The sequence below is a fragment of the Pyrus communis genome, chromosome 17, assembly GCF_963583255.1.
Source record: "Pyrus communis chromosome 17, drPyrComm1.1, whole genome shotgun sequence".
Taxonomy (NCBI): domain Eukaryota; kingdom Viridiplantae; phylum Streptophyta; class Magnoliopsida; order Rosales; family Rosaceae; genus Pyrus; species Pyrus communis.
The window spans coordinates 2,374,158-2,446,246 of NC_084819.1; the positions used below are offsets into that span (position 1 = coordinate 2,374,158).

The 72,089-nt window shown below is 35.5% G+C and overlaps 5 protein-coding genes and 1 pseudogene across 5 annotated transcripts; 3 read left to right on the top strand and 3 right to left on the bottom strand.

Annotated features, from left to right (window-relative positions):
* The first annotated feature begins 16,300 nt into the window (after positions 1–16,300).
* Positions 16,301–21,545, top strand: LOC137722907 (transcription factor bHLH128). Its single transcript, XM_068462026.1, has 6 exons — positions 16,301–17,041; positions 19,234–19,559; positions 19,647–19,778; positions 19,861–19,926; positions 20,576–20,644; positions 21,198–21,545. The coding sequence occupies exons 1-6, from the start codon at positions 16,609–16,611 to the stop codon at positions 21,252–21,254; spliced, it is 1,083 nt and encodes a 360-aa protein (XP_068318127.1). The 5' UTR covers positions 16,301–16,608; the 3' UTR covers positions 21,255–21,545.
* A 216-nt stretch (positions 21,546–21,761) lies between these two features.
* Positions 21,762–23,872, bottom strand: LOC137722579 (small ribosomal subunit protein uS7-like). Its single transcript, XM_068461616.1, has 5 exons — positions 23,743–23,872; positions 23,118–23,220; positions 22,499–22,770; positions 22,174–22,377; positions 21,762–22,073 (listed from the first exon to the last, which is right to left on the bottom strand). Exons 2-5 carry the CDS (start codon positions 23,214–23,216, stop codon positions 22,019–22,021), a joined length of 630 nt encoding a protein of 209 aa, XP_068317717.1. The 5' UTR covers positions 23,217–23,220; positions 23,743–23,872; the 3' UTR covers positions 21,762–22,018.
* Positions 23,873–24,376: 504 nt separating this feature from the next.
* Positions 24,377–28,050, top strand: LOC137723380 (ras-related protein RABA5e). The gene is made up of 2 exons (XM_068462571.1): positions 24,377–24,860; positions 27,387–28,050. Exons 1-2 carry the CDS (start codon positions 24,521–24,523, stop codon positions 27,707–27,709), a joined length of 663 nt encoding a protein of 220 aa, XP_068318672.1. The 5' UTR covers positions 24,377–24,520; the 3' UTR covers positions 27,710–28,050.
* A 1,384-nt stretch (positions 28,051–29,434) lies between these two features.
* LOC137721816 (pirin-like protein) lies at positions 29,435–33,495 on the bottom strand. Its single transcript, XM_068460826.1, has 6 exons — positions 33,245–33,495; positions 33,032–33,081; positions 32,873–32,940; positions 32,695–32,757; positions 32,373–32,476; positions 29,435–30,308 (listed from the first exon to the last, which is right to left on the bottom strand). Exons 1-6 carry the CDS (start codon positions 33,460–33,462, stop codon positions 29,834–29,836), a joined length of 978 nt encoding a protein of 325 aa, XP_068316927.1. The 5' UTR covers positions 33,463–33,495; the 3' UTR covers positions 29,435–29,833.
* Positions 33,496–44,778: 11,283 nt separating this feature from the next.
* Positions 44,779–46,923, top strand: LOC137723219 (UDP-glycosyltransferase 92A1-like; annotated as a pseudogene).
* A 2,320-nt stretch (positions 46,924–49,243) lies between these two features.
* LOC137721817 (pirin-like protein) lies at positions 49,244–58,767 on the bottom strand. The gene is made up of 6 exons (XM_068460827.1): positions 58,490–58,767; positions 58,277–58,326; positions 58,122–58,186; positions 52,455–52,520; positions 52,133–52,236; positions 49,244–50,142 (listed from the first exon to the last, which is right to left on the bottom strand). The coding sequence occupies exons 1-6, from the start codon at positions 58,705–58,707 to the stop codon at positions 49,668–49,670; spliced, it is 978 nt and encodes a 325-aa protein (XP_068316928.1). The 5' UTR covers positions 58,708–58,767; the 3' UTR covers positions 49,244–49,667.
* Positions 58,768–72,089: the final 13,322 nt, after the last annotated feature.

Genomic DNA, 72,089 nt, shown 5'->3' on the forward strand with positions numbered 1-72,089 from the left:
GATTCGGTCTCCTAACCTTGGAATTTTTCGCAATTCTGGCCTCATCTGAGGACATTTAATTAGGGCATGAAAAGAACATATTTAAGCGTTAAATAACTATAAAATATGATATTATTATTGTTTATGCTGACGTGTAGATATGTAGTTAGAGGACTGGAATCAATTTTCTGTTTTGCACTAGGTTTTAATAAATTTCAATCTTATTCAAGATTAAAACCTAGTTACCTCTAAATAATATTGTATTATTGTAAGGTATTATTATACGCTAAATGCTTGTTCAACAAGATGTACATTCGCAAACCTGAGTTTAGCTAAATTAACTAAAGCCAACATGCGTGTAACATCCCACATCGTCTAGGGAAGTGATCCTTATATGTATATTCTCATCCCTACCTAGCACGAGGCCTTTTGGGAGCTCACTGGCTTCGGGTTCTATAGGAACTCCGAAGTTAAGCGAGTAGCGCGCGAGAGCATTCCCAGGATGGGTGACCCATCGGGAAGTTCTCGTGTGAGTTTCTAGAAACAAAACCGTGAGGGCGTAGTCGGGACCCAAAGCGAACAATATCGTGCTACGGTGATGGAGCGGGTCCGGGAAGTGGTCCCCCCCCCAGGCTAGGATGTGACAATGCATGCACGACATCGACCTTAGTATGAAGGCGTTTGAACAATGCAAATAAGGTAGCAGTTTGATTAACTTTTATATTAATGTAGGGTTTTCTAGTAGAATAAAGATTATGATTGTTTTCTTGTTTGCTATAGGATTAGATCTTTTTATAAAATTGAAACTCCGTTTGAATTAAGACATGGGAATAAAATCAACGTTTGGAATTAGTTTTTTGTTTTTTTTTTCTTGTTCTTTAATTTGTTAACATGGTATCAGAATGAGTTTGGTCCCTCTAAGTTCAATCTGCTCTTAACATTTTTATTGTTACCTCGTTGCGATGGAGATCTCAAGTTGTTATTTATCAAATAAAAACTTGAAAAGAAAAGTAATAAAAATGGTTTTTAACTTTTCATTTTGTGTATCATTTAATATACATTTTCGTTTCCTCCCGTTATCCTTCCTCCCTTCTTCATCATCTCTTCTTTCTCCCATATATGTCACATTTATCTACAACAAAAACTAAAACTAAAATAAAACAAAGGACAATGGTGGCCTACTTCTGAGTCCTAAATGCCAAATTTCCCCCTATTCCACCCCCCCCCACCCAAAAAACCCAACCCAAGCCAAGCCAAATGCCAAATGAGGGCCAAATTCCCCCCAAGAAATAGACCAGAAACGCATGGACTCTCCCTTTCCTAGCCCATTCTCGCCCCGGTCACTCGCGCCACTCGCCCCACGTGAGCATTAGCCTTCAGCGCCCGACAAGGTGGGACCCATTGTTAGGGCCACTGTCGGAAGCAATTATGAGCCCAACGGCTCTTTGTTCATCGGACGATGGGCATTATTGGACCATTGGTTGATCCAACAGTCCAGATTCAATTTTTTTTTAAATGTTATTTTAAAATACATTGAATCCAACGACTAAGATCGAATATAATCAAATCTAATGGTAAAAAAAAAAAAAAAAAAAGATCTAACAGCCCAAATTTAATTCTAACGGCCCAAATTTAAGTCTAACGGCTAAAATAATTATAAAAAAATTGAAAGCTTGCTTTGTGGAAAGATTTATTAATTTTTCAATATTTATCGGAATTTAAATCTTTTTAGATTAAAATGTTCACAAAATTAATTTACGATAGTCTACATAATTATTTTAAAAAAAAAGTTAATTTAAGAAAAAAAATTAGCCTAAGTTCATGAAGGAAGATTTGTGAAAAACAAGTTCATTTGAGCAACATCAACAACATGCAATTAACAATTAAAAGGCGGAATCATGTTTATATGCACTCAAAAACAAAACTTAACCCATGAACTTCAAAGCCTAGTAGATAGGTGAACCAAGACTCAACTCAAAACAAAGTGAGTTGAGAAATCAATACCTTTGTAGATTCCTCTTTGCATAAGCAAAGGCTAATCACCCAAAGAGAGGGCCTTCATTCCTTGCATCTTAGATCCATGGATTTGGATGGATGAAAAGGTTTCTCCAAGTTCCCAAAATTGAAAACCTCTAAGTCTCCACACCAAGGCATATTGTAGAAGAAATGAGTGACCTTGGAGGAGTTTGATTGCTAGATGATCCCTCCAAGGTGGCCGAAATTTTAGAGAGAAAAGAGAGCTTGTGTTCTCATCCTTTCCCCAAAAACAACCCTTAATGAATTTTGGTTATAAAGTCATACTTATTCCTTAATTCATTTGAGTGGCAAACTTGTAAATAAGTCCAAAACCACTCCTTCTTTAACATGGGATTTATTGGGCTATTTGGGCCTTTGTGAATCATTATTCATTAAGTTGTCACACAACTTAAGTCAATGGACTTGACGTTCGAAGCCCATTGGGCCTTAAGGTCTAAAACTATCCCGAGGTCTTTTAACGAACTTATTCGTTTGATTAATAATCATATTAATTAATCCTTGCCATAAATAATTAAACCATTTAATTATTCTTACTCATCTCCGTTGAATCTTCAATCTCTACCTTACACGGTGTACGATCCATTAGGTTCCTTTTAGTGAGGCAGTGGGCGATTCAAACTCTTTGAAATCGATTGTGAATTGAAACTTACTTTCAATTCTCCCGTTAGTGATAATACACTTTTAGGGCTTCCACAAACCATGGTTGACGCCTAGCAGCATGTCATGGTTACCCAAGCTAATCAGAAGAGGTGGAGAACCTATTCACTTTTAGGATTATAAATGCAATACGGTCTTTCTCTAATACAATACTCTTGACCACATTGTTTGGTTTGATAGTTTATTCATGTCTACTATCCAATGTGAGTCTTGTGCTTATATGATTACCTTGAATGTGATTTGGAACACATTCCTAAATCTCATTCATACTTTGGCCAAAGATTCTTAATCATATCATAGAGTATTCTCCCTCAAACAGTTTGAAGGTTAGAGATCCCTTGTTGCGCATTCATTTGCCTCCATGGCTAAGTGGCTTAACCCCAACGATGCCGTGGACACCCTCCTGATGGAGTGACTTTGACATAATCAAAGATTAAGGACCTAACCACAAGACAACTGTGATGTCTCAGGTCAAAAGACTAATTTGCATTATCCCAACCATGAGTTCTCATGTGACATGAATATGAGAACTCTTCGTTGATCGTGTTCAGTGAACTCATTCTCTATTGAGCACCTACGTACTTGTCTTGATGTCACACACACCAATGACTCGAGACTAGTCACTCTCCCTGAGAGAAGACATAGCACGTACTGATCTTAACGGACTGTCAATGCCCAATTGACAATCCTATGATCAGGAACGTTTAGGATGTGTCAACGAAAGAATGGTCTCATGAATCTAACTTCTTTAGATCGCATTCTTCCAATCACATATTCCTTGGACTTATCGTTTAAGCATATAACATTTATATGAGACAGCTCAAACAATAATATTTGCCCTTTACATTTAAACTACATTAGTTTAACTTTGTGAAATGTCCGTAAAGTATCATCATATGATTGGTTTTAGGGCACATTTCCAACAATCTCCCACTTGCACTAGAGCCAATCAGCTTGGTTATCAGTGATGATACCTCTTCTGTAATTCATTTCATAAATGGCTGAGTAGTAGGCCTAAACAAGATGGATATCTATATGTTATCCATAGAAGCAACCTTGAGAATAATGACGTCACCATTATTCATGATTCCTAATCATGTGGTTCAGTCTCTCATTTGAGTTCGGACCTTGATGAGACCTTGATTCCCTGGCTTGAGCTATCGCCCCATTAGTGTCATACACTTTCTGGTTGGAACCGAATAGAGAGTTCATAAATGAACTTTCCCATCCAAACAACATTGTTGTAAACTTCTATATGGCAATATATTTTGCATTCATAATGGAACACACTAAAGTCATTACTTTAATGTTTCCATCCGAATATCTTTTTAGTCATAATAAAGAGATATCTGTTTATCTCTTCATTCATAATGAAGAAATATCCAATGATGGATTAGATTCATAATCTAATACATTTACGCTTCCATTACGTTACTCTAATTCTTTCTCAATTATTGAGTAATATATCCTTTAGTATTTCTCAAATACTTAAGGACTCACTTGACAGTTGCCATGGTTCTGATCCTGGGCTTGCACTGATATTGTCTTGTACCTTTCTAGGTACATCTTATATATATCAATGTTTTTCATACAATATGAAATACATAAATCACCTTTTTGCTTATGCATAAAGGATTCTATTTACGCATTATTTCTTTGGGAGTCAAAGGGTACATTCCCTTTGAGAAGAACAACTTCCTAGTCTCACTAGAATTGTCATTCTAATTGAAGTTTATCATCAAATGAGAAACTTCCTAGCATCTCTTGTCTATTTTAGGGATTGATATAATCCAATTATATCTTGAAATATATCATTTATAGATTTCCATTCCATTATATAGACTATATCTCCCATATACATTCTATCGTTATAGAATAACTTTAACGAAGAAGTACTCTTTTCATTTCCAAAAATTAATATATCATATATATATATATATATATATATATATTTAAATTTAGGAATACGATTAACTCCCACTAATCTTTTGTAAACCTAGTAAACAAAAGATTCATTTACATCTTTATGAGAAATCAAACAATTGATCTTTTCTCATAAGACGCTTATAGCTCCCACTAGCTTGCTAAGATCCATGATGGATGGATCTCTACAACTAACCTGTCTTGTGATTTATAGTTTTAGACATATATTATCAAGACTATCTTAATAATGGTTTCGGAAACCCATATTATGTCCAAACATTAAATCACCATTTAGTTGTAGCTAGCAATCTTCGAATTAATTGAAACCAAGACTACGTCAAAGATGGTTTCTTCAAAGTCAACCATTCTCTTTGAGTGTAGTCACCTTAAGCTACCAATTAGTTGTGAAGGTCTAAGAATGAGTCATTTACAAGTAGTTATTGAAAACCTATGATCATTACAATATAGATCGATCGAGGGCATGTTCACCTTCTGTTTCCGGCCTCCATTTATTTGTAAACCTATTAAATCAAAAGGAGAAAAAAAGAAAAAAAAAACTACTCTATATATCCAAAGAAATTCCATTCATTTTGTTTTATGTTATAATGTTACTTTTCTTTATTATGTCCATTTCTTTTACAAAGTCGAAAGAGCCTCTTTAAACATGAATTTTTGAATCCGTCACTACAAAGTACCGCATCAAAATGTAGCCTTAACTATTGTTTAAAATAAGTTCAAACTTAGAACGAGTGCCGGTGAAAATAACCTGAAATTCTTTGTTTGATCTTTAGTATAAGTTAAAAAAAAATGTTACACAAACGTAGGACATATATGTCTCCACTCAAAGACCAGCATTTTCCATCCATGACACTTTTTAATAATAAATAACTAAGTTACGTATTGTTCACAAATCTAAGTGGTCATTAAAAGTTTTAAGCTAAGATTTTAATATTTGTTTACGTTTATTTTAGTACGATTATAGTATTTAGCCCCCAAATTTTGATATACTTCCTGCAATAATTGTGATCACGTATGCTTGACTTGACCTCGGTGGAGAATTTTCTCATGACACTGTAGAGATTTGTTCATGAATTCATACTGACAAAAAAGGAAATATGATTCTCTTCTCTCTAAATTTTTATTTTTTTCTCGTTATCTCGTATTTGAATAATCAAGATTAAGTTACGTCAACATTTTGTATTGACTTTTTTGGGAGGGAGGGAGGGAGGGAGAGAGAGAGTGTTAGGGGAGGGAGAGAGAGAGAGACAGAGAGAGAGAGAGAGAGAGAGAGAGAGAGAGAGAGAGAGAAACGTGAGAGGATGTGACTGAAGGAAGGAGATTTAAAGGATAAAGATCCTTGCCCGACAAAGAGAAGCGATTAACCATAAATAATCTAGTACTGTTTAAGTGGTGGCTATACTTAAAGTCAAATATAATTAAGTTAATGTTAGGTGATTAGGTCAACCAAATATTGAGAAATCAAATAAATTAGATGATTAAATCAATTAAGATGTCTAATTACTTCATCTTTGTCTCGTGATGAGTTTCCGGCCACGATAGAAAGCTGCGGGTTCAAATACGGATTAGACTTTTTCCAACAAATGCAATCTGATTTATGAAAAAAACCATATCATTCGAATGCGACGTTTTTTTTATTAGCTTTGAAATTTTACCAAAAAAAATAAATCTAGAAATCTTGTCTCCAATATTTATCCTTAAATGAAATTGTCCATGTGACTAGGATGACAAAAAAAACTTAATGTTTGATACTTCGAAAATCACATACTTCAGGTAGTAAATTAAGAATTACTCTAATTTAATTTATCAAGTGGAACCACTTGTAATTTTTCCGTGACAAGAACCATCAAATGATATAATCAACAAATAAATGAACACCTAAACCCTTTAGTATTCAGTAGATGGATCAATGAAAAAGCTCTTTGATTTTCAAATATATACACATACAAACACACATGATCTTCAAAGGGGGTTCCGTTTCACTGTTCATGGACCTGGATAGACCGATGCATTGATCATATAGATATGAGTGTTTAGAGTTCAGTGTTTTGTTTTGTTTTTAGCTTCACAATTGAAGGGTGTTATAAAGTTCATACATCACAAAACAGTTAATATGAGAGTATTATCTATCCATGTATCCTGCTCCATGATAAGGTGGAACGAGATCCTGTTACACTAACAGTATTAAGCAACAATCAGTATTTCTTGTCTCAATTATCACCTTGGTTGCAATTGCTTCTTAGAAAAGTTCACTTTTATAGTTCAATTCTTTCCACTTTCCAATTGTTTGTTAGGTTGCCATCATTGCGTTAAAGGAGGCTATAGGGACGGCTTCTTGAGTCTGCAACTGATGCAAACTTAAAAGTGGCATTGCGGGTGGCTTCTCGAGTTTATCCAACAACAGGAAAAAAAAAAAAAAAAAAAACAACACTTTTTATATTCTTCATTTCCTTTCTCTTTTCTAGAATCGCTGATTTATTTTGTTCAAACTCTCTCTTTGCAAGTTGTGGATTTTTTTGGTGGTCAGAACCTTCGTCTTCAATTTATTACGTCCTGAGTTCAAACCCTCCCCCTTCTCTCATTAATTAATAGCCTTAATTAATACTTAAGAAAAGAATGGTGAACATTGCTCGATATTCTTGTAGTGTTAAAGGGATATGTATGCATACATATATTGAATATTATGGATCATTCCAATGCCACTTGTGCTATCCTTCATATTTTTTGCAAGTACTTTTTCTTAGTTATTAGTTAAAGATAGAGGAGGAAACGAAATCGTGTGAAATAAAAAATAGAAAAACTAAAACTTTTTAAAAATTGCTTTTGGTTTCTTTGTGTTTTAATTATGGTTTATATATATATATATATGATCGGCTGTGTATCGTTATATAAGAATTCGTTCTACCTCAAATATTGCAATTTTAAACCCCTTTTTTTTTTTAATTAAAAATGAGACCAGGTAGTGGTTTTGGCATGGTAGTCCACCCTTCTAGGGGTTTGAAGACTCACAAAAACATTATTGCAAATGTAATTATATAAATTTCGAGCATATCAAAGATTGATGAGAGACGACTAAATTATTAGGACCTGTGTCAAGTCTTCCATTCAGGACAAGGAAGCTGCCGAGGCTAGGTCAATTTGCTTCCTAAAATCTAAGCCAAGATGTAAATTTAATTGTCATTCAGTACTATGGTCTGGTGGTATTTCTCTTCGTTTAAAAGTGAGAGGTCTTAAGTTCGAATCTCGTAGATGGTAAATTCAATACCAAATTAGACTGCTCATTATGTGACTTAAACTCATGGATGGTAAATTTAATACCAAATTAGACTGCTCATTATGTGACTTAAACTTAAAATTAAAAAAATTAAAAAGAAGGTAAATTTAATTTAATGAAAGGCTGTCGTTTAGCAGAGATAGGGGTTTGTAAAGACATGACGCCAGAAAGGGAAAACTAGGGCAAGAAACACATGATCCTTCTTTCTTAAGTCTGCATGATGGAGGGGGTACGTAGTCATACTGCAAGCGTGACTATATAAAATTCGAGCAGATCAGAGATAGGTTTTATGAGAGACAACTAAATTATTAGGATCTTTATCAAGTCTTCCATTAAGGAGAAGGATGCTGTCGGGGCCAAGGTTAATTTGCTTCCTAAAGTCTAAGCCAAAAGGTAAATTTAATTTAATTGAAGGCTGTCGTTTAGGCGGAGCTAAGGATATGTAAAGACTTGGCGCGAGATGGGAAAACTAGGGCAAGAAACACATGATCCTTCTTTCTTCAGTCTTCAGTCTTCTGCACAACTTTTTAAATTCTTTTGCAAAATAGTCCACTATGCTTATGCATCTCTCGCAGCTAAGTATGACTAATTATCACAATTAATTGCTCATCATGAGAATCCACCTCTGGGACAAACACGATTTTAAATTATCAGATGCATGAAACTCTTTTAAGTGTTAGGTAAAGTGTTTGTCATATTTGTTTATTGTAAATTATGTTCTTGTTTGATAATCATTTGAATTTCGGTTTCTAATATTTTATTTTTCTGTTAAATTTAGAGAGAATAGATTCTTTAATGTAAGGGATCTCCATTTTGTTTTAAAATGGGGATTAGTTGTGGGGTCGCACCACATCGAACTTCAACAAGCCCAATCATTTATTTTTCGAGTTGCACCTCATATATCATCATTGCAAAATATTAGTCAAATTGAAAATATTTGAGGCTTTTAATTGAGTTTGAAGAAATTGACTAACACTATGTTCTAAAAAAAATTGAAATTTCATCGTCACAGTTAAACGTGCAAATGTTTTCGGATTGAATTGAATTTTTGCCTAAATAATCTACAAAAATTGATGGTTCAAATCGTTGAAGTTCCATTTGAAATGGGTCCCATAACTAATCCACATTTTTGGAAGAAACAAAATGAGAATCCCTTCCCTTAAAGTGTGACATCCCGTCCCAGGATTATTAGAACGCACGTGTGAAATTACATATTTGCCCCTAGTTCGTTTTTGTCACGTTTTTGGTTGTTTTGTGTGGTGTGGCATGTGTTGGACCACACACACACACACTGTCACACTCTCCCTCTCCCTTTGTCGTTTTCCCTGTCTCTTTCTCTCTCCCCCGAGCTCCCTTCTCTTCTCATCCACCATTAACGTACGGACACACACCAAGAACCCTCAAACCATAGCAGATCGAGGAAACTAATTACACCATCAGACTCGTGAGGCTGAGAGGAACACGATCGTACCATTTTCAGGTAAGAACTTCACCATTTTCACGTCGTTTCGAGGTAATCCGTTTTGAGTACTGTTCATCCAAAGATTATTCATTGAGTTTTTGGGATTTCTAAGCTCGTAGGTGTCTTAGTGAGGTCCTAAGGAGCATCGGAGTAGCTCGTTGGACGAAATTGGACGTCAGAATCGTGGGTTTCGAAGTTGGCCGGTTTTTGAGGTTGAAGACAGGTATGATCGCGTAGTTTTTAGCCTTTAAAAGTAGTATATCGTGATTCTACATGTTCTAAGCTTCATTTTGGTTCAAGAATCGTAGAGAATGGTTGAGAAACGAGTGAGAAAACAAAGTTTGAAATTTTTTCCAGTTTTCCGGCGCCGGCGACGTCGCCGGAGAAGGTGACGGAATATTCCGTCAATTCTGACGGAATATTCCGTCAATTCTGACGGAATATTCCTGACGCCGTTGACAGAATCCGTTAGAACTAACGGAATATTCCTCACGGCGTCAGTTGACGCCGTCCGTGTGCGCCGCACGTGCCTGCGCGTGGCCGGCGCGTGCGGCGGAGGAAAATTTTTCTAAAATTATGGTTGTGATCCTGAGGTTGTGTAGAGCACGTTGGTATATTCATTTGTCCATTTTGAGCAATGTATGAGAAGTTATTACGAAAGTTAGGTTATGTGCTTTAAAGTTAACGTTTTTATAGTTATTTTGCATATAGGTGACACGTACCCCGAGGACGAGCGTTCGCACTCGAGGCAGGGGGGCTACGACCCTTCCACTTATCAGTGAGTGGGCTTTTGTTTTCCGTATATACCTATATACATTTATATTCCCAGAAATTGATCAAAAAGGGTTATTTATGTTATGCCATGCACCATATTATTATTGTTTATGCATCATCACATGCATTAGTAGTGGCATACATTTATATATGCGTATTTGGTGCCGTGGACGCACAGGTAAGTGCCAGGTAAGTGTTATTCACGTTTATATTCAGTAGTAGTCTGAGATGCTTAGAGAGCTCATAACCTGCACCCCCGGTGTTAGTGCTCCCTCCCAGAGTAGGGCACAGTCCTTCACGTGATGTTCACCTCCCGCACCACACGCTCAGCTTGGATCCAAGTTAGGTGCACAGTCCTGTCGTACAGACCACTTTAGGTGGTTCCGACTCGTAGGTGACCCGCGATTATTCGCACAGCCTTCACGTGATCGTAGCACTAGAGCGTATATATATTACACCCAGGCCTGTCATACAGACCACTTTAGGTGGTTCCGACTCGTGGGCAGGTTCAGTTATTGAGTTTGAGATTTGAGCTCTATATGCAGCCGTACAGGTCACGTTAGGTGACTCCGGCTGCCAGAGGTTATGTTATGGATATGATTTATACCTGAGCACTTGCATTTCATCATGAGGCTTTGACATGGCATAGCTTGAGCATGATTGATATACCCTTGAGCATGTTTGGCATATTGTTACATACGTATATATGTTTATTTTCTGGGAAGTATACAGGTTTTACGGCGAGGGGTTAGAATGTATTTTGCTAAATGGTTTTCAAAGAGCTTTGTTTTTGCCCACTCACGCTTTTGTTTTGCGCCCCTCCAGGTTCTAGTTGCTTAGCAGTTTCGGTGGTCTCCCAGAGGGCTTTTCCGGCGTTTCTGACAGACACTCACCATTGTAGGGTCACCTTCGGGTGTACTATTGTCGCAATCTTCTTTTGGACTGCTGTAGACATGCTCTGAATTGTGTTTCACTTTCGCTAGCACTTGTTTAGTACTTTGTATGCTAGTTTCTAAATTGTTCGTACTTTTATATTACTACTTTATTAGCTTCCGCACGTGCACATGGCTACGTCACCTTCGTGTGACGGCCAGCACGCTCCGATCTCGGTCAGGGTGTGTCATAAAGGGCCTGGAGCGAAAATATATGGAACAATGAAGGATAGAGAAGAGAGGAGTATGGGATAATGGGAGAGATGCAGAAAAAATATAGAATGAAATACACATAAAATGAAAACTAAAACTCTAAATCAAAAACTATTTTAAGTTGTTTCACTTTCAATATTTGTTTCCATTCATTCTTTTTTAGTTTTTTACCTTCCATCTCACCACTCTTTTTCATCAATTCTTTCTCCCATACACTTTTTTTTATGTTTCAAGCACAAAAAGTATAGGGGCTTTTAGATTTTATGACTTCAATAAGATTTTTCTTAGATTTTAACCTAGATGATTTTCTAAATCTAGTAAGTACATAATATTTATATCCATATATACAGAGAAATTCACACACAATAAGGAATAAATGATAATATATGACTTTTCTAATTATGAAAACTTAATAATAATTATCAGTGGTAAATAACATTTTTATTGTTTACGGGAATCAAAATATAACATACCTGCACAAAAAACTCAACAATTATTACAACTTAATTAATTTCCAAACATTACAATTATATCCAAAGGGTACAGTTTTATTCTAAAGGAGATGTTTTTCAAAAATTATAATAGAATCTTGTAAAACAGGTTATCAAACCCTACAATTATTTTTCAAATCATATGTATGTCCACACGGAGAATATTGAGTGTGGCTGTACACCAGGTGGCATACTGGCCTGGCCCCCTGAGTGACTGAGATTCGTATCCATCGTGAATAGAAAAGTTTTTGGAGATTTTCTTCAAGAATGACACTCTTTATATATTCTATGATACCTTATGTTTTTTATATAATATTTTTTAATGTAATATTAGAATTGACGTTAAACTAATTAGTGACAGAAAATCATTAAAGAATCTCATTTTAAAAGCGTTTTCTTAGCATTTCTTTAGTATGTAATGTATCGTTCTATGTTTTGAATAGACTAAAAATCTCTCGTGTGTATCATTTGCATTGACATCGTTATCATTCCAAAAACATTTGTAGCAGCTATTTTTTGGCCAATAAGGTCCTTCGGTATCTTCAAAAGATGGCACTGTCAAATCTCAAAGATTGCGAAAGAGAATTAAATCATATCATGAAGTTCTACTATGTACAGTAACAATGTCTTTTCTTTCACTAATCTTCAACTTACTGTTTAATTTGACTGCGAAATTTGCTCTAAGATGTTTGCGAAAGTTAAGCAGAAGACTGAGGTCGTAAGGCCACTCTTTTAAAAATCTCCGTCTAGATGCTAGATGGCTGATTACTGCTTTGATTAATGTCTAGATATTTAAAAATTAAGAAAATGGGTTTAAATCTACTAAGGTGTCTGCCTAAACTACCTAGGCACCTTCCTATTCCGTCCAGACCCGCCTAAGCACCCGTTTAGGTTGCAACTCACTTAGACAGAAAACAAATAACTTTTATTTTGCATTTTATTTTTTTTAATAAATTGTAAGGAACTTGTTGAATATTTAAATGAACACACATTATATGCTTGTTCCCTATGTTTTCATTAAGTTTCAATACTTCATAATATATATGTCATTCTACTTTGTAGTTAATTATGAAATTATATATATTTTAAGTATAAACAGAGATTTATTTACACGAAATATATTAGATTTACTTTAAATCGACCTAATCTGCTTAAACGCCCTCATAGGCGCTGGCCCTACCTAGCCGCCCAACCGCCTAGGTGCTAGGCCCTAACCCGCCGTCCCGACTAGCGCCTAACGTCTTTTAGAACCTTGCATAAGGCACGATTCAAGTTTTACCCCAAGTTCTGCATTTATGGAATTTATCATTGTCATAGAAGTTTATTATCTCTATGGTACATTGACTCACATCAACATTCTTCATATCACTTTTTTAATTTAAGGCTAACTACATTGCGTTTGGCTTGAGATGATTTTTGAAAGGATAATGTTAAGGAAACTAAATTTTCAAATCAAATTTGCAAACAAATGATTTGTTACCAATATTAAGTAAGTATGTTAATAAACACTTAAGTAATAATCCAATCATTATCATTCACAACATTTGGTTTACAAAATTTGATTTAAAAATTTAGTCTTCTTAATATTACTCTTTTCGAAATGGATCATGAAGTTTCAAAATGCAAATAGTCCTTGAATTGTTTGCATAGAATAAAACTTTAATTGATCGATTGTTCAACAACTGAAGAAAAACTCACTCATGCAAATTAATAAACTATTTTATTTTCGCTTTCCAATTTGAAGAATCTTTCCCTTACAGTTTTTTCTTTTGATAAAATCGCTAGAGTTACTTGGCTACACAAAATTGTGAAAGAATTCATACACAAACATAGTTTGTCGCTGATTTATGGAACTTCATGCTTAAGATAAAAACCGTTCATATTATAAATTACTATGGAATACCATCTCTATAAAAACTTAGTAACACATGAGATCGTTTAGTCATAGAACTGTTTAAAACAAATGATCGAAATTGGTATAAGTATTACGAACTGTCTATCTATTTGCTATACTTGATTTATTAAATGATAGAGAGCCAAGTTAACAATTCGATAATTAGTCTTTTTACTTTCTTTTGTAATAATGCAGTTTAGTATGCAAGTTCTTTGTGTTTGCGTCTCTCTATGCTATAACATACATGCAGGGCCATAAATTAGTCTTTAGAATTTCTAAAGTATATTAATGTGGATCTTTTCAGATTCATGTGCAATTAGCCGAAAGAAAGGGCTACTTTGTAAGCCTTTAAGAAGTGTTAAGTGCAAATAAATTCTGGTTTTCCTACTTGTGTGTGAAGCACAACTTCGGAGTGATTTCTAGGCACCTTCGGTGAGAAGTTGAAGGCCGGTGTGATGCAGAAATTTCCTAAGTTCTCTATTGGAGTGATTCGAATACATCCTTGGTGTGACACCAAAGGCCGCAGGGAGTTTGGATCTCTTTTATATTCGTATCTATTTCTACTTTCTTGCATCACTAAATAACAGTTTTAATTAACTTTTTTTGCATTTTATAACATAATCGATTTTAATTATAAACACATAATTATGTTTACAACGAACTATTTTAAAGAAAGACTCCTCCACAATTTTGTGGAACTAAGTATCTCTCTCGATTGCCAGCCTTTGACTTGTTTTAAAGGTGGCTACACATGACACACGCTTTTAAGTGAGACCATCACGTCTGTCCTACTTGTCTCATCATCGTCCTTGCCATATTCGTCCCTAACTAGAAATCATCACATCCATCCTAGTCTTGGCTAAGCACAAGTTTGTCAATCATCGATTCTCCATATCTCGTAAAGAACCCAAACATCAATCATACAAGCATCTCCAACTTTGTAGCAAACGAAATAAATAACTGTACTATAATAGCTGGCGTAATAAGTTGTATACTCAATTGCTTCAAGTTGCATATTGACTGTTCGGATTTCTTGGTTCTTGAGCTCTGAACAGTAAGATTCAGAGAGAATCTCAACTCCTCCATTGAAGCTTGATTTTTCCTATAAGATTGATCAGATAGAGTTTGATTATTCGCTTACTTACTCCATTAAAGATGCTCTAAAATAAAATTGAAGTTCGTGCCAAACTTTTCTTCAAAGTACAGCGTGCATACAGTTCAATGTGTTTCACCTTTCTTCGCAATACGATGTGAGAATTTTGACTTTCCAGCATAACCATTTCTTTCTAATTTTCTTTTTGGTTTCTGCAGTGCAGGATTCCTATCATGCCAAACTTTTCTCAACTCCAAAGTCCTTGGAAGATCAGGGCTTGGACTAATTTGGGCCAATCTTCTATTTTTCATTTAAATTTAGTCGCAAATGTTTTCGATTCTAATTTCAGGCCCAACTACGAAATCTTGGGCCAAATCAGATCAGCTCATATTTACACCAAGGCCTTAGCCTTCCAAAGTAGGCCCAAAAGTTGAATGTGATACTAGTAATATAAAATTTAAACTCTTACGGTAGGCCGGAAAAGTGCTGTGCCTGTGATATTCTTATTGTTCAGTAGTGTATTGAACTCATGAGGGTAATATTTATACAACAAATGACAACAAAGAGAAAAGAGGCAACCAATCATAAAATAAAGAAATAAGAAATAAGACGAGCCCCAAATTTATTATATAATTCTTAACAAACTTACATCACGATGACAATATTGTAATACGATTCAAACTCACGGTGCTTGGTTCTTATATACAGACATCACGCTCACGCAATGTGAAAGAGAGTAAATATTTAAACTAAATCCCACAACGTGTTTATAACAATTTGGTATCAAAATCTAGGGGTGGTTCGATATGGGATCCTAAACCGAAAATGGGATCCCGAATCTCAAACCGAAAATTTTCGGGACTGGAATTTCGGGATTCCCAAAATATTTTCGATATTTCTGGATGGATCGGAACTGGGTTTTGGGTTTTGGGCTTTTAGGATGTGGGCTAAAATTTGGGCTTTTGGCCTAAATTTTGTTGCCCAATTTCATATTGATTGAAATTTATGATTTTTACCTCATACCAATTGAAGTACCACTTCATTCATACCAAAGTCAAATTGACCTTCCAAAGTTTTAAACAACTTAATTTCATACTTCTATTTCTAATATAGCCTACTATCAAACTACTTAAATTCAACATATAACATGTCTGCAACCAAAATAAATATGTATAAACATATATATATATATATATATATATATTCGGTTCGGTTTGGGATCATGAACCTTTGAATATGTAATCGTGATTTCCATACCGAAAGGTTTGGGATCGATTCGATATGAATTCCAAAATTTTTGGGGTATTATCGGTTTGGAAATTTTTTGGTATAGGATAGAGATTTTTTTGGTTTGTTTTGAGATTTTCGAGAAAAATTTCCAACCCTATCGAAATCTCACTTATAAGTGAAAAAAAAATACTAATAAAATATAATACTAAGTAGTAGAATGATTCTATCACCTCATTAATTACAACAAGACAAATCATTTAGTACCTAAATCTCAAAATTTAAACATATTTAACGATAATTAACAAGTATAAGTTACTTCACCACTTAAAAACAAAGGGCCAAACAAAAAGTTGGGCGCACGTGTAGTTTACCACTCTGACACTGTTTTCAGATTCGAAGGGTGACGTTAATCGGTTACCGTCACCTGCAGTTGATCTAAGCACCTCTCTTAGACTTTTCCACAACTAGCCATCCTTCATCCCCTTCACTCCTTTCCTAAAAAGACCAACTTCCCTTCCCTCTTTCTCTCTCTCTCTCTCTCTCTTCTCTTTCTCTCTGTAAATTCTCAGAACACCAGAAGTGAGCTGCTGCTGCTGCCGCTGCCGCCGCCGCCGCCGTAGTATACATATAAATGTATCCCACAAACTCATCCTCCTCGCCTCAAAAGCCCATGGCCCCGAGACCAAGCACAACGGGCCTGACCCGCTACGGCTCCGCCCCAGGATCCCTCCTAAACTCAGCCGTGGACTCCATCATGGGAGCCGCCGCCGACCGCGAATTCTCATCCCTCCGACCGCAGCACCTACGAGGCCACTACTTCTCCGGAGACGGTGGCGGCGACTCTCCCTCCTTCACTAGCTCCGAGTCCAGCTTCAAAGTCAACTCATCCAACGGCAGCCACAGGGACACCAGCACCACCAAGCCACTGCTCCGATCGCACGGTCTAAATGAGATTGGATCTTCCAACTCTTCTTCTTGTTCTTCGACATCGTCGGCGGCTCTGGTTCGCCAGCGAAGCTCTCCAGCTGGCTTCTTAAGCCATCTCACCGCCCCTGAGAGCAATGGTACGCCCTTCCCACTTTTTCTTTCCTTTGTAAAATGACGGTACTATCCTTGGTGATTGAGGTTGGCGTGTTCGCGTGCGTAGGGTACTTTTGAGATTTCAACTGGTTCTGGGGCCTTTGAATTGACGTTGACTATTTGACTAATAGACAGAAATGCCCGTGGAGTTCGTTTAAATTACGAAAATAACATTGCTTAATCCTTGTCCAATATATTACTCGTTAATCAACCAATGGGAAGGGGGGGATTTTCGGTATTTTATTCACCCGCACCAAGACCAACTGTCCAATCACGTGTAAGCATGGGTTGCTTACGTGTCTTTTTTATTATTTTAGGATGATAATTCGTCAACTTGCTATTGTTTTTCTTGTTTTCTTTGGTTGTTTGTTATCATTGCATGTGTTTTTATTTGTTTGTTATGATTTTAATTTGTGTAAGTTGTGTTTGTGACACTTTAAAAAATCATCGTGCACTCTAAACTTTATATATTTAGAAACGTCATGCGTTTGCTTTGCCTCTTCTCCAATCAATCATGTTTACAGCTGGATCTCGTTAAAAGGACAATGTATATTTTACAATGGCGAATTACCTGTCGTAATGTAAGTTATTTAATTAATGTTTTTTTAGGTTAGCCATCTCCAAGGGAGTGCCAATTCCAAACTTAGCCCTTTTTTTCTCCAAAATCCATCAACAATGGAGGGCCAAAAAGATTCAGGGCCAATTCCTTAGGGGTTTGCTACATTTGGCCCCTTTGGTAGGAATGAGCGACCCCTGTTCATGGCCCCCTCATGAAGTCGAAAAGGGGTCTAGGACAACACATGGCAACAATCATGTGTTGTGGGTTGCATTTTTATGATGCACCTGCTTCTTTTTGTCAGCAATATGACGTGGTTGTTTAAATCCAAAGGCAAAAATCAAATTTTTTTATTTTTATTTTTTAATCTTAGAGACATAAATCAGATTTTTAAACCAAAAAATATTCGTAATATTTGTCTTTAAAAATAGATATTTCCGATATACATATTCTTTTAAAACAGTGTGTTCCAAAAATTATATATAAATATGTATAAATAGTATAATTACTTTAAACAACATATAGTAGGTGATGTGTAAGTGTTGTACCGTAATATTTTTCCGATATACTAAAAAGTAAAAGAAATATTGAGAGAAATAAAATATAGCCTCCGCACCATTGGAGATGCAAAGTTATAGCTCTGCACTATTTCTTAAAAAATTATATTTTTAGTGTGCTATTTAGAATTGGTGGCTAAATATAGCCAAAAGATTGGAGATGGCCTTAGATCTCATGTCACCCCTTGCAAGTTGTAACTCTTTGCCTATAGTTTTTAACTCTATTGACATTTTGTTTGGTGGGTTAGGCCAAAATTTAAAGTGTTAAGCAACCTAGGGTTAAAGTTTAGCTAAAAACCATCTATTAATTACAGCAATTGCCACTCAAACGTATACAAGGTTTTAGTGACTAATCTAGTACAACATGAGGAAAGTTACTAAAAAAAGATAAGCATGATCATACTGAAACGCTAATGTCTTAAATTGGCAACGGTGTAAATGAGATTACTACTCTAAGCTAGACTAACGGGAGGGGGGTTTGAACTCATGATGCGATGAGTTGAACTCCTATCTTATAATTGCATTTTCTAAGCGGAACATCTGTAGTTCTGATGAAGCCGAGGGAAAGGGGTAAACCCATAAAAGAAAAAAATATGATGCGGGTTCCATTTAGAATCCTTAGGTCTTTCAGTTTGCAAGTCCTAGTTACGATCACTTGCGTCACTGAGAGGCGTGATGACATTATGCAGAATTAGCATGGTTCTATACTCATTAATTTGCATGATTCTGGTACGATAGTTTCCACAATACACCTAGTCGCATTCATGGATTTTGTTACCGTGGATGGCACTATGTCGACTAATGGCACAAGGATTACTGTCTTTCGTGTGAATTCACGTGGCATTAGTCGACACGGTGCCAACGTCAGTGATAAATTATATGCCTCCTATATATCCTTTGAAGTCTCAATTATACAGTGTGACCATCGCAGTCTAGAATCGAACTTCCTATGGATATTAGTTCAACACGTGTCATAGTCGTATTCTTCGTGATCATGATTCATGATCAAGATGATGATTATCATCAAAGGTTTACAAATCATCTTTCATTATGACGTGAACAGGAGGATTCTCAGTTACAAGAGGAACTGGAAGCTATAGATCACAAGGGGGCAATAATGGTGGTCCCGGAGTAACAAGATTAAAGTCTCAGTTGAGCTTTAGTGGGCAAGATTCTCTTTCTCAAATCTCTGAAGTAAGTCAAAATGCTGGTGAAGGTGTTAGCTCTAAGAACGGCCACCATAGTGCCATGCATTCTTATCCTGCCACTAGCTTCGGGATGGAATCCTGGGATAATACCAATTCGATTGTCTTTTCAGCTCCGCCAAGTAAACGAGCTAAAAATATGGATGTTGACATATTTGACTGCCTCAATACTTTAGAATCTCAGGTACCTTAAATTCATAATCCATTTCACGTGCTTGGTTCTTAGAGTTGCAATTTTTCATATTAATAGTTGTTTTGTTGTCCATTTCAGTTTAGCCTTCCCCAGACGTCGTTAGAAATGGCAACAGTAGAGAAGCTACTACACATTCCTGAAGATTCTGTTCCTTGCAAAATCCGTGCCAAGCGTGGCTGTGCAACTCATCCGAGAAGCATTGCAGAGAGGGTTACCAACTCATCCATGAAGCTTATGTTCTGGTAGGTTGTTTATAATATGTCCTCCTGACTTGTAACTTTCATTTATGCAGGAGAGAAGAACTAGAATAAGCGGGAAGTTAAAAAAACTACAAGACCTTGTTCCTAACATGGATAAGGTAGTAATCGATGTCTCTTTTAAACCTGTATTACTGAATGTTACTGAAAATATATGGGGTCTTGACATTATTGATGCCGTAATGATATTATTGTGTATTTTCACTTTAATCCAAAGTGTTTTTAGTTAGCGAATCTTTTCCATAAAAGAACTTGTACAGATACATAATGGGGGGAAAACCTACATAAAACTGTATACAAAGTCTCTTTAAGATAGTATTTATAACATCCTATCCCTTGATTACTTAAAAAACTATTTACATTTAGACCTCCTATCCTTGAAAACTCGCCGTCAGGTGACCACTTAAGAAAAAAGTTAGGTACAAACTCAATCAAACATAATATTCAAACTGGATAAATAAAACATAATCCCAAATAGGCATGGAAATCCTTTTATTTAACGTGAATCTTAAATCATCCTATGACGTTTAAACCTAAGATAGCTCCCATCGGAATTGCTATGCATGCCAAACATTATGCTTTAACATTTGATTTGATGCATGAATAACTCTGTTTAATTTTTTCAGTTAGGAGACCCATGTATTCTCCAGCTTTCATGTTCATATGTACATTGCTGTATGAGCATTGACTACAAACTTTTACAATGCTCGATTATGAAACCTATAAACACTTCTCCCAATTTCATTTCAGCAAACGAGCTATGCGGACATGTTGGATTTAGCCGTGCAACATATCAAAGGCCTTCAACATCAAATCCAGGTTTGTGAATTGTTAATTCGTAACTTCAATACTTAATACTTATCGTATTTGCAAACTTTTTACATACACGACATGAATGTGTTTTGGTTTTTTCAAATGATAATAGGTCGATCTCAACAATAGGCTTGCTCCAGAACTGTCGCATGCACAGCTATTGTTCTTTTCTTTTTGTGTTACGATTGTGATTTACATACATTAAGTAACAATGTTTTGAGTCCGGAGTTTCAAAAGAATGTTTCTGATCATGCTTTCAGCTCTTAGTTCAGAAACCGTAAAACTATTGAAAATTTGAAAACCGCTTTCTATACTGTTATTTTGTTTCCTTTAAATTGTATCAAAAACTGTTTTATTAAGCTCTGCCGAATGAGGGTAATTAGTTGCTAGATTGCACCTTCCTATATAGATTTTGTCTAAAATTGAACAAAAAAGATGAATGACCATTTCTTGTTTAACTTTCACTGTTGAATGTCTACAACTATAACGATTTACTTCCCTTCATTTCTTCCTCAAATTTCGTCTTATAAGATTTGTTTTCCTTTTCCCCTATTCGCAGGATCTTCATAATGATCTTGAGCATTGCACTTGCGGCTGCAAACCAACCGCGAAATGATCCCAAATGATGATGAAGCACGCAAGCGACCAGAGAGGTCCAAACTCTGAGGGTGTCAAAAGAAGGTAGGAGCAACCGAAGCTAGACTAACTTTGTTGCATTACTTGCAGGTTAGACTTCATATTTATGAGTAGAGAACTTGATCGTTCAAACGTTGGGGACGGAAACTGTCCTTTCATGTTTTGGAGTGATTCAAAACTCCACGTGTTTTTTTGTCTATACGATGAATCTACAGTGTTTCCTAACTCATCAAGAAATTGTCTTTGTTTCTTTCGTTGAATGAGTATTGTGCATTTTGCAGTTCATTTATCAGTTTCTTGGTTTTCATGTTCTGTAAAATTTTGATGTGTGGGGTGCCGAAAACCGATTCCAATTGCGGATTTGTTGCCGCAACCACTCGGATAGGGTAGAGCTTGTTTGGAAGTAGTTTTAAAATGACTAAAAGTGCTTTTAAAGAAAATGTTTTTTAGTTCCAAAAGCACTTAAAGCACTTCTTGCAAAAAAACACTTCACTTGCCTTTTTACTGATGAGAGACTGGAAATTCAAGCACACAGAAAGATTTGATAACGTTAATGTCCCTGCTTGACAAGAGAAAAATGCTCTTCCCAAATTTGAACATAAAAGTCGGTCCTCTGGAAACATTCAAACCATATCTAATACTCGAAACCAAAAATGGCACAGACAAAAGAAAGAGTAATCCGGCATCTTCTAAACAAAACCCAGAAACCAATTTCCCCGTTGCATCACGGTTTCTTGCATCCCCTTAACGGTTGGCCTTTGCAACTCTTTCGATCTCATCCTTCTTCTTGATTGCATAACTGCGGAGAAAAACACCACCAATTGTCAGAATAGAAACGATAAAATCACGGGAAAGAAATCGAAACAGACTACATAACATAGAGGGAAAGAAACGAGTACCTGTTGGAGGAACCTTTGGCAGCGTTGATAAGTTCATCAGCCAAACATTCCGCAATAGTTTTGACGTTTCTGAAAGCCGACTCACGAGCACCAGTTGTGAGGAGATAGATAGCCTGATTCACACGTCTCAAAGGTGAGATATCCACAGCTTGACGCCTAACAACTCCAGCAGATCCAATACGGGTTGCATCTTCACGTGGACCACTGATCAGAAACAACAAGACATACAAATAAGACATACAATAGAAGAAAAAGAAAATTGCTTGATCAATTTAAGGAATTAACCGGGGGAAAACGATATTTAAACATATTCATGTCTATGTACCTGTTAACGACAGCATCAACAATAACTTGGACTGGGTTCAGATCAGTCAGCAAATGGATAATTTCCATTGCATGCCTAATAATCCTGACAGCCATGAGTTTCTTTCCATTGTTTCTTCCGTGCATCATGAGTGAGTTTGTAAGCCTCTCCACAATAGGGCACTGAGCTTTCCTGAATCGCTTCACCGAGTATCTCCCAGCAGTGTGAGGTACGTAAGTTGCATGCCTGGCAGGTACCACTCCAACATAGTCCGCCAGGGAAATGTCGCTGACCTATACATTGCAAATTATACATTATCACTTGAAGTATACAAAGGTAGTAGATGTTGACAAATTAGTCCATACATTTGAAAATGTGAATGAAGTATACACAGGAAGTGATCTCAATGGCCAGGTAACGAAGTATAAGATGTATGAAATTAACAAAAATATGTAGAAAACAATTATTTTATCTGTATAAATTTGATAACACATAAGAAATAAGATCGGCGTATTCAGGACAGCACCAAATACCTATCGTAGCTCTATGCATACACGATGAAGCATACGGTCTAGACAAACTATTTTACCGCGCTCAAAACAGTAGAAATCAAATAAATTATAGTATAAAATCCAGCAACCTGAACATCATCAAAGCTCCAGCGGTTGAACAGCTTCACGTCATAGTGAGGTTGCGTTGGTTCGACCACAGCAGGAGCAGCTACGGCGGCGGCAGCCATGATTCTGTATAAACACAATTGAAAAGCTACAAAATTTAGAGCATTATAGGGTTTAGTTCTGCAAGAACCAACACAAATATGTTACTAATTCCTAAGAACTGCCATTAAAAATCAAGCTACAAAAATGTAAAAAAAAAATTCTGTTGGTCAAAATTGGAGATTATTTCACAATGCTCAAATGTTCTAATATTAAAATTAAGGACTGAGACCTAACACCAGATATTCCTACAAATCAAGTTATAAAATTGAGAAAAATATTAAATAAAATAGCAAAAAAAAAAAAAAATGAAATGAAAGGAGAAAAGGATACAAATTCTTAAATTTCTTAATTCGATTCGCATACCCGACTAAAAATTCGAGCTTAATTCTTAAAAAAAAAAAAAAAAAAAAAAAAAAAAAACCAACAACAACAAAACAAAGAATTAAGAAGAAAACTATAAAATGTGTTTTCGACAGTAAGCAACAGGTGAGATGCGAAAGATAAGAAATCAATGGCGGGAAGCGGCGGAGAGCGGTGAACACTGACCAGGAGGATAGAGTTTCAGACGAGAGCGAGAGAGCTTGAACCGGAGACGAGGGAACGGCAGACAGGGGGCTTTTGGAGAAGGCGAGGAAGAGCTTCCTTAATCAGCTAGGGTTTGGGTTTTAGGTTGGGCTTGGGCCTCTTTGGTGTGGATTCAAAATTTTGAGTTAAGTGACATCTGATATAAGCAATGATGTCATTTGAAAAATTTGTAAAATAAAAAAAAAAAGGATAAAGATTTCTCGTATATCATAATTATCATTTGATTAATTAATTTTTGTTTTTAATTATTAATTTATTAAATAATAAACGTAATTCAAATGATATGACTGTCTATATCAAATGTCGTCTAAAATAGTATAAAAATGTAGTACAAAAAATACCCATTTCTTAAACAGAATTTATTTTCTTTAAATATTTAATTGAAGGTGCCAAATCTATTCGTAAAACCGCAATAAAAGAATAAATTAGAAATATAATAAATAAAAAATAAAACAAGAAAAAAAGATGCCCAAAAATCTATGACGAAGGCACTACTTGCGCAGTATGTCCGTCTGCCTCCTGCCAGCGCAATTACAACACCATCACTCCTCGCTCTCGCTCTCTCTCTCTCTCTCCTCCCCCTCTCTCTCTCCTCCAAAATCTGACAGACGGCCATTTTTCTGTCAAAACTCACTTCCTTCCTCCCACTCCTTCCGTTCTCGAACTGCGTGCTCAAATTTCTGTGCTGGATTAACAGAAAGAAGAAGCAAGCAAGAACCAGGGAGCAGGGGCGAGCGAGATGTCGTCTTCAGACGAGGAGGGGTCAGGGGAGGAGTATCTCTTCAAGATCGTTATAATCGGCGACTCGGCGGTGGGGAAATCGAACTTGCTGTCCCGCTATGCGCGGAACGAGTTCAATGCCCACTCCAAGGCAACCATAGGCGTGGAGTTTCAGACCCAGAGCATGGAAATCGACGGCAAAGAGGTCAAAGCTCAGATTTGGGACACCGCCGGACAGGAACGCTTCAGGGCCGTCACCTCTGCTTACTACCGCGGCGCCGTCGGAGCTCTCATTGTTTATGATATCACCCGCAAGACCACTTTCGAGAGTGTTGGCCGCTGGCTCGATGAGCTCAAGAGTAAGCTACTTACACCGTCTGTTCAGACAAAGTTTTCTTCTTTTCTGCTTTTGCTTTTGGTTATGGTGTTTTCATCTTGAAGCGAAATTGCTAAAGTAATTGTGATAATTGTGGTTGTTGGATTTGTGGGTTGCGTTTGTTTTAGGTGAATGTGAGTTTTGATTGGATGTGATGGATATGGATTTAGATCTTATGTACTTATGATTAAGAATTCTCTGTTTGAAAACTTCATTCAGAAGAAAGCTAATTATTTTTTTCAAAATCTTTTGTTTTTTTAAGGTGGATGTGTAAATTGTTATAAAATTGAAAGAAAATTCTGCTTATATTGAGTTATTGACTAATATATGTAAACTTTTGAATACGTTCCGGTAGCCAATGATGTAAGTAAGTCTATTGTGTCAAATCGAGGAATGAATATCCTCGCCGGATCCTTTTTGTGAGGATCCTAGGATCCTCAAATCAATCTGTTCATCGTACATCGTACGGTAAAAAATCATTGTAATTTTTTTAATTTAAAATTGAATATAAACGATATCTGATAAAAACTGACTGCACGATATACGATAAACGGACGGATGTGATTGGAGGATCCTTGGGATTCTCACAAAGAGGATCCGGCAAGATACTCATTGCAAATCTAGGCCTGAGGTGCGTCTATTGGGTAGTTGAGAGGATTCAGATAACTTGATGGTTTGGTTGTTTTGCGTGTAACACTTTGTGGTCGAATGTATGTAGTATGGCGTGTTAGCTTCTATACAGAGTATTAGTAACTAAGAAGGGGGTAATATAGGAATCTTAAAGTTTCTGAACAGCTAAAAGATTATATATATTCAAGAGGTTTTGGTTGAAGTTATGATCTAAGATGCATGAATCGCCGCTATAATCTACTGAGGAGGTGTTTGACAGATAATGATTGATTGTTTATAGTGTCTGAGATATGAGGGCCCAAGTGATACATGTTTGTTTGTTTGTTTGCTGAATCTAAGAGCTTTGGCCATCCGATTCTATTTGTGAGAGAGCAATCAATCAGTGTAAGGGGGTCCTTACAACTCCTCTTTGGATTTTTTATGTGGGGGGATATGCTTTCCTAGCTGACCATCTAGTTAACCAAGTGTTCTTGGTATTTAGTACGGCATGAAATTTATGCCTTGTTAGTTTATCTTGTTATATGTTTGAAATTAGGCTAGCAACACTTGTAGTCTCCACACTATTCTCGAAAAATTCATTCTTTAGGAGGTCCATATCCGTACCTTAATTTTTCTCTGAAAAATTCAAAATGTACGATTAGTGTTTATTTACCAAAATTTTTACCTTTTCTAATAGTGAAATACAATGTCAATAGTTAGCCACTACCATTTTATTGTGCTTGTGGATTGCATGTCAACTGTGGTTGTAATTATTTTGTTCTTGTAAGAAAAAATACAACACAATGAAATTTTTTTAATTACTTCTAAATAGTGAATACATTAGATGTTTAGCTTACACAATCCCAATCCTCTATTTTTTTTTTTTTCCTATCATTTTTCCTTATGAATATTGATAGAGTCTATTGATGGCTTCTTGTGTTAGCAACTCCTCTTATGGGTTTTTTCTTGGTGTTACATCTTCATGATGGTAATGATCATGCTATTTATTTTGTTGCATTTATAAAAGTTCCTTCTTGCCATGATCACCAAGTTTGTTTAAGTTAGCATTCGTCACAAGTTGTCAGTAGGCCTTTTTCTTTTTTCTCCTCGGTATATTAACCTTGAGACTACAAAGTTGATAACATTGCACATTGTGTCCTAAAAACTTTGCCTAATCAAAATTGCATTCAGCTCAAAATACTCCCCGAATCACAATTCATTACACTAAAAGGAATTTCTCTTAAAAAATTTAGACAACAACGTCTAGAGAAAACTAAATGCCTAAAAATCCAATTCTATCATAAATGGACCAACCAAACAAACCACATAGGAGCAAAAGCGCTTAAAAACTTGACCATTAAGATTTTCTGTCATAGAAGGAGAACGCATTGGCATGTCTCTGAAGCATGGACAAATCCATATCCTTTAGGGGACTATCTTGGATTGAATTTTCTTCCAAGAATTAAATTCTAAGAAGCTCGAGAAGTTGAAAAACAAAGTTATGGAAGAGTCTTGCTTAATGAGTTTGCAATCATCAGCTATATATATTGAAAGTGGTCTATTCTTTTCATGAAAATACCTGCCTTTGTGTAATATATTTGTTTGTATCTCTCTATATCATATTAGCTACGAATGATCTTCTAAATTGAGTTTTGTTGTTAGCTCTCTCTTTCATGTCCCTTTTCATGACTAAAGCTAGCTTGGGATTGCAACGGATTCTGTATATTATTATTTCATTTGTCTTACTGAATGTATGTATAGAATGTATCCTTGTTATATTGTTTGAATTTAAGACTCAACAACTCTTCGCTTATCTATGATTACTTTTGGTCGTCGTAACCTCCATTTCTTGCTTTACTACTAAGTTCTTATTTTTGAGCTTGATTAATCATTGGTGCAGCTCATTCCGATACAACTCTGGCAATGATGCTGGTGGGGAACAAATGTGATTTAGAGGATATTAGGGCTGTGAGTGTTGAGGATGGTAGAAGCCTTGCTGAAGCAGAGGGGTTATTCTTCATGGAGACATCTGCCCTGGACTCAACAAATGTTATAAAGGCTTTTGAGCTTGTGATTCAAGAAATATATAACAATGTCAGCCGGAAGGTCTTGAACTCGGATACGTACAAAGCAGAGTTATCTGTGAACAGGGTCAGCCTCGTTAATAATGGAGCAGACGGATCAAAGAAAACCCAGGGCTATTTTTCTTGCTGTTCCGGGTGATATGGTTTATATCTCCCAAAAGATCACAAAAACGTGTAGGACGAGCGCTCGAGGGCATTTCCAAGGTTGGTTATTGAATTTGGTTCGTTAATTGGTTTGTTTAGTATTCGGTACCTACTCAAAGGTTTCCGAACAAGTCGATATTATACAAGTAAATTCTTATCTTTGTAATTCATGTAAACAAGTTGAATTTGTACACTGGATGGGAACCATGTAACTTCTATAAAATGAAGACAGGCACCCCATTTCTTTTGTGTGATGTTATTTGTTCTAGTAAGCATATTATGTTCAGCAACTCGATGACTTTTATGTGATTCAAATTCAATGGTTGGATTTTAAAACATTCAACGATAGTTTAATTCAATTAACCAATAAATTTGAAATATAAACTTAAAATCATTAAACTAATGAGGGGACTATGTTTAGCCTTTTCGGTTGGACATGACATATGAGTATGATCTGATACTGATTATTTAAAAATAATTTTTTTCATGACTATAAATCTAAATGAGGTTATATTTAACCTTTTCGATTGGAGATGGTCCTATAAAACTCAAACTTCACCTCTACGTAGAAGCCATGTTACTGCACACGAGTGGCCAGCCAATTGTGTGAGGTGGTGATGTATGGTGAGCTGGTTTGGTTGGCAGGTACATTATTTGAATGTCCCTGTTTGCCAGTTGTATGTGCTTTTTAAGTAGACCCAGGCACTTGTCTGTAAGCAACCATTCTGATCATGTGATGTTGACTTCATTGCAAATGGTTCCTTAGATGCAAGGAGCATTTCCTCCTTACTAATTAATTGAAGTTTGATGTGTGCGTATAAATTATTTTTTTTTTCTTTTATCATGAGCTCGTTTGAAAATACTTTTGATGAAATTGATTTTGGGTTCCAAGTGCTTTTTGGAATAAGCATCAGAGATGTGCTTCTTGTAGAAAATACTAAAAGTACTTTTTCAAGACCCAATTTTTATTAATAATTGGTTATATTTTTACCAAAATCGCTTTCATTTATTTTAAAAACACTTTCAAACAAGTTCTAAGTCAATTCAATATATGTGATTGACTTCATCGACTAGAGGTACAAGTTGAGTTGGAAGACAACTGTTGTTGGCATTAGAACTCTTTGATTTTGATACAACTAGTTCAAAAATCAGGTGAAACTCCTTATCTGTAAGGATGCGAACAATGTTTGTTACTTTATTTTTATGTTACTGTTTACGAACACTAATGGTAGACCAAATTGTGCAAAAGAAGAATTTTCTATTTATTTGAAGAATCAATGGCCGCAGATTCACACCTTAGATAGAGTAATGGGATGGGAGTTGGGTGCTTGCCTAACCTCAATTCCCAACTATGCCACTAAGTTGATATCCCAATGGTGGCATCACCCCAAAGATATTAGTTCTAGAACAAAATCAACCTTTGCTACAAAATATTCAACTCAATTGTGGGTGAGAAGTGGTTGGTCTAGCAATCACATAGTTGGTGGAGGATCAATTTGGGGTGTTAGAGATATGGTTGAGAACCCAACTCACAAGGTAAAAGCCAACCCTACCACACAACTATTTCCCACCACCATCAAACCCCAATAGAAAAAATACAAGGCAGTGTTATTCATGTACTTCATTTTACTTTGTACATACTTTTTTCAATTACAGCCGTCAGCTGGAATATGAATTGAAGAAGATCAAACGACAAAATTAACAGAAAATATGTAAGAAATAAAAAAAGGTGTGTGAATAGAACTACCGAACATAATATAATCAAATTCAAAACATAATTACCACAAAAACTCATTACAAAAGAGGAAAAGAAAAAGAAAAATCTTACTGAAAGAAAAGTAATGAAAAGACAAGTTGACCCATCATACATGAAGTGGGTAAACCAATATAAACTCAAGATTCTTCTAGAAGCTTTTGCCCAAATTCTGTAAAATCTTTTGTTTTATTTTCACTTCCTACTAGATTTGCTAATATGGATGGAATACATATGGAGATAATTGACTGATGATGAAGACAACTCCTTTACTTTTCTTCGTCGATTTATCCAATCTAATTGACGAAAATAAGAAAAGAAGTACAGGAGGAGAAAGACTGAGTGTGAAAATGAGTCATTTCCCACTCATTTAGATCTCCAATTCTTGGCCATCTCAAACCCATTCATGCCATAGTGATAGTCTTGAATAGTTTGGTAGATTTCCTCCTGTGTGTTCATCACAAAAGGGCCATGCGAAACCACTGGTTCATTTAAGGGTTGCCCTGCTGCCAACAGAAACCGCAACGGCTCCGATGACTTGTTGCACACGCTTAGACCGTCTCCCGGACCCAAAACCAAGACGTGATGAGCTGACGAATGAGTTGATCCAAACACCCCTTCTCCTTCGATTACGTACACAAATGAAGTCCAGGCTTCCGGTATGCAGTGATGAAGTTGAGCTCTTGGTTTTAAGACGAAATCTAGAAACATTGCTGGTGTTCTGGTGTAAACTGGGGAGCTGACTCCCAATGCTTCTCCGGCAACAACTCGGACGTCGACCCCGTCTTTCTCTGCCCTAGTTATGTCCTTGCTTAGGAGTTCTTGATATCTTGGCTCAATCCTGCAAGCAAGAATATTTTCATAGTGAATATAGAGAACTATAAAGTTTTTGAAAAATAATTTTGTAATTGCTCGCTGTAAATCAGAATAATTATAATTACTAGATGGAGCTCATATATTATGTATGTGTAAATATAAAAAATTTAAAAGATAAAAAAAACTATAATATGGAAGAGAGAGAGAGAATGTGGTTTATTTTAATTTGTAATTTTTTTAAATTGGAGATATGTTTTGATGACATTTGAATGAGAGAAGAAGGAAAAAAAAAACTAAACTTATTTTTGTTGAAATTACTTTAATGTCCATGATTTTTCTTGTCTAATATTTTATTTTAATTATGCATGAACGGTTACCTCAAAAAAAAAAAAAATGCATGACAGGGTATGATAATATTTTCGTTTATTTTTTGTTGACAAAGAGTGTTCTATTAATAGGTGGTATAGATTCAGCTAACTTTTGTTAGAATGACATGCACATAGATATATCACGAATCTATAAAAATAAAAATATAATATAAACAAGAATGTGTAAAAGATTAAAACAAAAATAACAGTAAAAATAGAAATGTGTAAAAGATTAAATTCTCGTACCAATTCCCCATGGCATGAAATTAAAAAATCCTAATTCCTTTGCTAAATATTTAGTTTTTTTTTTTGTAAATTGTTGGTGGGATTCCAACGAGACCACATGTATGTATTTGAGGGATTTGTATTCTATCCAGATCCAAATTGTGGGATTTCAAAGATACTCACATCTTAGTTATTCATTATGTATCATACGGTCAAAAATCATTTGATTTTTTTTTATTTAAAATTAAACACAAATAACATCTGATTAAAATTGATCGTATAATGTACGATAAATGATTAAAATGTAAAAATTCTAATGATCCTCACAAAATAGATTCAAAGATAATCTTCTTCCGTATTTAAGCATTATAGGGTCAACTGTTTTTTGTAAAAAGTTAATTAAAAAAGGCTTTGGTGAGTCAGCCACACATATTCGGCACGAGAACTTTATTAAGTAATGGTCAACTCATGCCTCTGTGAAATAATTTACAAAACAATTTTAGGAACTTTCGACACTAATATTCTATGAATAATTTGTCAGACTACAAAAAATCCAAATAGATAAATAAATAAAATTACCACAGTCACATTGAGTCAATCAACTTTTTGTGCTATTAATTTATAATAAAAGTGTTTTCTAAATTAATTAAAATCTCTTTTGATGAAAAATATTTTTGAAACCAGTTATTAGAACAAATTTAAGTGAAACTTGAAAAGTATTTTAAGTATTTTCTGTAATAAGCAAATATCTGGTGTGTCTTCTACAAAACATTTAATTTCACTAAAAGCCCTTTCAATTATTTTAAAAACGTTTTCAATCATTTTAAAAGCACTTTTAAACGAGCTTAAAATTATTTATTGTTCCAAATCAAATTTTGTAAACTTAAGTTATTCATGTATATTACTCTAAATATCTATGATTTCAGTTTCAAACTATTTTTTATGAGATGAACTTGTCCTCGAAATGCTTGCGCAATGTTGTCGTTGGCATTTACGCCGGACATGCGCTACTTTCTAAGAGAACGATCATGCATGGCAACCTCTTCGGGCGGCCATGGCTGCTATTTATGTTTTTGTTTTTTGAAATGGTCCGGTCAAAAAAACTGTTAGTATTTGGATGATTATATAAACAATTACGGGTAAGCAAAGAGGGACTAAAATGTAAGTATTGAAAATTATTTTATTTTTTTGACAAATTATCATTTTAAATTGTTAGTTTTTATAGGGTAAAGATTGGTGATGACTCAACTCACAACAGAGTGCATAGATATAAATACTAAATATTGACAACTGATTGATGCACAAAAATAAATTATGAGGCGGTGCTATACACATACTTATTTTTACTTCTCACACACATGTTATAATTTCCAATTGTGATCGAATAAATTGAAAAAAATCAATAAATATAAATTATCAAGAATCTGTGGGAGAGAAAAGAGGTGTGTAAATAACCCTATCCCAAATTATGCAGTGGAATGAGAAAAAATACGTACATTTTGTCCTTCCGGGCTAAATTGATCCAAAGCTGCAAACCAGTGTTGGGTCCTTCTCCTTCAGGCATTTCTGAATGAACTATTCCCCTGCCTGCCGTCATCCACTGCCCCCAAAAAATCACACATCCAACAAAATGCTTAATATATGTCCAATCACAAACATTTCTGCTAACGTCGTCAAATTTATTCACCAAGTAACGCCTCGACGTTTGACCATTTATTTTGACCGGATAACAACAACAACGATATTGACACAAAATTCGGTGAATATATACGTGAACAAATTTGACGACTCTAATATTATTAACAAATCGATAGATACCTGCACATCCCCAGTTCGGATTGTACCCCTGTGCCCTGCAAAGTCTTGGTGAGTGATTGCTCCCTGAAATCCAAACAAACCGAAACTTGTAACTTCAATTTCTTACTGCAATCTGAAATCCAGAATCCAAAAACATTTAAAAAAAATAAAAAAATAATAAAAGGAAAGAAGGTTGGACCTGTAACATGTATGTGACAGTCTCGAAACCTCTGTGTGCGTGGTCAGGAAATCCAGCAGGTGGGGACACTTCAACATCACAGAGCAAACAACAATGTCGGCACAGAATTCATATCATCCATAAAAAAAATGAATTAAAAAGAAAAAGAAAAAACAGTACCCGAAAAGTGATCCAGCATCAGAAAAGGATCCAGGTTCCTCAACTCGCAGCTGAAATATAAAAATCCGCGAACAAATAAGAACCCAGTTTTCAAAAACTCAAGAACACAAGAACCCATGTAATGAAATCCCAAAAAAAGTGTAAAAATAAAAGATTCAAAAGCAAAAAAGGATGCAAAAAAATTGAAAAACGGGTAGAATTTGAGATGGTTACCTTCCAATGGCTCTCCTGACAACAGCGCCATCGCCTTCGTGCTGGGTCTTGGCGAGGACCTTCTTGACGACCATTCTTGGGGAGGAAAAAGGAGGAAGGGATTGGTGATCGGAATCAGACATGGTGTTTCGGATGAAGGAAGGGAATGGGATTTTGAAGCGGTTGGTGGCTCTGCCGAATAATGAGGTGGTGTGTGGTGCTGAGGAAATAGCTTTCATGTGCGTTGCTTTTTATACGGAGAAGCTGAGAGCTGGATGCGTGTCTTTATAACTTCCGTGATATGATTGATTTAATATATACCGGCATTGAGGATGGTGGGACCGTGGGAGGCCGGGCAAACCAGCCGATTTAGAAATGTAAAAAGTCAAACATTAAAAAATGGAGAATTTTATTACGGAACACCAGCACGACGGGTTAGAATTTGTATCTAGACGATGAAATTGAGTTGCATGTTGTCGACCGTGTTGGTTATGTTGGTTGTGTTACCTGCACATTTTATGTGAGATATTTTATGTGTTACGGTTTTTTTGTTATCGTGATGATTTTTCTTTGTCATCAAAAGATGTTGTCATAAATAATTTCCTAAGTTTTTAAGTAAATAAGAATATTAACTATGCAATCAATTTTACTTTAATAGTTGAATTTATAACAGTATGGAATTATATAAGATATAAAAATGTATTTTATTTTAACACGTAAATTAGTAACAGTATGTAGCTATATAAGATGGCATACATTAGGAAATTGAGTTTCTAAGACGTTTTTTTAACTTTTCTGTGAATAAGAATGGGGTTCTAGTTTTGGGTTGGCCGTGGGGATTTGGATCCTCTTCTGAGCTCAAGGAGAGGACCCTCTTTACCAAGCAGTGTGGGCCGTTAGATTTTTATTCAATAACTATAAGCATGGGATCAAATTTATAATTATATTAATTATAATCATTGAATAAAAATATAATAACCCACACTGCTTGGTCAAAAGGATTCTGTTTAGGAGAGGATCCAAATCCGGCCGCGGGTGACTGACTGGGCCTGGCGTATATTAGGAAATTGAGGAGGTGTGGGGAAACATAGAGTGGGACCCACTCAGCCTCCTTGGACCACTGATGATTGGTGATGTCAAGCCCTTGTCACCATGAGGTATGGAGGGTGGGGGTGTGTGAATGTGAGTATGGGTTTGGTTTGACCTTGACCTTGCAGCAAAATATCCCTCAATTTTAACTCAGATCTCGAAACTAAAAATTTGTGATCATTTATCTCTTAATTCATTAAAACGTGCAATTATATTCTTTTTAGTCAAATTCGTTAAAATTTTCGTCAAAATGAGTCACGTGCCACACACGTGAGGCTGAACAAAGAAGTAAATATGAAAAACCAAATGCAAAAACTTTGTAGCAAAAGTCGCTCGACTTTATCCTAATTGGAGCAATGGTCCATTAATTCTAACCCGATTGTAGCAATGGTCATTCCAACATCATTCATTTAGCCAAAAGTTATGATAAAATTGACGAAAACGATCATAATTGCTCATTTTAATGAATTAAGGAACCAATAATTATAAATTTTTAGTTGAAGATCTATTATTCGAATTAAATTATAATTAAAAGACCATGGATATAATTTTCTGATCTTATATAATATGTAGAATTCAAAGGGATTCATCCAGTCGTCATCACCGCACAATCGTTTGGTCATCAATTTTCTTCAAAACCTTCCAACGAACTCACCGCAAATCTCTATCATCAATTCTTGATTTTCATCCGACCTTTTCAGAAAGTTTTAACGTATTTAATGGGAACATATCACAACTTTCAATCAATTCTTTAATGTGTTCCCATTGCATTTGCTATCCCATTGTCCATTTATGGACCGGATCCCTTTCTGTCCAATGGTTTATGGATGTGTTTGTGTGATGCATGCATTTCGCACTTGTCACTCCCTCACATCTGCTATTATGTGTCATATTTTTCAATTCATTGTGTTTAGTGTTCAAACGATGTCATCTTCTACAGTTTGGATTAACATAGTAATATCGTTTGTACTACAAAATAATTAATTTAGTATCAAACATTGTCAAATTAAAATAATACAAGATGTTTATAATCAACATTCAAAATCAAAGTACCAATATACATCTAAACTAAATAAATCCCAAAAGGAAAACAAATTAACATGGTTTCATAATAAATGGGAGCATATAATATGAATATGCCACTCAATTCCATTCGATTCCATTCATATGTATGCTCATTCCTTAAACTCTCACTATTACCAACCTCTCAAAAATAGCAATGTTAGGACGTTTGTAAATGTTTTTTAAATGGCTGGAAGCGTTTTTTATGAAAATATTTTTGAAACGAATTTTTAGTAAAAATGCAAGTGAATTTTGAAAAAACACTTGAAGTGCTGCTTGCATAAAGCACTTTAAATGCTTTTAGAACCCAAAAACATTTTCTCTAAAAGTGATTTTAGTTATTTTAAAAGCACATTTAAATGAGCCCTTAATGGGTAATTAGCAGGAATGATCAGTTTTTTACATTGGTGCAAAAATGATCAATTTTTAGTAATGACGACATATTGATCAGACATTGATGACCCAATTGATAGGGATTTTACCACACACGCAAACGGGCTAAACACTCCTATATTACTTGCAAGAATAACAAGGTTATTGTAGTATAAACGAATCTCACAAGGTCGTTCTCCACAAGAATTATTAAATAATTCAAAACAAACCAAATTCCAACTAATTATTGTAAAATAGAAATTTGAGATAATTGCTTTTTATGACCTAATTTAATAAAAACGAATTTAATTAATAAAAATAAAACAATCTGCAATACTAAAGTTGAAAGAAAAGGAAAAGTTTTGGAGAAATCAAATTAAGAAAGCACTAGGGTTCCACCATCACCTAACAATCCTATGAACTTTTACCAATTGCTTATGATCTACACATGCCACTTTGAAGGTTAGGTTTTCCTAATTTATATTCTACTTGGAACCTCCAACATAGAACATATATCTAACATGCAACCCGTCCAGATGTTCGGATCAAATCTAAACATGAGAGACTCATTATGCTTTGTGAAAACCCTTTGAAAAACCATGCAACCCTTAAGATGCGGTGTTCATCTTAAGTGAAATTACAATTATTAACCACATGAAGCCAGCGTCAATTTCAGGGAACCTTCCGACCAAAATTGCATCAAATTACTTTTCTAAAGATCTTAATGATGATTAGGCATTAAGACAATTAGATAGTTTTAATCACGGTGATTAATAATTCAAAGTGTGCATGCAATCAATCATAAGCAATTAAATAAAAATTACATATTCATGCTAAGGCTCAAGGCTTCGCCCTAGCAAAAGGAATTAGTTACACATATTCATAATTGAAATCATAGAAAATATTATTAAGAATAAAAGGAATGAAAACACCTTAAAGTGAAAAATCACCTAGAACCCTAGCAATTCTCTCTGTCTCCAAAGTTGCATAAAAGAAAGCGTAGAAAAGACTAAGAACGGCCAAGCAATATATTTGCTAAGCCATCGCACAAACCCTAAATCATAGGTCGCTTATTCCAACTAGGAAACTAAATAATAATAAAATATCTTATAAAATAAAGCCCTAATTAAACTAGGAGAATCTGCCAAGTACTTGTCCAGCCACGTTTTAGCCTCAAATCTCCTCTAAATCTGATCCAAAATAGCTTGTTTTGAAGATCAGGACGTTATGAACAAATTTCTAGAAGACCACGAACCCATCTGAGGACATCTTGGGCTCCAAAAACGTCATTCAAGCCCAAAACGTCACTATTCCAGCACTGCGCATTGCTCCTTTATTTTATTGCTAGAAAATCATCGCTTGGTAGAAAAATCTAATATTTTGACATGATCAAGCTAAGTGATTGACGATCGTCTTCAACTGGAATTACTCCAAAATTCGTCCATTTGACCATGTTTTGCTCCAAAAGAAGTTGAAAATTCTATATTGGAAATACAATTCAAAGTATAAAAATTCTTCCAAAATATTAACCAAAATATACTAAGAATAGGGTAAAACATATAATATGAACTTGACTCATCACCAATAATGGCATAATAACCACACAACAATGATACAATAACGACATAATAAATACTAATCATTTCTGCAATCAAATGTCAAAAATAGATCATTCATGCTATTTGCCCTTTTTAAAGAGTGTGATAAAAAAAAATGTAACAATATGACAAAACATGTCTATTCCAGCTAGTTGCCCTTATTTTTTCTCAAGATGCCCAATGTAGTTTTTTGTACTCAAATTTAGGGGGTGAAAAGTAGTCTTTATTCAAAATTTTTTTTTTTGGCTCACCAAAATTGGAAGAGCAATCATTCCAACTCTTTAGATAAATTTACTAGCATCTTAAAGTAAAACATAACATAGTTTGGCATCGACGATGCTACCTCTTTTCTAGTCACCAATAAAAATTACTATGCCCATTCATTGACACAATCTTGAACATATCAAAAACGACTTGCTCTGACATTCCATTGCCGTTAACTCGTTTTAGACCGTGACATTCATTCCGGAGCTTATGCAATATCACGGTCATTCTGACCAGCTCGACCCAGCGGTCAGAAATTCATGGTCCTATAATACCCTTCAATGCTAAACAATGAGTCTCTGTAGCTTGAAAAAAAATCAAAAATAGAAAATGTGTTACCATATGAGTTTGTAGGCTCAGGTAAACAGTCACCTTTATCGAAACCCCATGACCCATTGTACATTAGTATTTTACATGAAGCATCACTCGTTGTCTGTCAACTGACAGGTAAAAAGTTCATTTCTTGCTTCTGTATAGGTTGAGATATTATTTTTTGGTAGTACTATTCACACGTTTGTTTTTACTTTTTATATATTTTATTAAATTTTGTTCATTGATCTTCAGTATTAAGTAGAGGTAAAGATATCAGTCAACCCCTTGTCACCATGAGAGGGAGGAAGGGAGGGAGAGATGGTGTGTGAATGTGATTGTGAGTATGGATTTGGTTTGAACTTGACCTACTCAATCTCAATGAAGAAATTGTAGCAAAGGCTTCAACTTTAATTCAATTGAAATAATAGTCTCTAAACTAAAATTGAACGAAGATTGCTACAATTTTTTTCTTTTGGTTTTCCATATTTGCTCTTCGTTAGAACTTTCGTCAAAATGAGTCACGTGAGGGTGAATAAAAGAGCAAATATGGAAAACCAAACAAGAAAAATTGTAGCAATCTTCTTTCAATTTTACCCTAATTGGAGAAATGACTCTTCAACTTCCACCCAATTAGAGCAATAGTCCCTCAACTTTAACCAATTGTAAATTGTTTTTCCAACATGACTCATTTTGACGAAAGTTTTGAGGGAATTGATGAAAATGACCATAGTGAACATTTTGATAATTTAAGAGATTAAAAGTCACAGACTTTTAGTTAAATAACAATTGCTCCAATTAGATTAAAGTTGAGAGACTAGTGCTACAATTTTCTCATCTTAAAATCAATATCACATCTCGGCCCGGGCCTCTACCACATCCTGAACTCGACTCCACCGTAGCACGATATTGTCCGTTTTGGGCCCCTACCACATCCTCACGGTTTTGTTTCTGCGAATTCATACGAGAGTTTCCCAGCAGGTCACCCATCATGGGATTGCTCTCGCACGCTACTTGCTTAACTTCGGAGTTCCGATGAACTCTGAAGCCAGTGAGCTCCCAAAAGACCTCGTGTTAGGTAGAGATGAGAATATATATATAAAGCTTACAAAATCTCTTCCCCTTAACAATGTGGATGTTACAATCATAAGGATTCATTTCATCCATTCGTTACGCACAATCATTTGGTCATCAATTTTCTTCAAAACTTTCCAATATACTCAAACCCCAAATGTCCATCACTTCATGATTTTCATCCTATTCTTTTAAGAAAGTTTTAACGTATTTAATGGGAACATATCACAATTTTCATTGAATTCTTAAAATGTGTTCCCATTGCATTTGCAATCCGCTAATATGTGTCATTTTCTTTCAAACTTAAGTAGTGGATTGTCATATTAATTAAGTTATTTTTTTTAGTTCATTACGTTTTAAGCTCAAACTCTATCTTATTGACTTAGTAATATTATAATATCATCTGTATTAAAAAAATAATTAATTTACTGTAAAACATTGCCAAATTAAAATAACACAAGATGTCTATTATCAACGTTCAAAATTAAATTATCAATGATACATCCAAACAACAAAAATTCCAAAAGAAAAACCAAATTAAAATGGGATTTGAGAGCATATAATTCATACGATTCTGCCATTCAATTCCATTCCATTCATGTATATGCTCATTCCTTAAACTCTCATTCTTAAGTCTTGCCAACCTCACATAAATTTTAACGGGTAATTAGCAGCAATGATCTGGTTTTGACATTTGATTTTAGGAATGATCAATGTAACGAAGAAATATTGATAATATATTGATGACGCAACGATGACCTAACAACCATGCAATGATGATAAAATGATGATAATAAACATTGATCATTTCTACAACCAAATGTCAAAAACTGGTCATTCAGACAATTTGCCCTTTTAAAGAGTGTGATCAAAAGTGCAACAATAAGTCAAAACATGCCTATTCCAGCTAATTGCCCTTTTTTTTTCTTTTCAAGATGCCTAGTGTAGTTTTTACTGAGTTTTTTGTGTTTATCCACCGGAATTATGAGAGCAAGCGTTCAACTCTTTGTATAAATTTAAGGGTAAATTTAATAGCAGCTTAAAGCAAAACATGACATGGTTTGGCAATGATGATGCTACCTCTTTAATAAGCACCTCTTTTCTAGCTGGTGATAAACGAATCTGGATCCTCTTTGTGAGGATTCTAGGGATCCGTGAATTGTGTTCGTTTATCGTACATCGTGCGGTCAGAAATCATTTTAAATATTTTTATTTAAAATTAAACATAAATAGTATTTGACAAAAACTGACCGTACACGATGTACGATGAATAGACACGATTCACGGATCCCCATGATCCTTACCAAAAGCATCCGGAGAGGAACCTGTTGGGTGATAAAAACCTACTATGCTCATCCATTGACACAATCTTGGACGTATCAAATTGATTGTTCCGACAGTCCGTTGCCGTTAATTCGCTCTGGATCGTGAGGTTCGCTCCGAAGAATATGTGATATCACACTCATTCAAACCAGCTTGATCCGATGGTCCGAAATTCATGGTCGTATAATACCCTTGAATGCTAAACAATCAGACGGTGTGGCTTGGAAATAATAAATAATAAAAAATGTGTTACCGTATGGGTTTGCACACTCGTCTAAACAATCACCTTTATCAAAATCCCATGGCCCATTGTACTTTAGGTTGGGCTAAATCTACTCAATTTGTTGATGGACAATCCTCAGTTCAAGGCTCCGCCAATTACATTTCAAGTGATGCAACTCCGAGTGCTTGGACAAGACTTCGTTCCAGACATGGCGGATACCATTCAAGGATTAGGATTCTCTCCTAAGCAAATGGTGAGGATCTTCTTGACCAGACCCATCGGACTGTTCAAATTTTATCCAATGACTATAAACAGGAGGCTCCCTCTAAAAATTATAATAATTGTAGTCATTGGATAAAATTTGAATGGTTCGATAGGCCTAGTCAGGAGGATCCTCAACATTTGCTTAGGAGATGATCCTGATCCATCATTCAACACCCCCAGCTTCCAATGGAATCATTATTTTACATGGAGCGTCACTCGTTTTGTCTATTAATTGACAGGTTGAAAGTTCATTTCTTTCTTCTGTAGAGGTAGAGACATTAGTTTTAGGGTGATGCTATTCATAGGTGGGGATGCACATTGGAATAGAGTTGGTCTCTAAATTACTTGGAGTTTGGGAAATATAGTTGTGAAATTCTTTCGAAGACCATTCGAATATTTGGTACTGTTCCATTTTGTATCTACCAACTGTTTGATATAATACCTTCTGGACATATCTTGATAGATTTCATCAACAAGACTTGACAAATTCTCTTGATATCACTCATTAGATTGCTTCAGCATATGTCGATATCTGTTGACATGTGCGCAACATGGTTTAACTGACGACAACACACTACATGTTCGACAAAATGCCTCAATGACTAAAATTTGGACATTTAACATTGAGACTCCCAAGGTTCAAATCCTGGATCCTCAATTGGCTATTCATACACCACATTTTACCTTTCACATATTCTTACTAAATTTTATCCACATCAAGTTATTTGATCTAATGGCAATAAATTGAGAGGGAGTACGGAGGTAAAAATAGGTGTTGGATAGCACCACCCTAGCTTTTTGAGGGAAAAACTTACTAGATTCAAAACATTTATGGCTCGTTTACTAATCCATAATCAGATTAAGATGAATTGAATTGAGAAGAAATTGGAAGGAAATAGAGTTAGAATTAGATTTATGTTGAAGATGTTTACTAAAACTGTCTTGAACCGGAGTATAATAGTATCAAATTATCAATCCATATAAATTGCTTACTAACTCATATGAATCGGAATGAAAAATAATGTCATTGTTAGAATGCTCATTTTCTAAGTATATTTTATGTGCTAATTTTTTTTATCCTTAGTAAATTTTTTATTCTTTTAACTTTAAAAAATTTGTGAGAAGGCTTCAAATTCTTGTTTTTTTATTTTTTTATTTTTTTTGGTTAAGAGAATAAAATCAGTGGTACTAATCTACTCCGCAAGTGGCTCTTTATTATAATGATAAAGAGAGGTATTGATTTTGTACTACGACAATAGTTCAAATTCTGTCGGCTCCTAATTGTAACATTTGACAAAAAAAAAAAAAAAAAAAAAAAATCCACTACGTGACCACCGCTTTCCTGGCCCCTTATCTATCTTTCCCCCACCGCTTACCCCATAGCCACAGCCTCACCTATCACCACCAGGCGCCATTATTTCTCTCTCTCTCTCTCTCTCTCTCTCTCTCTCTCTCTCTCTCTTACACACACACAGAGCCCCATAAATTCCTCTCTTTTATTTTATTAATATTTAATTTGGTCGTCGCCAACCGATGAGATCGATTCGGTGGACGAGTCGGAGTGATTTTGGTGTCTTGATGTTTTTATGAAGGTGGGTGGTGCCTTGTTGGTGTTTGTGAAGTCGCACGGCGGAGGGAGAAACGAAGGTGGAAGGATGCTTCAGGATTATTGTATGGGTACATAGATATTTTCTTTAAAAAAATGTTTGATTCATATAGAGTTTTGCTATCTAGAATTCAAATACCACTTCCATCTAAATAATCCAATTTCATGTAATTTTGGAATTCGATTCCAAACGTTAGGCGGGCCCCATCAATTTTCTGGTACTTCAAATGTTATAAACGTTATAATGCTTTCGAAGACGTACAATTCTGTTTCTCTCTACGCTTAATATACATGTCATTAAAGAACTAATTTCAAACTGCAACGTTAAAAGTAGATGACGAAGTATTCATTTTCGAAAGTCACTACTTATAATTCCAATCATCTACAACGTATGCAACGCAACCTTAGAAATGGAAAAGCATGCATCACATTGATGCAAAATTGAACTACATACAATAAGGAAAAAAGCACGAGGAAGAAACAAAATATATGTCAGGATACAGAGGAATGAGGATCCTCTCTCTTGATTCTCTTTGTTAGGATTCTAAAGATTCTCAAATCGTGTTCATTCATCGTACATCGTGGGTTAAAAATCATTTTTAAATATTTTTATTTAAAATTAAACATGAATAGTACCTGATAAAAATTGACCGTACGATATACGATGAATGAACATAATTTGAGAATTCCCGAAATCCTCACAAAAAGGATCCTCAATCGAACAGAGTTGGCATCTGTGGCCGCATTTCCTCCACGTCACAAACTAGAAACCAATCAAATCCAAGTCTGTATTGCCATTGCTTGCATAACCAAATTTTGGTTTTAATTCGAGTAATGCTAGGCAAGTTAAATTTTTGTATCAAATTTGTAAATTAATTAATATAACATGCAGTTTGGTGATTGAATTATTGTTTAAAACATTGATAATGTTAATTTTTTTATTAGTAGCACATTTTTTAATTTGAAAATTTTGTTTAAAATTAATGTTCCTATCATTTCTCTTAATTCCCCAACATAGAATGATGATTTTGAGTTTCCCTTACGCAATAAATAGTACGAAAATTGAACGAGAATGATTGAAGAAACAATTTAATTGATAAAAATTAAATTATCTGATAATTCAAACTACTAAAAATGGAAAATAGTACTTAAAATATCTATCTAGTCTCAGTTTCATTGTTGCCAATATTGTTGTGTTTGCTTCTAAATTTAGTGGGTGTATGTTCGCGTATGTCCCTCGTACTTGTAATGATGTGGCTCATCGCCTAGCCACGTTAAGTTTATCCTATATTGATCCTATAGTATGATTTGAGGAACCACCTAATGTCATTAAGGATGACCTTGACCATGATAAGTAGGACTGGTTTGATATTGTTGTGTTTTGAAAAAAAAATTGTTTATGCTGTGCTGTGAGAATAAGCAGCTGTGATATAAAGCAGCAGAGTGTTTGGTAAAATTTTTTGTGAAAGTGCTTTTCGAAAAAAAAAACAAAACAATATGATAGTGTTTGGTAAACTTTTATGTAAAACAACTGTAACTGAGTGAAATGATCAAAAAGGTATAAAATGAGTATAATGTTAAATGTAAAATAATAAACCAGCCCTATCTTTCTTTTATCCATCTTCATTTATTAATAATCTATGTCTTTTATTTATTAATAGTCTCTCTAGAAGTCTCCTATCTTTCTTTTATCCATCTTCATTTGTTAATAATCTATGTAGAAGTCTCCCGACTCTCCCTTACTCCCCAATTTTCTGTCTTTATTTTTTTTTCTTTGCTCCTTCTTCATCTTTTTTATTTTAATTTCCTCCTTCTTCTTTATCTAGCCAATCCTCTGCAGGCTTCCGTCAATCTCATCCTTTTGGCTATCAGACGAATCGACAACGTCTTCAGCAAAACGATCTCGTAGTTCTGTAGAGGCAATGAAAGGGTTTCAAAGGGATTGACTAACGACATCGACAAGCTTCTCGTTGTCTCCAGTCCAACCTCTCTTCCTTCCGCAAGCAGCGACTCAAGGTTATCTCTTCTACCTCCTCCTCGTTTTCTTTTTTCTGATTTGAAACAAATTCAAAGTTGTAAACTTTGAATAAGGAGAAATTGAATTGTTGTTGTTCTTTTTGTTTACAGATTCTTGAAGTAGCAAAGGAAAAATGAGAGTTTTATGCTCTTTTTTTTTTTTTTTTTTGCGATTATCGGTTTGGGTTGTGGTAGTCTGGTGGGTTTCTGTGTTTCCGTTTCTTGTGCAGGGGAACAAGATTGAGTCAATTGAAGTTGTGGGTTCATGTGTCGGATGATGGAGACAGATCCATCGGGTCTTGTAGGAGAGAGAGAAATCAATTTGAAGCAAAGAAAGGGTTAGGTTCGAGGGACGATGGAGATCGACAAAGCCATTTCTAGTTTAGTGATTAGAGAATATGGCAAATGGAGCCGTTTCTGGTTCGAGGGACGATGGAGATCGGCGAAGGATGAAGATAGTCAAAGTTCTGGTTCGAAGATGTTATTGGACTTTAGAAAGTTTCATTAAAGATGCACTGTAGCGCCAGGTGCTTTGAAATAAAGCTAGTTTTCCAAAGCAGCATTTAGATGCTTCAGCTTTTTTGATGATTTCAGCTGTCAATCACACCAGTTTCCAAAATAATCCCTTTTTTTTTAGTTTACCAAACACTTTCAACATAAAAACTTTGAAAATAAGCAGCTTTTTTTTAAGCACCTTAATGCCAAACCATACTGTACTCTCTTTGAGTTTATGAAATAAAACTATCCTATTCATTAAAAAAATCAATTTTTTAGTTTTATTTCATATATTTATAGCATTTGTTTTATTATTTAAATTAACTTAGTGCAGCAAATGGTAGATTATTTAGGAGGTTAGTACTATTTTTTTTAAAGAAAAATTAATGAAAATGGTTTAAAAACTTTGAGTTTTAACGATAAAGACAAAATAAAGGGTAAAATGAATAATACTAGAATTAACTTTTTAGTATAAAAATATGATTTTTCGTTAAAATGAATAGTACCGGAACCTTTTCGTTAAAGTTTCTTTTTTTTTACACAGTGTGTCTCCTGTTCAATCATTTTTCCTTTAACCACCGCGAGGTGGTTAAGTAGTTAAGGACGAATTCTAAACACATATTTCACACAGCATGGTTCTATTTCTCGAACCCTCTCTCACCCAACCTTTGAAAAATGGAGATGATTTTCTACCCTTCTATTCTCATCCCCTCTCCTCCCCTCTTCAAATAAGAGAGAATGGAAGGGTAGAGAGATTAGAAGGATAGAGAATCCTAATCCTTTGAAAAATAGCGATATATTCTTCTTCTTCCTCCTCCGCCTCCTCCTCCTGCTCCTCCTCCTTCTTACAGATAATTCAGAAAACACTCAGAAAAAAAAAAAAAAAGGGATTTGAGAAAGAGTATATAGTGATGCTGCCGTTCATGGCTCAAGGCCATATCATCCCATTCCTAGCACTTGCAAAGCAAATCCAACAGTCCACAAACTTCACAGTCACTATCGCCACCACCCCTCTCAACATCAAATCCCTCCAATCCACCATTTCCTCCGCCTCATCCAATCACAACAACATCCACCTGGCCGAGCTTCCCTTCTGCAGCTCAGACCACGACCTCCACCCCAACACAGAAACCACCGAGAACCTCCCCCTCACCAAAATGATCAACCTTTCCGCCGCCTCACTCGCCCTCAAACCTCATTCTCGCCGCCTTATCTCGACTCGCAAGGTTCGAATTCTGTAATTTACATCTCATTTGGTTCTCAGAACACAATCAGTGAAACCCAAATGATGGAATTGGCTGTTGGGTTGGAAAAAGGCGGAAAGCCTTTCGTTTGGGTGATAAGGCCTCCGGTGGGGTTTGATCTGAAGGGAGAGTTCAAAGCAGCGTGGCTGCCTGCCTGACGGGTTTGAGGAAAGAATGAATAAACGAAAACAGGGGTTGCTAGTGCACAACTGGGCACCCCAGTTGGAGATATTGTCACACAAATCCACAGGGTTTTTTGTGAGCCATTGCGGGTGGAATTCAGTGATGGAGAACTTGAGCCAGGGCGTGTTTGAAGATGTTGGGGGAGGAGATGGGTGTAAGTGTGGAGAGTAATATTGGATGGAAGGAGGTGAAGAAGGTGATTGATTTGATGATGGATGAGAGTGGGAATGGAGGAGAGATGAGGAAGAATGCTGGTGAGATTAAGGAGAAATTAAGAGGATCAATTAGAGATAATGATGGTGATCAAGGAAAGGAGAAGGGGTCTTCTGTCAAGGCCATGGAGGATTTTGTGGCCGCTCTTTTATCGAGAAACAAGATTAGTCAAAAGTTAATTAGAGGTGATTAGGTTACTGGTAATTACAAGTCAATTGAGAAATTCCTATTGTTTGCAAATGGATAGTTTTTTATTCAAAAGACGTTAATCAGTGTTTGCCACTCTAAAAAGTTATTTTGCTTTTGTTATCTATGAAAACTTGGAAAAGAACTATACATAAAATGTGAAAGCCTATTAGTCGACATGCCCCTAAAATTACTATTGAGTCTCAATTTACCTGTTGAAACTGGTCACATCTTATTTTACCTTCTGAAAATGACATTTTCAACTTTTTTGTCTCATTTTACTCACTTCCGTTAATGGATTATTAAATTTAAGGGTATTTTAGGTATTTCAATTTTTAATCATTTATATACCTTTAGCCCCCACACTAGACAAGTCTCAATTTTATTTTTGACAACTGTAATTCAAACGTATAGATTTTGGGCATTTTTGAAAAATAAATTATTCTTTAGAAAAATTTTCAAGCAACAAAATCATTGTATCAACCAAAATAAAGTTTACATTTGTTCATAGATTCATTTCATTTGTAAGGCATCCATGTATTAGCTCAAAACTTTGCACCTGAAAAATATTCATTACAACAAAATCATTATACCATTAAGCTGACCTATCAAAAATACTTCTCAAACCAAAAAAATCATTTAAAGCAAATGTGCACAGTTTGAACAAGCTCATGCCTAGTGGAATCAGTGCTCAACAATGTGAAATTTATTGTTTCAAACTGTGCACATTTGTTTTAAATGATTTTTTTGGTTTGGGAAGTATTTTGGAAAGGAAAGCTTAATGATATAATGATTTTGTTGTAATAAATATTTTTCAATTGCAAAGTTTCGAGCCAATACATGGATGTCTTACAAGTGAAATGACTTTACGAACAAATGTAACCCTTATTTTGGTTGATACAATAATTTAGTTGCTCAGAATTTTTCTATTGATTGAATAATTTATTTTCAAAAATGCCCAAAATTGATGTGTTTGAATTAGAGTTGTCAAAAATAAAATTGAGACTTGTTTTAGTGTGAGAGCTAGAGGTAAATAAATGTGTAAAAACTAAAATGTCTAAAATACCCTTAAATTTAATAGTCCATTAATGGAAGTGGGTAAAGTGAGACAATAGAGTTGAAAATGTCAGTTTAATGGGGTAAAGTGAGATAAAACAAGTTTCAGGGGGTAAACTAAGACTCAATGGTAGTTTTAGGGGGCATTTCAACTAATAAGCCAAATGCGATTGATATTTTTAAAGTGTTAATAACATTTAGGATTCACACAGGAAAAATTAACGAAAAACAAGGTGCAAAATCGAACGCGGTGACATTTTAGAATTCATGCGGTTGACACCACTTAATGGCATAACACTTTGTTATTATTGTTGTTTGTTGATAACATCTTTTTGTTATGGGTAATGCTAGAGAAACTAACGTTTTAGATCAATTTTTGTAAAACCCATGATGTGACGATTGATGGTTGAACTCTTCTTTAAACCATTATTGGTTAGCAGAGGGATAGGTTTTGTTTCAAAAGATGTTAGGGGTGAGAGAGTTGTAGCTGCTTCATTTGTGGATTTCACATCTGCAATGGTGGGTTTAGTTCAAGGGTCACGTTTGACCCATCCCTTGATCGATTGAGGATGACGCCGGTTGCTGGCCCATGTTGGGTGCTACAACACCATCCTCTTCAGATCTACTGTCGAGGCTTCGATCTCTTCTTTGATGCTCGAGGTTTCTTGCGGCGGCGATAGCAGGAAGGTTGCTAAAGTTGTTAGGGTTTTTGTATGTTTTGGTTTTTTCTGTTGTGGGCTCTAATGTCTATATGGGGCTCTTCCTTTTGTTTATAGAGGAGGATTCTCTCCCCTTCCCTTTTTCATACTTGAATGGTTACGGTTAAGCCACGTTAACATCTTATATTGATTTTTTTATAAAAACAATAAGACAAAAAGTAAAGTGTGAGAGGAAGGGAGGGAAAGAGATGAGAATAAGAGGGGAGAGAATCCTACTCCTTTATTTATATGGAGGGTCCAACCTACTGTCTTATGTTTACTTTTGTATTTGAGCTTTCTTTACTGTAATATTTCTTTGTTAGTCATGAATTTACCTTTGACAAAAATAAAAAAAAGTACAAAGAAAAGCCTGCACATGGCTAATAGGGTAGGGTTGAAACTTGGAACAAAAGCCCTCACATTATGCTCGCATGTGTAAGCTACATATCTAAACTTGTGAAATTGAATCTATATGAAGTAAAGTGGAACTTTATTCAACCTAAAAATCGACCTATCACTTTAGGAAGTTTTAATGAAAAAGGTTTGGGCTAACAAATATTTAACAAAAAACTATCCCAAAATGTTATTTAACCAAAATGACTCAAAGTTTAATAAAAAAACTATCCAAAACTATTGTCCATGGATCAAACTTACAGCCGTCAACTGGAATATGAATTGAAAAATATTAACAGAAAATTTGTGAGAAATAAAAAGATGTGTGTGAATAGCACTACGAAACATAATATAATCAAATTCAAAACATAATTACCACAAAAACTCATTACAAAAGAAGAAAAGAAAAAGAAGCATCTTACTGAAAGAAAAGTAAATGAAAAGAGAAGTTGACCCATCATACATGAAGTGGGTAAACCAATATAAACTCAAGATTCTTCTAGAAGCTTTTGCCCGATTCCTGTAAAATCTTCTGTTTTCTTTTCACTTCCTACTAGATTTGCTAATATGGATGGAATACACATATAGACAATTGACTGATGATACAGACTACTCCTTTATCTTCTTCTTCTATTTTCGTTTTGGTTTTCACACTCGTTTCTCCTCCTGCACTTCTCTTTTTACTTTTTTCTGTCAATTTATCCAATCTAATTGACGAAAAGAAGAAAAGAAGTACATGAGGAGAAAGATGAGTGTGGAAATTAGTCATTTCCCACTCATTGAGATCTCCAAGTCTTGGCCATTTCAAACCCATTCATACCATAGTGATAGTCTTGAATAGTTTGGTAGATTTCCTCCTGTGTGTTCATCACAAAAGGGCCATGCGAAACCACTGGTTCATTTAAGGGTTGCCCTGCCGCCAACAGAAACCGCAACGGCTCCAATGACTTGTTGCACACGCTTAGACCGTCTCCCGGACCCAAAACCAAGACGTGATGAGCTGACGAATGAGTTGATCCAAACACCCCTTCTCCTTCGATTACGTACACAAATGAAGTCCAGGCTTCCGGTATGCAGTGATGAAGCTGAGCTCTTGGTTTTAAGACGAAATCTAGAAACATTGCTGGTGTTCTGGTGTAAACTGGGGAGCTGACTCCCAATGCTTCTCCGGCGACAACTCGGACGTCGATCCCGTCTTTCTCTGCCCTACTTATGTCCTTGCTTAGGAGTTCTTGATATCTTGGCTCAATCCTGCAAGCAAGAATATTTTCATAGTGAATATAGAGAACTATAAAGTTTTTGAAAAATAATTTTGTAATTACTCGCTGTAAATCAAAATAATTATAATTACTAGATGGAGCTCATATATTATGTATGCGTAAATATAAAAAATTTAAAAGAAAAAAAAAACTATAATATGGAAGAGAGAGAAGTGGGAAGAAATGTTAGAGAGAGAGAGAGAGAGAAATGTGGTTTATTTTAATTTTTAATTTTTTAAATTGGAGATACGTTTTGATGACATGTGAATGAGAGAAGGAAAAAAAAAATGTCACATCCCGGCCCGGGCCCCCATCACATCCCGGGCCCGCTCCACCACCGTAGCACGATATTGTCTGCTTTGGGCCCCGACCACGCCCTCACGGTTTTGTTTCTGGGAACTCACACGAGAACTTCCCGATGGGTCACCCATCCTGGGAATGCTCTCGCGCACTACTCGCTTAACTTCGAAGTTCCTATGGAACCCGAAACCAGTGAGCTCCCAAAAGGCATCGTGCTAGGTAAGGATGAGAATATACATATAAGGATCACTCCCCTGGGTGATGTGGGATGTCACAATCCACCCCCCTTAGGGGCCCGACGTCCTCGTCGGCACACCACGGCCAGGGTTAAACTCTGATACCAAATTGTCACATCCCGGCTCGGGGCGGACCACTTCCCGGGCCCGACTCCACCACCGTAGCACGATATTGTCCGCTTTGGGCTTACCATTCCCTCACGATTTTGTTTTTGGGAACTCACAAGCAACTTTCCAGTGGGTCACCCATCATGGGATTGCTCTAGCCCCCTTCTCGCTTAACTTCGGAGTTCCTACGGAACCCGAAGCTAGTGAGCTCCCAAAAGGCCTCGTGCTAGGTAAGGATGGGAATATACATATAAGGATCACTCCCCTGGGTGATGTGGGATGTCACAAAAAAACTAAACTTATTTTTGTTGAAATTACTTTAATATCCATGATTTTTCTTGTCTAATATTTTATTTTAATTATGCATGAAAGGTTACCTCAACAAAAAAAAAATTACATGACAGGGTATAATAATATTTTCGTTTATTTTTTGTTGACTAAGAGTTTTCTATTAATATGTGGTATAGATTCGGCTAACTTTTGTTAGAATGACATGCATATAGATATATCACGAATCTATAAAAATAAAAATATAATATAAACAAGAATGTGTAAAAGATTAAAACAAAAATAATTGTAAAAAAACAGAAATGTGTAAAAGATTAAATTCTCGTACCAGTTCCCATGGCATGAAATAAAAAAATACTAATTCCTTTGCTAAATATTTAGTTTTTTTTTTTTTTTTTTTAATTGTTGGTGGGGTTCCAACGAGACCACATGTATGTATTTGAGGGATTTGGATCCTATCCGTATCCAAATTGTGGGGATTCTAAGGATACTCACATCTTAATCATTCATTGTGTAGCGTGTCAGAAATAATTTGATTTTTTTTATTTAAAATTAAACACAAATAACATCTGACGAAAACTGATTGCATAATATACGGTCATGCATGGCCATGATGCTATTTATGTTTTTGTTTTTTGAAATGGTCCGGTCAAAAAACTGTTAGTAGTTGGATGATTATATAAACAATTACGGGTAAGCAAAAAGGGACTAAAATGTAAGTATTGAATTTTTTTATTTTTTTTGACAAATTATCGTGTTAAATTGTTAGTTGTTATGAGGTAAAGATCAGTGATGACTCAACTCACAACAGAGTGCATAGATATAAATACTAAGTATTGACAATTGATTGATGCACAAAAATAAATTATGAGGCGGTGCTATCCACACATCTATTTTTAGTTCTCATACACATGTTTTAATTTCCAATCGTGATTGAATGAATTAAAGAAGATCAATAAATATATATTATCAAGAATGTGTGAGAGATAAAAAAAAATGTGTAAATAACACTATCCCAAATTATGCGGTGGAATGAGAAAAAATACGTACATTTTATCCTTCCGGGCTAAATTGATCCAAAGCTGCAAACCAGTGTTGGGTCCTTCTCCTTCAGGCATTTCTGAATGAACTATTCCCCTGCCTGCCGTCATCCACTGCCCCCAAAAAATCACACATCCAACAAAATGCTTAACACATGTCCAATCATAAACATTTTTGCTACCGTGGTCAAATTTATTCACCAAATAACGTCTTGACATTTGATCATTTATTTTTAGCGGGTAACAGCAACAAAGATATTGACACATAATTCGATGAATATATACGTGAACAAATTTGACGACTCTAGTATTATTAACAAATCAATAGATACCTGCACATCCCCAGTTCGGATTGTACCCCTGTGCCCTGCAAAGTCTTGGTGAGTGATTGCTCCCTGAAATCCAAACAAACCGAAACTTGTAACTTCAATTTCTTACTGCGATCTGAAATCCAGAATCCAAAAACATTTAAAAAAATAAAAATAATAAAAGGAAAGAAGGTTGGACCTTTAAGAGCAACTCCAGCGTTGGAGCCCTCCCCCTGGCAATACACTATTCAATCCACCTAATGAACAGTAACTGCCCTTAATGAACAGTAAGTAGCCCTGGCAATAGAATTTGCATCTCCACCGTTACACTTCAATAGCCCTGGCAATAGGCAATAAAATATTAGTATTTTTTTTTATTATAAAATAATACAAAATAATTTTAATTGTAATATCGGATAAGATTTTTAATCGTTCTCGGTGCGCCACGTGTCATTATCCGAAGTATTATTAAATAATACAAAAGAATACAATTATTGGTGATGGATTTCTGATAAGATTATTAACCAATCACGTCGCGCCACGTGTCATAATCGGTTCACAATCTTTGAGGATAGATTTCCATCAGATTTTTAACGAATGACGACATGCCACGTGTCATAATCCGTTCACAATCTTTGAGGATAGATTTCCATCAGATTTGTAACGAATGACGGCATGCCACGTGGCATTATGCAGAACCTAATCATTTCTGAATCCTCTATATAATCCACCATCCATCCTCACAAATCTCACACCAAAATTCTCAAGATCTCTATCGTTATTCATAGTTTCTGCTTCCTTATTCACAAAAATTTGTATCATTATTCATAGTTTCTGTTTCTTTCTTTCAATGTCGTCTTCTTCTTCCTCAAGGATGATGTGGGAATACAATCAGGAAGAGGAAGAATTGTTTAACGAATCTGAAGCAATCTTCAATCACCAGAGGGTAAGAAATGAGAGGGAAGAGGATGAGGAGCGTCAAATGAGAAATGACGAAGTAAGAAGGGGCAGAGCCTCACATTCCCGTCGAGTCATCCAAGCTGCGGCTCAGATCTGCAGGCCCAGCCGTTCCGGAAACCTTGATAGAAGCAGGCAACGACGAGGTATGGAACTCTTGGATGATTATTTTGTTCCTAATAGTGCATTCCCTGATACGTACTTTAGACGTCGTTTTAGAATGGAACGACATTTGTTCAACAAAATCATGATTGCTGTTTGCAACCATGATTCTTATTTTGTGCAAAAAAAAGATGCTTTTGGTGCTATGGGTCTACTGCCTGAGCAAAAAATTACTGCTGCCTTGCGGATGCTTGCATATGGAGCATCTGCAGACCAAGTGGATGAGATAACGAGGATGGGGCAATCAACCATTCTTGAGTCCCTGATGAGGTTTTGCGGAGCAATCGAATCTATCTACACCGCTGAGTACCTCCGCAAACCTACACACATGGACTTGGAGCGGCTGTTGAAGAAGGCGGAGATGCGTGGCTTTCCGGGGATGATTGGAAGCATTGATTGTATGCACTGGACGTGGAAAAACTGTCCAAGTGCATGGCAAGGCGCTTACGGGGACAGAAAAGGAGCAAAAAGTATCATTCTGGAGGCGGTGGCATCTTTTGATACATGGATTTGGCACGCCTTTTTCGGGGTCCCGGGAGCTCAAAATGACATCAACGTCCTTGCCCAATCCCCAGTGTTCAACGATGTCTTGCAAGGAAATGCACCAAAAGTTACGTATGAGGTCAACGGACGTATGTACGACGGGCCATACTACCTAGCTGACGGCATCTACCCGCGCTGGTCAACCTTTGTCAAAACAGTGCCACGTCCACGGAGTGCAAAGGAAAAACACTTTGCAAGCTGTCAAGAGGGGTGCAGGAAGGATGTAGAGCGTTGTTTCGGTATCCTCCAAGCTCGCTGGGCGATCGTCAGGGGTGCTGCCAGATTGTTTGATGTAGAGTCGCTTCGATCCATCATGATGACGTGCATCATTCTTCATAACATGATTGTGGAAGATGAGTACGATTATGAAGCCGTTGATGAATATGAGCCAGACCCGATGAACAATTCAATAACACGTATATATTGTGCTCATGACGCCACCGATGAGCCCGTGCAACATGAGCCATTACAAAGGGATGGACGTTACAATGAAAGGCTCATTCAACGATATACTGCATTTCAAATGCCAGACATGCACAATGCCCGACAAATTGACTTGATAGAGCACCAGTGGGCATTGAAACAAGCTGAAGATAATTAAGTTCATTTAGTGTGTTTTTTTTTAATTTGGTATGTTTATGTTATTTTATTTGGTGTGTTTTATTATTTGGTATGTTTAAGTAATTTTTTTATGTTTATGTTTATGTAATTCTTAGTATATGTAATTCTTAGTATGTTTATGTTTATGTAATTCTTAGTATATGTAATTCTTAGTATGTTTATGTTTATGTAATTTTGTTATGTTTATGTTTATGTAATTCTTAGTATGTTTTATGTTTATGTTTATGTTTATGTAATTTTGTTATGTTTATGTTTATGTAATTCTTAGTATGTTTATGTTTATGTTTATGTAAAGGACTTTTAATTAGAACGATGGACTTTTAATTATTTTATACAAGGACTTTTAATTTGAACAATGGACTTTTAATAAATAACTTACCAAATTAATTTGAATAAATATTCAAGAAATTGGAAACAACATAAATAATACAAACAATAAATAATAAATTACAACCCAAAGTGATTGGAAAATTATGGGCTCCGATTACAAAAAGTACTTTATTCATCATCACTTAACCAATTTGTGGTGCTAGGATGATCTTCTGTTGCGGTGCTAGAACCACCTTGGCTTGCTATTGCTTCTCTTGCACGCCTCCTTCGCACAACGTCCGCTTTCTCTGATTTCCAAAAAAATTTAGAATTTGGAGACTTCCCTTCTAAAGACATGTTCATAATCTCACGATCTTGTTGAGCCCGTCTTTCTTCTCTAACATGTTCCCTTTCTTGCCTAAGTAGCTCTCTTTCTCTCTCATTAGCATAAAATTCTCTCTCAACAGCTGCTTGTTTTGATGCCTCTCTAGCCTTTTCAGCCTCATCTTTCGCCAGGTCCCTTGCCAAAGTCAATTCACCTTGGCGAGTAAGTTCTTCCATGAACTTTGCATAATCGTTCTTGGAAGCACTACCTTTTCTCTTTGAAGCCTTCTTACCTTGAGGCCTAATTGGAAAACGGGTCGAACCCGACGCGCGTTCAGGGAGGGGCGTTTCGGGCACTTCTTCTGCATCATCTTCATGAACATGATCGGGTGTAGAGTGTAGAGGGGTGCTGTTCATGTGCACTTCTGGACCGACTGGCACAACTCTAAATTTAGGACAATCTTTGACAATATTCCAACATTCCCACCGGTTGAATGATTTATTTTTGCTTTTGGTTTTGGCAGCGTACCAAGCTTGTGCTTGAAGTTCCTACACAATAAAAATAAGTAACAAATAAATAAGTAACTAGGAAATACATACATACATATATATATATATATATAAGTAACAAATAAATAATTTTAATGAAAATAAGTAACTAGCAAATATATACATATATATATAAGTAACAAATAAATAATTATAATGAAAATAAGTAACTAGCAAATATATACATACATATATATATATATATATATATATAAGTAACAAATATAATGAAAATAAGTAAGAAGGCTTCAAGTTTAGTAAATAATGAAAATAAGTAACAAATAAATAATTTTAATGAAAATAAGTAACTAGCAAATATATACATATATATATAAGTAACAAATAAATAATTATAATGAAAATAAGTAACTAGCAAATATATACATACATATATATATATATATATATATATATATATATATATATAAGTAACAAATATAATGAAATAAGTAAGAAGGCTTCAAGTTTAGTAAATAATGAAAATAAGTAACAAATAAATAATTTTAATGAAAATAAGTAACTAGCAAATATATACATATATATATAAGTAACAAATAAATAATTATAATGAAAATAAGTAACTAGCAAATATATACATACATATATATATATATATAAGTAACAAATATAATGAAAATAAGTAAGAAGGCTTCAAGTTTAGTAAATAATGAAAATAAGTAACAAATAAATAATTATAATGAAAATAACTAACTAGCAAATATATACATATATATATAAGTAACAAATATAATGAAAATAAGTAAGAAGGCTTCAAGTTTAGTAAATAATGAAAATAAGTAACAAATAAATAATTATAATGAAAATAACTAACTAGCAAATATATACATATATATATAAGTAACAAATATAATGAAAATAACTAAGAAGGCTTCAAGTTTAGTAAATAATGAAAATAAGTAACAAATAAATAATTATAATGAAAATAACTAACTAGCAAATATATACATATATATATATAAGTAACAAATATATATATATATATATATTTATATGTCATTTTAATCATAACATGGGGCTAGAGTTCCAAGTTTAGTAAATAAATAATACAAACAAACAAATAAATAAATAATACAAACAACATAATTATAATGTAACAAATAAGTAACAATAAATAATAAATTGTTACCTGATCCGAGTAATTTTCCCCACTTCGAATATTATTACTAGCTTGTGCCAAAGCGTCTCTCCACGTACTAAACGATTGGCTAAGTAATTTCCAACGACTGGACATCGATTCTTTGGTTCTTTTCCCACCAATTTTCTCAAGAAAACTGGTATGAATAAGACTCCACATTTCTCGCAACTGCATCTCATTACCCGTAAGCGAACTATGAGTAACTTCAACCCAGCTAGTACACAACGCAACATCTTCAATAAGCGACCAATTCGTACCTGCACCAGTGGTCATTTTGTTGAAAAAAAATGGATTCAAACTTTGAGACAAAGAAAGGAATGTGATTGAAAGTAGTTGAGAAAATATGAAATTGTTGTGTAAGGTAGATGATAATGAGAAGGTATTTATAGAAAAGTAAAAACAATTTTTTTTACAATTTTTTCAGATTTTTCAGATATTTTTTTGAATTTTTTTGAATTTTTTTGAATTTTTTTGAATTTTTTACATTTTTTTTAAAATTTTTATTCAATTAATTAATCTCTGCCGTTGGATATAAAAAAATTTGAATTCCAACGCTCCAGATTGTGCCACGTGTCACAACGGTAACTTTTCAGATTTTTTAAACTATTTTTTCATTTATTTTTTAATTTATAAAGCATTTTAATATCCACCGTTGATCTCAGATCGAACGGTGGATATTAAATCTGACATTTTTTTTTTTTTTACCGTTGAGATCTAACGGTCCACATTAAGTGACCGTTAGGATCTAACGTACCGTGGGAAGCCACGTGGCTTCCCAACGGTAACTGACAAAAGCTTTTTTTTTCTGATTATTGTGTCGGGACGCGCCCCCACGCGCGGGTGGGGTGCACGCGCCTGACACAAAAAAAATTAAATAATACGCTGACGCCACCCTGGCGTCAGCATGGCGTCATCCTCAGCTCGGGCTCAAGGCCTGGCAATCCTTCACGGGCCTGGCCCTCGGGCCTCCCCCATCCCCCGGCCTGCCTCACGCTGGAGGCCATCCACCGGCCCTCGGGCCTTTGTTCTGGAGACTGTCCCCCGAGCAAAAAGCTACGGTGGGAATGCTCTAACATGTATGTGACAGTCTCGAAACCTCTGTGCGCGTGGTCAGGAAATCCAGCAGGTGGGGACACTTCAACATCACAAAGCAAACAACAATATCAGCACAGAATTCATATCATCCATAAAAAAAAAAGGAATTAAAATAATGAAAAAACAGTACCTGAAAAGTGATCCAGCATCAGAAAAGGATCCAGGTTCCTCAACTCGCTGCTGAAAAATAAAAATCCACGAACAAATAAGAACCCAGTTTTCAAAAACTCAAGAACACAAGAACCCATGTAATGAAATCCCAAAAAAAGTGTAAAAATAAAAGATTCAAAAGCAAAAAAGGATGCAAAAAAATTGAAAAACGGGTAGAATTTGAGATGGTTACCTTCCAATGGCTCTCTTGACAACAGCACCATCGCCTTCGTGCTGGGTCTTGGCGAGGACCCTCTTGACGACCATTCTTGGGGAGGAAAAAGGAGGAAGGGATTGGTGATTGGAATCAGACATGGTGTTTCGGATGAAGGAAGGGAATGGGATTTTGAAGCGGTTGGTGGCTCTGCCGAATAATGAAGTGGTGTGTGGTGCTGAGGAAATAGCTTCCATGAGCGTTGATTTTTATACGGAGAAGTTGAGAGCTGGATGCGTGTCTTATAACTTCCGCGATATGATTGATTTAATATATAACGGCATTGAGTATGGTGGGAGGCCGGACAAACCAGCCGATTTGGAAATGTAAAATATCAAATATTAAAAAATGGAGAATTTGTATCTAGACGATGAAATTGAATTGAATGTTGTAGACCGTGTTGGTTATGTTGCTTGTGTTCTGTGCACATTTTACATGAGATATTTTATTTGTTACGTTTCTTTGTTATCGTGATGATTTTTCCTTGTCACCAAAAGAGGTTGTCATAAATATTTTTCTAAGTTTTTAAGTAAATAAGAATATTAACTATGCAATCAATTTTACTTTATTAGTTGAATTAATAACAGTATGGAACTATTAGAAATATATTTTATTTTAACACGTAAGTTAATAACAGTATGTAGCTATATAAGACGACGTACATTAGGAAATTGATTTTCTAATATGTTTTTTAAACTTTTCTATGAATAAGAATGGGTTTGTAGTTTTGGGTTGGCCGGGGGGATTTGGATTCTTTTCTGAACTCAAAGAAAGGATCATCTTGATCAAACAATGTAGGCTGTTAGATTTTTATCCAACGGTTACAAACAGAAAATCTCTTTATGATTATATTAATTATAGTCATTGAATAAAAATATAACAGTCCACGCTACTTTATCAGAAGGATTCTCTCCTTGGGCTCAGGAGATGATCCAAATCCAGCCGTGGGTGACTGACTGGGTCTGGCGTATGTTAGGAAATTGGAGGAGGTGTGGGGAAACATAGAGTGGGACCCACTCAGCCTCCTTGGACCACTGATTATTGGTGATGTCAAGCCCTTGTCACCATGAGGTTTGGAGGGTGGGACTGTGTGAATGTATGGGTTTGGTTTGACCCTGACCTACTCAATCTCAATGATGAAATTGCAGCAAAATATCTCTTAATTTTAACTTAGCAGTGGTTTTAAAATTAATAAATTTTGATCATTTATCTCTTAACTCATTAAAAAACGCAACTATATTCCTTTTAGTCAACTTCGTGAAAACTTTCGTCAAAATGAGTTATGTGCCATGCACGTAAGACTGAACAAAGAAGCAAATATGAAAAATCAAATGCGAAAACTTTGTAGCAATAGTCGCTCGACTTTAATCTAATTAGAGCAATGATCCATTAATTCTACCCAATTGTAGCAATGGTCATTCCAACATCATTCATTTAGCCAAAAGTTCTGATAGAATTGACCAAAATGATCATAACTGTCCATTTTAATGAATTAAAGGATCAATAGCTACAAATTTTTAATTAAATATCTATTATTCGAATTAAATTATAATTAAAAGATCATTGATATAATTTTCTGATCTTATATAATATGTAGAATTCAAAGGGATTCATCCAGTCGTCATCACCGCACAATCGTTTGGTCATCAATTTTCTTCAAAACCTTCCAACGAACTCACCGCAAATCAATTCTTGATTTTCATCCTACCTTTTAAGAAAGTTTTAACGTATTTAATGGGAACATATCACAACTTTCAATGAATTCTTTAATGTGTTCCCATTGCATTTGCTATCCCATTGTCCATTTAGTCCAGGATTTGTGCCGTTGAAATTTGATTTAACGGTTACAGTTATTATCAATTTTAAAGAAGCATCCTGTTTATAGCCATTGAATCATATTTTAACGGTCCGGATTTTGAACTAGATGGATTAGGTGGAAAGGAATTTGAAGAAGATCCCTTTCTGTCCAATGGTTTATGGATGTGTTTGTGTGATGCATGCGTTTCACACTTGTCATTGCCTCACATCTGCTATTATGTGTCATTTTTTTCAATTCATTGTGATCCGTGTTCAAACGATTTCATCTTTTATAGTTTGGACTAACGTAGTAATATCGTCTGTCCTACAAAATAATTAATTTAGTATCAAACATTGCCAAATTAAAATAATACAAGATGTTTATAATCAACATTCAAAATTAAAGTACCAATGATACATCTAAACTAAATAAATCCCTAAAGGAAATCAATTAACATGGTTTCATATTAAATGGGAGCATATAATATGAATATGCCACTCAATTCCATTCGATTCCATTCATATATATGCTCATTCCTTAAACTCTCACTATTACCGACCTCTCAAAAATAGCAATGTTAGGATGTTTGGAAATGTTTTTTAAATGGCTGTAAGCGTTTTTTATGAAAACATTTTCGAAACTAAGTTTTAGTAAAAATGCAAGTGAATTTTGTAAAAACACTTGAAGTGCTTCATGCATGAAGCACTTTAAATGCTTTTAGAACCCAAAAACATTTTCTCTAAAAGTGATTTTAGTTATTTTAAAAGCACATGTAAATGAGCCCTTAATGGGCAATTAGCAGGAATGACCAATTTTTTACATTGGTGCAAAAATGATCAATTTTTAGTAATGACGACATATTGATTAGACATTGATGACCCAATAATGACATAACAACCATACAACAATGATATAATAACGACATAATAAATACTAATCATCTCTGCAATCCAATGTCAAAAACTGATCATCTAGGCTATTTGCCATTTTTAAAGAGTGTGATAAAAAAAAATGTTACAATATGACAAAACGTGTCTATTCTAGCTAGTTGCCCTTATTTTTTCTCATGATGCCCAATGTAGTTTTTTGTACTCAAATTTAGGGGTGAAAAGTAGTCTTTATTCAGTTTTTTATTTTATTTTATTTTAATTTTTTTTTTTTTTTGTTCATCAGAATTGCAATAGCAATCATTCTAACTCTTTAGATAAATTTAGTAGCATCTTAAAGTAAAACATAACATAGTTTGGCATCGACGATGCTACCTCTTTTTTAGTTGCCAATAAAAATTACTATGCCCATCCATTGACACAATCTTGAACATATCAAAATGACTTGCTCTGACATTATGTTGCCGTTAACTCGTTCTAAACCGTGAGATTCATTCCAGAGCTTATGCAATATCACGGTCATTCCGACTAGCTCGAACCGGTAGTCTGAAATTCATGGTCCCATAATACCTTTCAATGCTAAACAATGAGTCTCTGTAGCTTGAAAAAAAAAAAAAAGGTCTTACCATATGAGTTTGTAGGCTCAGCTAAATAGTCACCTTTATCGAAACACCATGGCCCATTGTACATTAGTATTTTACATGAAGCATCACTCGTTGTTTGTCAACTGACAGGAGGTTGAGATATTATTTTTTGGTAGTACTATTCACACATTTGTTTTTACTTTTTATATATTTTGTTAAATTTTGTTCATTGATCTTCAGTATTAAGTAGAGGTAAAGATATTGGTCAACCCCTTGTCACCATGAGGGAGGGAAGGAGAGATGGTGTGTGAATGTGATTGTGAGTATGGATTTGGTTTGACCTTGACCTACTCAATCTCAATGAAGAAATTGTAGCAAAGGCTTCAACTTTAATTCAATTGAAATAAAAGTCTCTAAACTAAAATTGAATGAAGATTGCCACAATTTTTCTCGTTTGGTTTTCCATATTTGCTCTTCGTTAGAACTTTCGTCAAAATGAGTCACGTAAGGGTGAATAAAAGAGCAAATATGGAAAACCAAACAAGAAAAATTGTAGCAATCTTCTTTCAATTTTAACCTAATTGGAGAAATGATTCCTCAACTTCTACCAAATTAGAGCAATAGTCCCTCAACTTTAACCAATTGTAAATTGTTTTTCCAACATGACTCATTTTGGCGAAAGTTTTGAGGGAGTTGATGAAAATGACCATAGTGAACTTTTTGATGAAAGTTAAGAAATTAAAAGTCACAGACTTTTAGTTAAAGAACAATTGCTCCAATTAGATTAAAGTTGAGAGACTATTGCAACAATTTTCTCATCTTATATAGTATGTAGAATCAATGTCACATCCCGGCCCGGGCCACCACCACATCCCGGGCTCGACTCCACCGTAACACGATATTATTTGCTTTGGGCCCCTACCACACCTTCACGGTTTTGTTTATCGGAACTCACATGAGAACTTTCCAGGGGATCACCCATCATGGGATTGCTCTCGCATGCTACTCACTTAACTTCAGTGTTCTGATGAACTTCGAAGCCAGTGAGCTCCTAAAAGACCTCATGCTAGGTAGAGATGAGAATATACATATAAAGCTTACAAGATCCACTCTCCTGAACGATGTGGTATGTTACAATCAAAGGGATTTATTTCATCCATTCGTTACGCACAATCATTTGGTCATCAATTTTCTTCAAAACTTTCCAATATACTCACCCCAAGTGTCTATCACTTCAAAATTCCATTCTTTTAAGAAAGTTATAACGTATTTAATGGGAACATATCACAATTTTCATTGAATTCTTAAAATGTGTTCCCATTGCATTTGCAATCCGCTAATATGTGTCATTTTCTTTCAAACTTCAGTAGTGGATTGTCATATTAATTAAGTTATTTTTTTTAGTTCATTACATTTTAAGCTCAAATTCTATCTTATTGACGTAGTAATATTATAATATCATCTGTATTAAAAAAAAAAAAAAAATTTACTGTAAAACATTGCCAAATTAAAAATAACACAAGATGTCTATTATCAACGTTCTAAATTAAATTATTAATGATACATCCAAACAACAAAAATCCCAAAAGGAAAACCAAATTAAAATGGGATTTGAGAGCATATAATTCATACGATTCTGCCATTCAATTCCATTCCATTCATGTACATGCTAATTCCTTAAACTCTCACTCTTAAGTCTTGCCAACCTCACATAAATAGAAATTTTAACGGGTAATTAGCAATAATGATCTGTTTTTGATATTTGATTTTAGGAATGATCAATGTAATGAAGAAATATTGATCATATATTGATGACGCAACGATGACCTAACAACCATGCAATGATGATAATAAACATTGACCATTTCTACAATCAAATGTCAAAAACTGGTCATTTAGACTATTTGCCCTTTTAAAGAGTGATCAAAAGTGCAACAATATGTCAAAACGTGCCTATTCCAGCTAATTGCCTTTTTTTTTTTTCTTTTCCAAGATGCCTAGTGTAGTTTTTGTTGAGTTTTTTGTGTTTATCCACCAGAATTACGAGAGCAATTGCCCAACTATTTGTATAAATTTAATAGTAGCTTAAAGCAAAACATGACATAGTTTGGCAATGACGATGTTACCTCTTTAATAAGCACCTCTTTTCTTGCTGGTGATAAATGAATCTGGATCCTCTTTATGAGGATCCCAGGGATCCTCTTTGTGAGGATCCCAGGGATCCGTGAATCGTGTTCGTTTATCGTACATTGTGAGGTCAGAAATCATTTTAAATATTTTTATTTAAAATTAAACAGAAATAGTATTTGACAAAAACTGACCGCACACGATGTACGATGAACAGACACGATTCACGGATCCCCATGATCCTCACCAAAAGGATCCGGAGAGGATCATGTTGGGTGATACAATCTTGGACGTATCAAATTGATTGCTCCGATAGTCCATTGCCGTTAATTCGCTCTGGACCGTGAGGTTCGCTCCGACGCATATGTGATATCACACTCATTCAAACCAGCTCAATCCGATGGTCCGAAATTCATGGTCGCATAATACCCTTCAATGCTAAACAATTAGACGGTGTGGCTTGGAAAAAATAAAAAATGTGTTACCGTATGGGTTTGTAACTTGTCTAAACAATCACCTTTATCGAAATCCCATGGCCCATTGTACATTAGGTTGGGTTAAATCTACTCAATTTGTTGATGGATAATCCTCAATTCAAGGCTCCACCAATTACATTTCAAGTGATACAACTTCGGGTGCTTGGACAAAACCTCGTCCCGGACATGGCGGATACCATTTAAGGATCAAGATCCTCTTATAAGCAAATGGTGAAGATCCTCCTGACCAGGCTCATTGGACCGTTCAAATTTTATCCAACGACGACAAACAGGAGGCCCCTCTAAAAGTTATAATAATTGTAGCCGTTGGATAAAATTTGAACTGTCTGATGGGCCTGGTCAGAAGGATTCTTAACATTTCCTTAGGAGAGGATCCTGATCCATCATTCAACACCCCCAGCTTCCAATGGAATCATTATTTTACATGGTACATCACTTGTTTTGTCTGTCAACTGACAGGTTGAAAGTTCATTTCTTTCTTTTGTAGAGGTAGAGACATTAATTTTAGGGTGATGCTATTCATAGGAGGGGATGCACATTGGAACTAAGCTAGTCTCTAAATTACTTGGAGTTTGGGAAATATACATGTGAAATTCTTTCAAAGACCATTCGAATATTTGGTACTGTTCCATTTTGTATCTACCAACTATTTGATATAATACCTTCTAGACATATCTTGACAGGTTTCATCAACAGGACTCGACAAATTCTCTTGATATCACTCATCAGATTGCTTCGGCATATGTCGATATCTGTTGACATGTGCGCAACATGATTGGACTGACATGTGCGCAACATGGTTTAACTGACGACAACACACTAAATGTTCAATGAAATGCCTTAGTGACTAAAATTTGGACATTTAACATTGAGACTCTCAAGGTTCAAAATCCTGGATCCTCCATTGGCTATTCATACACCACTTTTTACCTTTTCACACATTTTTACTAAATTTTATCCACTTCAAGTTATTTGATCTAGTGGCAATAAATTGAGAGGGAATATGGAGGTAAAAATGGGTGTTGGATAGCACCACACTAGCTTTTTGAGGGAAAAACTTACTAGATTCAAAACATTTATGGCTCGTTTACTAATCTGTAATCAGATTGAGATGAATTGAATTGATAAGAAATTGGAAGGAAATAGAGTTAGAATTAGATTTCTGTTGAAGATGTTTACTAAAACTGTCTGGAACCGGAGTATAATAGTATCAATCCATATAAATTGCTTACTAACTCATATGAATCGGAATGAAAATTAATGTCATTGTTAGAATGCTCATTTTCTAAGTATTATATTTTATGTGCTAACTTTTTTTTTATCCTTAGTAAATTTTTTATTCTTTTAACTTTCAAAAATTTGTGAGAAGGCTTCAAATTCTTGTTATTTATTTTATTTTATTTTATTTTTTGTAAAGAGAATAAAATTAGTGGTACTAATCTACTCTGTAAGTGGCACTTTATTATAATGATAAAGAGAGGTATTGATTTTGTATTACGACGATGGTTCAAACTCTGTCGACTCCCTAATAGCAGTTCCAGCATGGGAAACCCCCCAAGCAATACACTATGCTATCCACCTAGTGAACAGTAATTGCCCTTAATGAACAGTAATTGCCTTTTGCATCTCCACCATTGCACTTCAATAGTCCTGGCAATAGGCAATAAAATATTAGTAGTTTTTATTTATAAAATAATACAAAATAATTTTATTTGTAATTTTGGATAAGATTTTTAATCGTTCTCATTGCACCACGTGTCATTAACTGAAAGTTATAAAATAATACTAAATAATTTTATTTGTAATTTCGGATAAGATTTTTAATTGTTTTCGTTGCATCATGTGTCATAAAATCCGAAAGACAATTATTGGTGATGGATTTTCGATAAGATTTTTAATCATACTCGTTGCGCCACGTGGCATTATCCGAAAATATAATTATTGGTGATGGATTTCCGATAAGATTATTAACCAATCACAACGTGCCATGTGTCATAATCTGTTTACAATATTTGAGTATAGATTTCCATCAGATTTTTAACGAATGACGGCATGCCATGTGGTATTATTTACAACTTAATCCTTTATGAATCCTCTATATAATCCACCATCCATCGTCACAAATATCACACCAATTTTCTCAAGATCTCTATCATTATTCATAGTTTCTGCTTCTTTCTTCACCAAAATCTATATCATTATTCATGGTTTCTGCTTCATTTTTACAATGTCTTCTTCTTCAAGGATGTTATGGGAAATCGATGAGTAAGAGGAAGAGATGTTTAAATCAATCAGAAGGAATGTTCAATCTCCATGTGGCCCAAAATGAGAGGGAAGATGATGATGAGCGTAGAAGGAGAGATAACGAAGTAAGAATGGGCAAAGCCTCACATTCCTGTCGAGCCATCCAAGCTGTGGGTCAGATCTGCAGGCCTAGCCGTTCCAAAAACCTTGATAGAAGCAGGCAATGACGAGGTACAGAACTCTTGGACGATTATTTTATTCGTAATAGTGCATTCCCTAATACGTACTTTAGACGTTGTTTAAGAATGGAACGACATTTGTTCAAGAATGGAACGACATTTGTTCAACAAAATCATGATTGCTGTTTGCAACCATGATTCTTACTTTGTGCAAAAGTAGGATACTTTTGGTGCTATAGGTTTCCTTTCTCATCAAAAAATTATTGTTGCCTTGCGGATGCTTGCATATAGAGCATTTACAGACCAAGTGGATGAGATAACAAGGATGGGGAAATCAACCATTCTTGAGTCCCTGATGAGGTTTTGCGGAGCAATCAAATCTATCTACACCGTAGAGTACCTCCGAAAACCTACTGACATGGACTTGCAAAGGCTTCTGAAGAATGGCGAGATGCGAGGTTTTCCTGGGATGATTGGAAGCATTGATTGTATGCACTGGACGTGGAAAAATTGTCCAAGTGCATGGCAAGGCACTTAAGGGGACAAAAAATGAGCAAAAAGTATCATTTTGGAGGCGGTAGCATCTTTTGATACATGGATTTGGCATGCCTGTTTCGGGGTTCCGGGAGCTTAAAATGACCTCAACGTCCTTGCCCAATCCCCAGTGCTCAACGATGTCCTGCAAGGAAAGGCACCAAAAGTCACGTACTGCGTCAACGGACGTATGTACGACTGGCCATACTACCTAGCAGACGGTATTTACCTAAGGTGGTCAACATTTGTTAAAACAGTGCCACGTCCGCGAAGTGCAAAGGAAAAACACTTTGCAAGCTGTTAAGAGGGGTGCAGGAAGGATGTGGAGCGTTGTTTTGGTATCCTCCAAGCTCGTTGGGCGATCGTCAGGGGTGCTGCCCTATTGTCTGATGTAGAGTTGCTTCGATCCATCATGATGATGTGCATTATTCTTCACAACATGATTGTGGAAGATGAGTACGATTATGATGCTGTTGATGAATATGATTCAGACACGATGAACAATTGAAGAACACGTATACATTGAGCTCATGACGCCAACGAAGAACCCGTGCAACATGAGCCATTAGAAAAGGATGGACATTACAATGAATTGATCATTCAACGATATACTGCACTTCAAAGGCCATATATGCACAATGCTCGGCAAATTGATTTGATAGAGCACCAGTGGGAATTGAAACAAACTCAAGATACTTAAGACCATTTAGTGTGTTTTTTTTTTTTGGTGTATTTATTTAATTTTATTTGGTGTGTTTCTTTTAGTTCATTTAGTGAATTTTTTTATTATTTGGTATGTTTATGTAATTTTATTTGGTGTGTTTAAATGTCTTTTGAATAAAGATTCTCTTAGTATAAATAAATTACCAAATTAAATAAATATACTCTTAGTTTAAATAAAGTACTAAATCAATAAATTAGAAACAACATAAAGTACTCTATTCAATAAATAAGAAATTACAACCCAAAATGATTGGAAAATTAGGGGCTCTGATTACAAAAAGTACTCTATTCATCATCACTTAACCTGTGGTGCTAGGATGATCTTCTCTTGTCGTGCTAGGGCCATCTCCTCTTGCTCTCGCTTCTCTTGCATGCCTCCTTCGCACCATTTCCACTTTCTCTGACTTCCAAAAATATTTAGAATTTGGAGACTTCCATTCTAAAGGCGTGTTCATAATGTCACGATCTCGTTGAGCCATTCTTTCTTCTCTAACCTGTTCCATTTCTTGCCTAAGTAGCTCTCTTACTCTCTCATTAGCCTGAAATGCTCTCTCAACAGCTGCAACATTTGCCTCATCTCTAACCTTATCAGCCTCAAATTTCGCCATTTCTCGCGCCAAAGTCAATTCACCTTGGCGAGCAAGTTCTTCCATATACTTTGCATAATCATTCTTCGAAGCACTCATTTTTCTCTTTGAAGCCTTCTTACCTTGAGGCCTAATTGGATAACGGGTCGATCCTGACGCTTATTCAAGGGGGCGTTTCGGGCACTTCTTCTGCTTCATCTTCATGAACATGCGAGGCATGATCAGGTGTAGAGTGTAGAGGGGTGCCGTTCATGAAAACTTCTGGACCGACATGCACAACTGTGAATTTAGGACAATCTTTGACAATATTCCAACATTCCCACCGGTTGAATGATTTATTTTTGGTTTTGATTTTGGCACCATACCAAACTTGTGCTTGAAGTTGCTACACAATGCGGGATAAGAAATAATTATAATGAAAGTACGTAACAAATAAACAATACAAACAAATAATTATAATGTAAATTTGGGTATAGTACAAACAAATAAATAAATATTGTTACATGATCCGCGTAATTTTCTCCACTTCGAAGATTAGTACTAACTTGTGCCAAGGTGTCTTTCCACGTACTAAATGATTGGCTACGTAATTTTCAATGATTGGACATCGATTCTTTGGTTCTTTTCCCACCCATTTTCTCAAGATAATTGGTATGAATAAGACTCCACATTTTTCACAACTGCATCTCATTACCCGTAAGCGAACTATGAGTAACTTCAACCCAACTAGTACACAATAAGATTTTAAATAAGAATTTTTTTTTTTTTTCCGTTGCAAATCGGACGGTCCACATTATATATCCGTTGAGATCCAACGGACCATGGGAAGCCATGTGGCTTCCCAATGGTAACTTTTTGAAACTGCGCTGCAGGCCCCAGGTGCTGAAACAGTGTCAAGTGACACGTCCCACGTGCGGGTGAGGTGCATGCGCTTGATAGAAAAAAATAAAAAATTGGACTGACGTCATCCTGCGTCAGATCCACATCGGGCCCGTGGGCTTGCAATTCCTCACAAGCCTGGTGCTCAGGCCTCCACTGTCCCTCGGACTCCTCACACGGGAGTGTGTAGGTCGGGCTCTCGGGCCCTTTTTCCGGACCTGTCCCCCGAGCAAACTCCGATGCTGGAACTGCTCTAATTAAACAAATGTAACATTTGACAAAAAAAAACTAAAAATAAAAAATCCACTCCGTGACCACCGCTTTCCTGGCCCCTTATCTATCTTTCCCCCACCCACTTATCCCATAGCCACAGCCTCACCTATCACCACCAGGCGCCAGTATTTCTCTATCTCTCTCTCTTTCTCTCTCTCACACACACACACAGAGCCCCATAAATTCCTCTCTCTTTTATTTTATTAATATTTAATTTGGTCGTGGCCAACCGACGAGATCGAGTCGGTGGATGAGTCGGAGTGATTTTGGTGTCTTGATGTTTTCATGAGGGGGGGGGGGGGTGCCTAGTTGGTGTTTGCTAGAGAAGTCGCAAGGCGGAGGGAGAAACGAAGGTGGAAGGATGCTTCAGGATTATTGTAAGGGTACATAGATATTTTCTTTAAAAAATGTTTGATTTCGTATACAGTTTTGTTATCTAGAATTCAAATATCACTTCCATCTAAATAATCCAATTTCATGTAATTTTGGAATTCGATTCCAAACATTAGGCCCATCAATCTTCTGGTACTTCAAATTTTATAAACGTTAAAATGCTTTCGAAGACGTGCAATTCTGTTTCTCTCTACTCTTATCCCATTTAATAAACATGTCATTAAAGAACTAATTTCGAACTGCGATGTCAAAAGTAGATGACGAAGTATTCATTTTCGAAAGTCACTACTTATAATTCCAGTCATCTACAGCATACGCAACGCAACCTTAGAAATGGAAAAGCATGCATCACATTGATGCAGAACTGAACTACATACCATAAGGAAAAAAGCACGAGGAAGAAACAAAATATATGTCAGGATACAGAGGAATGAGGATCCTCTCTCCTGATTCTCTTTGTGAGCATTCTAAAGATTCTCAAATCGTGTTCATTCATTGTACATCGTGAGGTCAAAAATCATTTTAAATATTTTTATTTAAAATTAAACATGAATATTACCTAATAAAAACTGATCGCACGATGTACGAACATGATTTGAGAATTCCCGGAATCCTCACAAAGAGAATCCAGAGAGTATCCTTAATCAATACGAAGTTGGCATCTGTTGCGGCATTTCCTCCATGTCACAAACTAGAAACCAATCAAATCCAAGTCTGTATTGTTATTGCTTGCATAACCAAATTTTGGTTTTAATTCGAGTAATGCGAGGCAAGTTAAATTTTTGTATAAACTTTGTAAATTTATTAATATGACAAGAAAGTTGGTGATTAAATTATTGTTTAAACATTGATAAACATGTTAATTTTTTATTAGTAGCACATTTTTAATTTGTAAATTTTGTTTAAAATTAATGTTCCTATCATTTCTCTTAATTCCCCAACATGGCCGAGCCACTAGGAGATTAAGCCCTTCCCACGTGTCAAAATGAATGCAGCCTCAACCAGAGAGATCAACCTGTGCCTTTGATTTAAGGACGCTGGCGGCGCGGAACGCACTAATACGCGACCAGCAAGTTTTCCGAAACGGAACCGAATAGAATTGTGACTTTCCAAAAATGCTTGCTGAAAATCAAAGAATGAAGGTCCATTTTTCCACATAGTTCGTCGGTATGATGATTTTGAGTTCCCTTACGCAATAAATAGTACGAAAATTGAATGAGAATGATTGAAGAAACAATTTAATTGATAAAAATTAAATTATCCGATAATTTAGACTACTAAAAACGGCATGTGATTGTGTAAATCCTAGTAAATATGGGAATGTATCTTATATTTCTATTAAGAGTTGATTACCTATTAAATGTCGTAATCCTAAAGGGAAAAGTTTTTACCTATCCTACTATTATAAATAAAGGCACAATAAAGTGAATCAAATACACATCACAATTAAATCACTCTCTCCTTTCTCTAATTGCCGTCGACCCTCTCTCTCTCTAAACCCCAAGATCGTTCAATCACATAAGCCTACAACACGTTATTAGCACGCTCTTACGAGAAGCTGAGGAATTGACGGATCATAGGAGGAGGCTATCTTCTACAAAATTCAAAGGCTTATATTTGTTTTCTACTAATCAGGTACGATTAAAATAAAAGAAAATATTTGAAACGTCCACGAAGCATAAAAACATTCCCCATGATGCATAAAGTCCTCTATGTTTATATTTTCCTTACGATATATATATATATATATATATTGTATATGTTCATATATTTGTCAATATATACATTTGTTTCATGCATTACGCAATTATATTTGCTATGTGGAATACGTGAGTCAATGTATATCAAATAAATTAGAAGAAAATTAGGTTTTT

Excerpts from the sequence above, each read along its gene's own strand:
- LOC137722907 (XM_068462026.1), top strand. The coding sequence starts at position 16,609 with ATGTATCCCACAAACTCATCCTCCTCGCCTCAAAAGCCCATGGCCCCG. Across the intron at positions 19,560-19,646 it reads TCAATACTTTAGAATCTCAG|TTTAGCCTTCCCCAGACGTC; the intron begins GTACCTTAAATT and ends TGTCCATTTCAG. Across the intron at positions 19,927-20,575 it reads TTGTTCCTAACATGGATAAG|CAAACGAGCTATGCGGACAT; the intron begins GTAGTAATCGAT and ends ATTTCATTTCAG.
- LOC137722579 (XM_068461616.1), bottom strand. The coding sequence starts at position 23,216 with ATGGCTGCCGCCGCCGTAGCTGCTCCTGCTGTGGTCGAACCAACGCAA. Across the intron at positions 22,771-23,117 it reads GGAGCTTTGATGATGTTCAG|GTCAGCGACATTTCCCTGGC; the intron begins GTTGCTGGATTT and ends TGCAATGTATAG. Across the intron at positions 22,074-22,173 it reads GCCAAAGGTTCCTCCAACAG|TTATGCAATCAAGAAGAAGG; the intron begins GTACTCGTTTCT and ends TTTTCTCCGCAG.
- LOC137723380 (XM_068462571.1), top strand. The coding sequence starts at position 24,521 with ATGTCGTCTTCAGACGAGGAGGGGTCAGGGGAGGAGTATCTCTTCAAG. Across the intron at positions 24,861-27,386 it reads CTGGCTCGATGAGCTCAAGA|CTCATTCCGATACAACTCTG; the intron begins GTAAGCTACTTA and ends TCATTGGTGCAG.
- LOC137721816 (XM_068460826.1), bottom strand. The coding sequence starts at position 33,462 with ATGAAAGCTATTTCCTCAGCACCACACACCACCTCATTATTCGGCAGA. Across the intron at positions 32,941-33,031 it reads GATGCTGGATCACTTTTCGG|TGTCCCCACCTGCTGGATTT; the intron begins GTACTGTTTTTT and ends GTGATGTTGAAG. Across the intron at positions 32,758-32,872 it reads CTGTCACATACATGTTACAG|GGAGCAATCACTCACCAAGA; the intron begins GTCCAACCTTCT and ends TTTGGATTTCAG.
- LOC137721817 (XM_068460827.1), bottom strand. The coding sequence starts at position 58,707 with ATGGAAGCTATTTCCTCAGCACCACACACCACTTCATTATTCGGCAGA. Across the intron at positions 52,521-58,121 it reads AGACTGTCACATACATGTTA|CAGGGAGCAATCACTCACCA; the intron begins GAGCATTCCCAC and ends TTGTTTGGATTT. Across the intron at positions 50,143-52,132 it reads TTAGCCCGGAAGGATAAAAT|GATTGAGCCAAGATATCAAG; the intron begins GTACGTATTTTT and ends TCTTGCTTGCAG.